Consider the following 72,089-nt stretch of genomic DNA (forward strand, 5'->3'; position numbering starts at 1 on the left):
GTGACATGTATTTTTGGTCAAAAGGCTTTATATGCTTCTTTCGTATTACTTCCTATGTAGCTTTCAATGTTTCCTACTTGCTTCTTTTAAAGCTTCTTTAAATGCTTCGTGTTTTATGCAGTTATGGTAAGGAGCACATGAGTAGGGAAATTCATGTAATTAAGAATCAAGCATATTTTGGTTATTTTGAAATTTTAGCTGGCCATGCAGCTCTACATGTTTCCACGGTGAAGATAAGGTATCCTCAAAGTTTACTGGTTCTATTTGTACAATAGAGGGTAGGGCGGATAATATATTTCAAATGCGCCATATTTCGTTGGCATGGGTTTGAGATTATTTTGTCTTTCGAGGGGCGAGAATTGCATCTTGCCTAGCTCGGATGTCATTTGACACAAGAATCCTTATTAGACAACAAACAAACTAACGGTAATGGACAAGGTCCAAGGCAATGTTATCAGTATCGGGGCATACGGGCAGAAAATCGATACGCTTCACCCCTGAATCAGCTATTTTTTAATAAATACAAAAATACCAAAAATTAAATTTTTAAAATTTAATAATATTTTAATAGTTTTAACATGTATCATGTTAAGATTGACATATAATATTTTATTATTATTTTCTGGCCGATACAAAATGATTCACTTAAGTATCCATACAGCTGAATCAGCGTCCCAGCCATTGAGATACCGATACTGACAACATTGCCTTTTATTTTCATGATGAACGAATACAAGGAGTCTTGGACCGTTTTTTCCATCCCCTTCTTCTAATTGATCCTCGAATTATAATTTTAAGCGCCCATTTCTAGAGCTGAACTTAATGTCTGAGCTAGGGAATGCCTGTGCTTAATTCTAAAAAAAAAAAGAGAATACCTGTGCTTAGTCCTTACCACCCAACGTATTTTTTTTTTTGCGAGAGAGAGCTGGAGAGAGAAAGCTGGGGTTTGGCAGACCCCTACCAGTTATACAACCATACCATGGGATTCTAACTTACAACGTCCCAACACAAGGTGACGTGCACTAACTGCTCCTTGCCACCTAACGTGTTGTTGGCTCATAAAGGTGCACTTTTTGTTGGCATGCAAAGGGTTAAGGCGCATTGAGTGATTATAAATGCGTTACAATTGATGATACTTAATTTGTAGGACAGAAGGTTGCCTTTCTTGGTTGACGACGCACCTTTTCAAGTACGGGAGTGTTGGTAGAAACATGGATTTGCGGATGAAAGCCAACTGGTGATACCGTTTTCTTTGAGAGAGAAAAGGAACTTTTAGTTAAACTTACTAGCTGTGGTAATTAAATGGCTTAATAACACCCAGCAGCAGTAGTCTCGGTCTGAGAGAGGTACCGTACTCTACCGTCCAACTAGGGGTGGCAAAATCTGACACCACCCGCCAACCCCCTTTTTAGCTGGGTTTGGGTTTGGCTTAAACGGTTTCGTGTCGATAAATGGGTCGACCTGCCTAACCAGTTTATTAAACGGGTCAGGTTCGTGTTAGGGGTATGCCAAGCCGCCAACCCGGCTGACCCGTTTAATAAATGGGTTAGGCGGGTGGGTCAACCGGTTTGCCCGAACCCTATCCACCAACCCGTTTATCCGATCCCGACCTGCCTGCCAATTCGTTTACCCATTTACTCGAACCCGACCCGCCAACCCATTTATCCGACCTGACCCATTTATTAAACGGGTTAACCGTGCCGTGTCGGGTTACTTGTTTAATAAATGGGTCGGGTTTGTGTTTGCCACAACCGACCCGTTTAATAAACGGGTCGAGTTCGTGTTGAGGTATGTTGACTCGCCGACCCGACCCGCCAACACGACCTAATTGCCACCCCTACGTCCAACCCCAATGCATCCTGGATGGGCCAGGATCATACAAAAGACCAAGTGAGGATTGGCATATACATACATGATATATCAAAAAATAGGATGGGTACCTTTTCGGGGATGTGGTGTTGTTTTGGGGGTTGCACGTACTGGCAGGGCCAACTTAAGAAGGATGATGTGGCAGTGACTGTCGACGCCAGTTTTATGATCAAGACTTGGTGGATCGACACTCATGTCCACATCATAACTCATTCAACATCAGTCGTATATATGTCCCCCCTCCCAAACATGCAGGTGCGTGTTCTCGGGTTTGAATGAGCGCCACGTATGTAAGCACGTGGGGCTCACTTCTTCGTGTGTGTCGGCATCACTTAGCATCAGAGTCTGGTGTGTTTGCAAAGACTTAAGTACCCTTTTTCGCCATTAGCGTCATAAATTAATGTTTTGAGTAAAGGACAAAAATGTCCTCTCGTCAGAAAGGATTAAAATCATCATTGTTTCCGCCTTAAGGAGTAAACTCCTCTGCTTTAACAGGAGTTCATCGGAATATGTCGCCCTAAACGTTCTAGATCACCCTTTGATGATGCATCATCTGTTTTAACATGAACTCTCTTTGACGACGCACCCTTTGCCATTGTCTAATATCGTCGGAGCACCCTTTGTCGTCGTCTACTGTCGCCGGAGTACCATTTGTCACTGTTGTCTACTATCGTCGAAGCACCTTTTATCATCGTCTGTTTGTGAGAAATAGTTGAACTACCAGAGAAAATAACATTCTATCTATTATTCATCATGATACCAGGGTGCAAGCGTCGAACTGAGTAAACAGTGAAGAGCGATTTACAGTAGAGATAATGGTGGCAACGTCAAACTGAGTAGAGTAGCGATTTACAATAGAAATCAAATCAGATAATAACGATTTACGATAAAAATCAGATAAGAGAGTAGCGATTTACAGTAGAAATCAAATCAGAAAGTAGCAATTTATAGTATAAATCAGATCAGAGAGTAGCGATTTACTGTAGAAATCAGATCAGAGAGTAGCGATTTACAGTAGAAATCAGATAAAAGTAGCAATTTACAGTAGAAATCAGATAAGAGAGTAGCGATTTACAGTAGAAATCAGATCAGAGAGTAGCGATTTACAGTAGAAATCAGATCAGAGAGTAGCGATTTACAATAGAAATTAGATAAGAGGGTAGCGATTTACAGTAGCAATCAGATCATAGAGTAGTGATTTATATTAGAAATCAGATAAGAGAGTAGCGATTTACAGTATAAATCAGATTAGAGACTAGTGATTTACAGTAGAAATCAAATCAGAGAGTAGCGATTTACAATACAAATCAAATTTCTATTGTAAATCACTACTCCCTGATCTGATTTGTACTGTAAATCGCTACTCTCTAATCTGATTTGTATTGTAAATCACTACTCTCTAATTTGATTTCTATTATAAATCGTTACTCTCTTATCGGATTTCTACTGTAAATCGCTACTCTCTGATCTGATTTCTACACAATGCAATGTTAGAAAATGCTCAAGCAAAAAAACAAAGAAACAAGAACAATCAAACCACAAAGAAGAGGGACACACAAATTTATGTAAAAAAAAACTTTTCTCAAACTAGAGAGAGTAAAAAAACCCACGTCCGCCCAAAGAGAAATCATATTGCTCTTTTCAACAATTATAAGAGAGAAAGAAAAGAAAGAATTTATACAAGGCAAGGGCGACAACTCTAAACCTAAACAAGTCGGGTCCAAGAAAATTTTGTTCTGGGGGGCTGCCACCCAGAGACCCCCGCCCGCTGACCGCACAGAGGGACTCACACTGAGGGGAACCTCTGGACCCTCCTCCCCCCTTTTGTAAGGGAAAAAACTATGAATCGAGTTTCACAAGTCATCAGGCAGAAACGAGAAGGCGGCCATGTGTAACAAAAGATAAAAACAAAAGCGGAACATGCAAATCTATTTATGAGGAGCGGGAGGACATTTTTGTCCAATGCATGTCTATCTTACAGGAGGACATTTCTGTCAAAAGCATATCTACCTTTTTTATATGTTATTTTATTATAAAGTCATCGTTGGCAACATTGGCATATGAATTATCGCGGGTCACAAGATATTCCTCCGTACACACTGAAACACGCAAATTTGTGTTTCGGAGAGAACACACAACACCCTCTCGTAAACTTTCCTTGCACCTCTATTTTTTTTTCATCCATTGGCGTTTTTCTTTTTTTTTTTAATTTATAACCTCAAGAAACCGTACCCGAAGACCTGATTGCACCTGCCGCACTTACGGAGATCGTGCCAGTAGCGCAAAACTCTGAGGCTAGGACTTCTGCTCCCGGAGCCTATGCTATGTAATGGTTTGCTCAGAAAAACGACACCCATGAAAATCAAACCTTGACTGCCCGTCTAGCAGCCAAGGCCCCACCTGACTAAGCCAACTTGCCTTGGGGCTTGGCGGTGTTTGAATGTTGCAATTTGTTTCCTTTGTTTTTCTGTTCTTTTGCTCAACACCGCTTCATTAAACTTGAAACATTTTTGTAACAATTAAACATAAAATTTGTAAATGTTACCCAGTTGATGGAACAATACAAGTTTGAGACCCACTGTGCCGCAAGAACGAAGCTGGGTGTACTTTCCAATGGGCAGGGGAACCTCAAGGGCAATGTTATCAGTATCGTGCATATTGGCCGATACGTATCCTATCAGCAGAAAATCGATACGACACTAACCTGAATTGACTATTTTTTAATAAATATAAAAAATACTTAAAATTAATTCTTTAATATTATTTTAATGGTTTTAACACGTCACGTTTTGATTGACACAACATATTTTTTAGCTGATTCAGAAACGATTCACTTGAGAATCGGTATCTACCTATTCACCTGAATCGTTGGCCAAACAACTCAGGGCCAATAACCGATACTGACAACATTGTTCAAAGGGTTTTACCAACTGGAGGCCAGCCAGCCAATGTGTGGTCGGTGATTAGAGGGTTTTTCCCTCGGACAATCCCAAAAAATGAAACCTAAAATTTTGTCTGACTTGCAGTCGACAAGTAATTTAAAAATAGTAATATAAATGGTTTGGACCAAATTCCAGTTTGTTTAATTGGATTTGGTAAACAAAGTAATATCTGAGTGATAATCAAACTAAAATTCGGTTTCAGCATTTTCACATCCGAGTCTGACCTTAAGTCCTATAAGATCGAATTCCAGTACACGTATATGTCGGATGTATTATGTTATATAATACATACCGATGCACATGATCATGTTTCGATAAAAAATTTTAGCCACCACCGGAAAGTCTCATATTTGTATGAATGGTAGTAAATGTATTAGGCTTCAAGAATGATATTAGAGAGGGTGCGGGTCATGCTATGGAACCTGTACATCAATTTTATACACACACACACACACAAAGGGAAACAACTTATTCTTTTTTTTTTTTAAGAAACTCTTCTTCTCAAACACCATATAATAATAAAGTTTTTCTTTTTAAGATCTTTCCAAGTATACCGGTAGGGTATATATAATAATCAAGTTTTTCTTTTTAAGATCTTACCAAGTATACTGGTAGGAGTCTGCCTAACACCAGCTTGATTATAGAAAAAAAAAATCTACCAAGGTCCAAGACTGAAACGAACCAATGGATTCCTCCAAACAAAATAAAGAAAAAGACAAGTCGTGAATATGGGAAAGGAAAGTGTGAAATGAGACAAAAAGGAAAGTCAAATGTCTCAAATAAACCACCAAAGTGTCTCAGTAAGGGATTGAGGTGGTTCGTTCCTTGTGGTTGGACTGATGCTACACGGGGAAGATTGTTTAGGAGTGGCCAAGCTGTTGCGGCGTCAGATGCTCTTAAAGAAACGGCGAGGGTGATTTAGTCAGCTCACGGACGATTTGATATCAACCAGTTAAATAACATTTAGAAGAAAAAGGAACTTGTATTATAATAAATCTTCATCAGAGTCTGGTTAATTTCCTAATGAATTTCTTTCTAAATGGGAAGGATACAGGAGGGGAGAGGCTACCATTAAAGATTTGGTGAAGTGGGAATAATTTAAGAGCGGGGGAGGCGGGAGGCCGGGGACAGCCACCTGCAGTCCGGAGACTAACTGAGCCAAGGTTAGGGGCGCCGGGAAAGGTCGTGGGTGGCTGAATTACCACAGGTCAACCCCGGCGATTATCGGCGTCGGCTTCGGGTGCCTGTCAGCAAAGCAATGCCAGCAGCAGCAGTGGTGGGTGATTTCGTGGATGGTATTGGCCGTGATTGGTGATTTGGGGGAATTGGTTTCTGGTGCCTGACCGGTGAATCGGCGGATACATCAGCAAAAGGCAAAAGGAAATGGTGAGAGCACGGGGCAGCGACAGGCGCAGCAGAGGCTTGTTTCTTGGTTGAAGGGAGGGAGTCGACCTGGGAAGGAGTTTGGAAGGACCGAATCCCTCCGCTTCCTTTTCCTCATTTTGTGATTCGACAGTTGTCGTGCATAATCATATCCGGGAAGAATGATATTTGGCAATGAAGCAGCTAGAGAACAAGGGTTTTATTTATGTTTTCCTCTCAGGAGAGGTGCATAGATGAGGTAAGTTATGCGGGACGACCCTGTTTTTACCTTGATCTTGATGATGAGGATGATGTTTTTCGTTTTCCCCATTTTCTAGGAGGTTAGGTGTTTCTCTTCTGCTTCATTTGCCATAGTAGGGGTGCTGCCGCTCCCACTAGTAGGCGACGAAGACTCCAGGTCTAGGGGGTTTTACTTGATAACCACTAGTGTCATCGTAGCAGCATTATCTGAAGAATCGAAAGTCAGCCTTAGTTAGGAGGAGGAAGAAGACAAATACGACTGGGGTGTGTGGGTGGGGGCTTGAACAAAAGTTTTATCTATTCATTTTACTACCTTTGCTGGTGACGATGGTGGTTGTAGCAGCAGCAGCATTAAAAGCAGAGATACACCAAGTAAACCGTCTGAATCGACGTCTCATACTGGTACGCACCGGCGAGGAGTAGAAACACAGATTTGATAGGCAGGTAGATAGATCGATTGATTGTAATAACCCTGATACTGAGCAGTCATATGGCGAATCACTACGGCCGCCATCAGAAAAAACAACGATTCACAGTGGTTAAGCGGCCTTGCTACCTTCTCTTGTACTGCCTCCTATGCATCTGTCTTGTCGCAGATGCACAACCACCACCACCATCGCCGGATCCCCCTCTTAGTTCGCCTTCGGAGCTTGCGGCTCTCTTCAACCTCAGGTCTTCTTTAGGTATAAGAAGCAGGGATTGGCCTAGAAAAGTCGACCCCTGTACTCGATGGGTAGGCGTCAGTTGCCAAGACGGCGTCGTAGTCGGTCTCAACATCTCCGGTTTCAAGAGAACCAGGATAGGGAAATTGAACCCTCAGTTCTCCGCTGATGCACTCTTGAACCTCACCTCCCTTTCTTCTTTCAATGCTTCCCTTTTTCTACTCCCAGGATCCATCCCGGATTGGTTCGGTCGTCTGGATCACCTTTCCCTCTTGGATCTCCACTTCTCTTCCATCAATGGTTCCATCCCTCCCTCGCTCACTTCCCTTTCCAGTCTTACCATCCTGGATCTTTCTCACAACTCTCTCACCGGATCCATCCCATCCCCCTCCTTCTCTTCCAATCTCTGGCTCCTCAACCTATCTGATAACCTTCTTGAGGGCCCCCTCCCTCCTGCTCTGGGCACTCTGCGCAACCTTCGTTTCCTGCTCCTCTCCAATAACGCCCTCGCCGGTTCCATCCCTCCTCAGCTTGGAGACCTCTCGTCCTTGACCCTACTAGATCTCCGGTTCAACTCCCTCTCAGGACCCATACCCGAGGAGTTGGGAAGCCTGAAGAATTTGCAGGAATTGCTACTCTCTAAGAATTCCTTATCGGGCGGGCTCCCAGCTGAGATTCCAAACCTCCCCCATCTTCAGGCTCTTGTCTTGAACAGCAACAACCTCTCTGGTGCTCTCCCCGACACAGTTGGACGCCTAAACCTCCAGCTCTGTCTGTTTGATGTCTCTGACAACAATCTTACTGGAAATCTTTCAGAAAGCACCCTGTTTTCAGGGTCGTGGAATCCCAGTTCTGCAGCTGTCCTCAATCTGTCCCACAATCTCTTCTATGGGACTTTGTCTCCACAGCTTGGTTCGGTCCTCATGCGCTTGAATTTGTTCGATCTATCGTACAACTATTTCCAGGGTAGTATCCTTGATGGTCTCAATGCTAGTGCACACAATGCTTCCTTCAAGATGAATTGCCTCCAGGACCTGCCTGACCAGAGAACGGTTGAGGAATGCTCTTCATTCTACAAAGGAAGGGGCTTACTCTTTGTGGGGTTTGATCGCTCAAATACCAGCCAGCAAGGGAGTTCAAGACAGAAGAACAAACACTGGAAAGCCATATTAGGTGGAGCTTTTGGTGGGCTGGGACTTCTTCTCCTTGTGTTGGTCTGTGTTCAATGTATACTTAGACTTGAAAGGAAAAATGATGCAAACAATGGCCAGCGTCATCTCCATCATAGAGGGAGCAACAGGAACACTGCAGCTGTAGTGTCATCAGGAGGTTTTCCACCTCCTGTTGGGATCTCTGTTAATCTTTTGAGTTTGGGAGAAGTCTTTTCCTACGAGCAACTGCTTCATGCTACAACAGATTTCAGTAGTTCAAATCTTATTAAGCATGGGCATTCTGGAGATCTTTACCGTGGTAATTTGGATGGTGGGATCCCTATTGTGGTAAAGAGGATTAATTTGAACACTGTCAGCAGGGAAGCTTATATGGTAGAACTAGATGTATTCGGCAGGGCTTCACACACAAGATTGGTTCCACTTCTGGGGCACTGTTTGGAGAATGAGAATGAGAATGAGAAACTCCTTGTCTACAAGTATATGCCAAATGGGGATCTTTCTCATGCTCTGCACAGGAAGGACACGAGTGTCCAAGACAGCTTACAGTCACTGGATTGGATAACAAGGTTGAAAATAGCCACTGGAGCAGCTGAGGCTTTATCATATCTTCACCATGAATTTACACCACCTCTAGTTCACAGGTCTCTCTCTCTCTCATACATGGATATACTGGAAAACATAATATTTTGTTCCCCTGCACTAATCCTGGCATTGCTAATGTTGCTTTTAATGTTCTATCTACATTAGTTTTATCTGTAAATGTGATCGTACTGAATAAGCCATGCTAACCCCCATCTGCATGGTCCAATATGCTTGCAAAGTAGATGAGATTGCATTGATTGATATCATGTGCACATCTGCACCAGTGTGTGTGTGTGTGTGTGTGTGTGTGTGTGTGTGTGTGTGTGTGTGTGTGTGTCCTCTGCATAGAAGCTATGGGAATAGGCTGCATCTTCTCCATCAGACGTGATAGATGTATTCAATATAGTTTTTGGATAGGAATCAATACCTTGGATCATGTTTTTTAATATATCATGAAATTTCGGTACATTGTGTGCCATTGGTCTTCGAAGATCTTAAAAAACCAGCATGCAGGTCATGGATACATTATCCAAATCTTGTTTTCTACTAAGAATTGTATGTAGATCATATCTGTAGGTCTTGATTGACAATAGGGAAAACATATGGTGGTTTTGTACCATGATACCTTATGGTGGTACACACTCTTGTTTGCATAGATCTACCGTACCCGTACTCGCACTCACACCTACTAGTTTCGACCTATGGGTTATTAACTACCCTTTAGTACAGAAATGGGTTATATATATATATATATATATCATGGGCTTAAGTAGTCAAAAGTGCTAGTCGGTGCCTAGACACCAGCCCCTTCAAAGGCCTAGACGGTGGCAGTCAGCTTAGTCGGGACCAACAACAACAACAACAACTACGCCTTCATCCCAAAACAATTGGGGTCAGCTTAGTCGGGACCAAAAAAAGGAAATTAAAAAATTACAATAAGTTCTTAAGTATAATAGAAAATACATGTTCAACACAGTTATGAAGCTAAACAACCAAAACTTAAAAAAAACTTCATAAACAAATCTAAACAATTAAAACATAATTACATTTGTAGCATTCAACTGCATCTAAACAAATATTAGTTTAGATGCGTCACCTAGAGTCACAAAAAAAATAAAATTATTTAAAATAAAAATCTACAAGAAAAACATGAAAATAAAAAAAATACTGAAAAACTTAATATTTCAAAATACACAATCAAAACATGATTATATTGTTTTAAATATTGTAAAAACAAATGTAAAATACCAACTTCGGTGTCTCCCCTTCTCCAACCTAGGTACTTGCATGGGCACCTAGGCACTCCTAGGCGGTAGACTTGCTCCTAGCTAGCTTAGGCGGGAGCCTCAGAGGGATTTTAACTACATAGCTCGTGGTTAAGGAGCCCCCTAGTAAAAATGTGTAATATTTTTAATTTTTTCAATGTTTTTTGCACATCTGACCCTCCATATATATTGTATCATTCCTCTCCGTTCTCATGTCATATAATGTAGTTTTGGTAGTCATTAAGAAGGTATATATAATTCTATGGTGTAAGGTAGAGTCAAAACAATTTGCACCTATGAGTTTCTAGGTCAATTGCACATGCAGTTGACTATAGAAAATATGCACACACACACCACATTTTATTCTAGATTTTGGTGTCTAGAAATTTAGAGAAACCAAGAATATGATGGAATACTTATTTATTGTGATGGGAATTTGCTAAATATTGGCATGTCAAAGGCTGAGGCTGACATAACTATGTTGTCTTATTGATTATAAGATTGGTGCTATTCACCTTCTCTATCATAAATCTTGTTAGTAGTCTATTTGTTGGTCTCATCTTTCATTGTCCAAAGGTTGAAGAGCTTTTTGTACTCTATGTCGCCTACTCTGTTCTTTTGTGAATATTTTTGCATGATTCCATATCTTTGTTTATCTTACTTTGAGAAGTACTTTATAACAATGTTGTAAGTATCGTACTATATCGTACTATATATATCGTTACTATGAGAAATAACAATACAATATAACCTTGTATCATACTCTGGCGTACGATACAAGGTGTATCATACGATACACCTTCGGCGCACTTTAAAAAGGGCTGAATCGTGTGTTTTTTGGGGTTTTAAATACCTCTTGGGAGTCGACGCCTCATTTGTGTAGAGGCCATTAAAGGGGTATCCACACACACTAGGAGTCGTGAGAGCGACTTGGGGGCCGAACCATGCGCATGGGAGAGGGATTTTGTGGTTTGCTATAGTAAGAGTGCATTTTCACCATTTTTCCACTTAAGAAAGTAGATTCAAGTAAAAATATCTATTATGGGTAAAATTACAACTCTAAAATTTTTTTGCTTCGAAGGCTGGCGCCCTCGAACCCTCACCTTATGGGCAGGGGCATTGCCCCCTTGCAACCCCTCTGTCAACTTACCACAAAGTTGGAAACCCTCCAAATTAGGAATTTATATCAAGGTAGAAATCAGGCTCCACACTCCAACAACGATGCCATCAGATGATCCGACATTGTAATAGGAAAATCAAGTAATGAGTGAAAACCAATTGAAAATCTAGTGCAACTATTGCCATGATATATTTATTTATGTAATATGAAAGTATGAGTCTTGTGGCATGTTCTTAATTGCAAGACATTCAGGTACTTAATTTGTTTCTCTGATTGCAGAAATGTTCAAGCAAGTAGTATTCTTTTGGATGACAAATTCGAAGTACGGCTGGGAAGCTTAAGCGAGGTGTGCACTCAGGAAGGTGATGGTCACCAAAGTGTCATATCCAGATTATTGCGGTTTTCACAGTAAGTATTTCTCTCTTTAGGGTTTATTTGGTCTTTTTATAGTTTCTCTTGCGATTTCTTCTTATGAAATAATGCAAAGTTTTTTTTAATCTTATTTTTAGCCTTTCAATTCCTAATCTCATGCCTTTTCATTCCTCTTTATCCCAACCCTATGGTCTTTCTAGTTGTCCTTTTACCTTTTTAATTAGGTTAAATTTACCAGCCGTTGATCTCAAAACATCTCTCTCCCTCACACACAGGGGCAATTTGTAATTAACCCTGTTCATGGGTCTCGATCTTACCCTTGAAAATGTTATACTTGAAGCTAAAAAATGTTACATATACTGCACTTACATCATGTTCAACTTGTGAACCTACATCATGTTCAACTTGCTGTTGCGTTTTTGCATGCATGCATGCGCTTGAGCTCATATGCTGCATTTATATTTTAATTTTCCCTCGCCAAATTTTCCAGCAGCAGCGTGGATTTTGCCATATCCACCAAGCATGGCAAGGGAAAGACAACTATCTTAAACTGGCATTAATGATATTTTTATGACATCATGATGTAACACTGATTAGAATTGAACCTTGATGTAAAGGACAGTTAATAGGATATTTCCTTGCAAATTAATGCAGAACTGTTCTGTTAGTAAATTGAAAGCAAATGTCACCACTGAAATGGAAGTCTTTTTGGAACGTAAATCATGCTCTGATATGCTCCCAATAAAATGGGAATTGCTTCTATAAATTATCTACTTACAACCTGGAATGAAAACTTTGTTATATAAATTATGGGGGCATTATGTGCAACTGCTGGTTGCTATGGATTATTAGACAAGGGGAAGTCAAATATAATGAACCATGATACGTGAAAACGACATGATAGTATGAAAAGAACTAGAGCTATCAGTATATGAGCTCCTGAATTCTTTTTATGAGAACATCAGCTCCATTGTTTATAACTTTCCAAGAATATCATTCATGACAGATTTAAATGGCTTATTTCCGTATCTCAAGTAAGAAACTCTTTCATCTTAAGAACTCCATCGGCTAATGTCAAGACACATTGCACAAATGGTAATGACTTGTACAAGTGTCAGATATTTTTATGATATCTCCATAGAGGTGACAGCACCCTCATACCTACGCCTAGGTACTTGTGTTCTGACGGGGTTTTCCTTTCCTAGTTGTCTCTTGAGAGATCCAAGCATACAGCTGTTTTTCTGTTTGACTTCAGTACATATCTTGATCTGCTAATGCTCTTACTTTTTTTGTTGATGATGTGCAGGGTTTCGGAGCAAAGCACTTCTGGTATGATTCACTCTATATGTCAATAGCAGGCTTGTTATTTTGCTACATTTATTCACAGAGGCTTTGCATGGGAATCTTGCATTATTTATGATCAGTCTTTTACTGGGGGTTGGAAGTTGAAAGATAGCATAAATTGGATAGCTCCGTGGCTGTTGCTCTTGTTTTAACTTCTGCTTTTGGTCTTCCTTTTGTTGCCTTCTTGCATTTAAATGCTTGAAATTGAGATTCTGATGATTGTTATTCTGCTTCAACGTGATCAGGTTCACCCTCAGCAACTTGTGCATTTGATGTTTATTGCTTTGGCATGGTGCTGCTTGAATTAGTCACTGGTAAGCTTGGTATCAGCGGTTCCAATGGTACAAGCACGAGCGAGTGGCTGGACTGGGCGTTGCCTCACATCAACATAAACGAAAAAGAACTGGTGACAAAGATTGTTGATCCTAACCTTATCGTAGATGAAGATCTGTTAGAGGAGGTGTGGGCGATGGCAATTGTGGCCAGGTCATGTTTAAATCCCAAGCCTGCAAAACGGCCACTCATGAGATACATCCTCAAAGCATTGGAGAATCCCCTAAAAGTTGTTAGAGAGGAGAATGTCAATGCGAGTGCATCCGCAAGGCTACGGACTACATCGTCCAGGGGCTCTTGGAATTCCGCTCTATTTGGCAGTTGGAGGCAGAGCTCGTCAGAGATTGTAGCCGTTACTGGCGTCCCTAGAGAGGGAAATAATAGCATGAAACAACCTGGAACAGCAGGCTCACAGGGAAGTGTTCAAGGAGATGTGTCATCTCATAAGAGGCTTTCCAAAGAGATATTTCCAGAGCCAACTTCTATGCATGACATGGACAGACTGGAGGTTTAAGGTTGTGATTCTTTGACAATAAATATTTGCAGGCTCCCCATTCGAGCGCCTGCTTAAAATGCTGCTTCCTTATTTTATTCTAATTTTATTTTGTTAAACTATCATTTACCCTCCGGTCAAGTTGTCGAAAAATGGGTAAAAGGTAAAAAGGTTGTGAGATGCAGAGATGGATTCTAGATCGATGCCGTTTACTTGCCTTAAAAAAACATTCATTCTTTTCTGTTCTCTTTTGCCTTGCATTTGTTAAAATATTCAAGGGCCACTAAGCACTGGCCTTTGTTTGTGATCGCCGTACAGGTGGCTAAGTCCACGTTATGTAAAGAAGATGTTGGACAGTGATGGAAAGCGATCGGTCATGGGTTTGTGTCATTTGTGGTATAGATCGAACTCTTTTGTAGAAACGGGATATTTGGATTTAATTTCTTCCGTTTCTGTGTAATTGACTATGTAAATGTCAAGGTTTTATTGGTTTTCTTTGATTGGGGTTGCAACTTTTCTTATTTTTCAATTTTCCTTTTGCCATCTTGTAGGTGCCTCTCTCTCTCTCTCTCTCTCTCTCTCTCTCTCTCTCTCTCTCTCTCTCTCTCTCTCTCTCTCTCTCACACACACACACACACACAGATATCCGGTCAACCATCACATTCTTTTATGGACTTATATTCAAGGTGGGTGAAAATAAGCAAATAAGGTTATGATCATGTCAAGCCTGTTTTCCCAACAAAACGTGGTCTGCTGCCAGCATTCAGAAAAAATGATCATCCGACCCTGTTGTTGGTAGTCTATTACTTTATTCTTTAAAATGTTTACTAAATAGAGATCTACAAACTATGTTCTAGTCAAGCATGGGCAATTGCTAAAGAAACATCCGAAAGAAGCAAAGGATTCACAACTAGTGCCTTTCTTTTGAAGGCTTAATTCACGTGGAAAATGATAGTATTGTATTCCAAAAATGATGTGTTTTCCGAAATGTCCTACAAATTTTGAAATTTTCTTGATGTTTTTTAAGTGTAAAAGGACTTTTTTACCCTTTGCACAAGCAAATCTTCTCAAGATATGCAAACTTCTTTCTAAATATCCAAATATGCAAATTTTCTCTTAAATATACGAATTTTCTCTCAAGTATACACATTTTCTTGCAAATATGAGAATATGCGATTTTCTTCTAAATATGTGAATTTTCTCTTAAAGGCATTAGTGACACTTTTGAAGTACCATTAAAAGTTTTTTTACCTTTAGCGGCACTTCAAAAGCACCACTAAAGAATTTTTTAACCTTTAACGACACTTTTGCAAATACTTGCACGAGGCCCTTTGTCTGACATTCACAAATATAGTATGACATTTACAACTATGAGTTGCAAAGGTCTCCAAAATGTGTGAAATGTTGGAGGAATGTGGAGCTCGATTTCTACCTTGATATAAATCTATAACTTTTGTGAGTCCAATTTCGCGGTAAGTTGGTGGGGGCAGGGGGTCGTGCTCCCTTGCCCGTAAGGTGAGGGTTTGGGGGTGTGAGCCCCCTCGAGGTGAAATTTTTTGGATGGTATTTGTTTAAAAAAAGTAATCACATTTTGGGGACCTTTACAACTCATGGTTGTGAATGTCCCCAAAATATGCGAGCCTCCTTTTAATAAAATCATGTAAGGGGCACACGAAGGAGGACATTCATAAATATGCGAGAGAAAATTTGTATATTTGAGAGAAAATTCACATATTTGAATATTTGGGAGGAAGTTTGCATATTCGGAGAAAATTCACTTGTGCGAACAATAAAAATATCCTTTTACAATAAAAAATTTGTAAATTTGGACATTGGGCGAATTTTGAAATCATAGGGCATTTTAGAAAACAAACCATTTTGTCGTATAATACGATCCTTTTTTGTATTTCGCATAGCCAATCAAGATATCCCACTAGCCTATGAAAGTCTTCTTGCAGCTTAAGAGAACGCTTTTTAAGATGTTCAAGGTTTAGGGTTTAGAGCTTAGGGCAAAGAGATTAAGGTTTAGGGTTTAGGGTTAAGGGTTTTTTCAAAATGGTCCCTATCTTATAAAACATTCTCAAATCAATCCCTACTTTAGAGCAATTTTCACAATCATCCCCATATTTGTGTAACCCTTTCATGTCTGTCCTTTAGGTTAACTGCCATAGCAGACGACAAAAATGATTGAGACTTTACAAAAAAACATTTGTGCCCATTACATAAGTTGTTTTTTCTTTCACTTCTTTACAGTATTTACACAATTCCCTTGTTTACAATTGCAGAACCTCGTTAATTGTAAAAGAAACATCATTCACTTACAAAACATAATTTACAAATCATAGAATATTTAAAGAACATTAAAAATTTAAACTCAAAATTTACATCCTTAAAGTTTGACGATTCATATAAATTTATATTAACTATTCAAACTAAACTCCTCATAATTGAATTTTCTTATATACTGCATTCATTCTATTCATTCAAAAATGAACATGCTCATAAATTGCATTTATTCATTTAAAATTGAACTTCTCATACATTGCATTCATTTTATTCATTCAAAAAAATGAACATGCTCATACATTGCATTCATTCATTCAAAATTGAATCTGCTAATACATTGCATTCATTTCATTCATTAAAAAAATGAATATACTCATACATTGCATTCATTTATTCAAAATTGATTCTGCTCATACATTGCATTCATTATATTCATTCAAAAAAATAAATGGGATCATACATTGCATCTATTCATTCAAAACTGAATTTGCTCATACATTACATTTATTCCATTCATTCAAAAAAATAAAACCAGATCATATATTGTATTCATTCATTCAAAATAGAACTTGTCATACATTGCATTCATTTCATTCATTCAAAAAAATGAACACGATCATACATTGCATTCATTCATTCAAAACTAAATCTACTAATACATTGCATTCATTCCATTCATTCAAAAAATGAATACACTCATACATTGCATTCATTCATTGAAAACTGATTTTGCTTATACATTGTATTCATTACATTCATTCAAAAAAATGATCTTGATTTATGGGGCATTGTGCTTATTGAACGGTTAAAAATATATTTATATAGTGTTTATGGGGTGTTGTGACTGTTGAACGATTTTAGCAGTCCTTGATCGTTGGTCAAAGGAAGGTGACTATTTAAGGTCATTTTTGACTAATTTTTAAAATATTAGATTTATGACATTTAATTTCATTTATTAGAAAAAATGTGTTGACCTTACAAAAGTCTATAAATCTCTTTATTTTTGTCTTTTGGTTCATCAAATTTTCTTATTCTCAAGCTTTTCCTTTTTTTATTCTTTTGTTCTCGTTTTGGCTTGCTAAGTTCATGTGTAGGAGAGGACACTTGATCTTGTGCAACACTGATGCTTCTAAGGTCTAAGCCTAGTTGTATCCTGAAAACTTAGTCGCAAACAAACCTTTTATAAATCTTTAGAAATCCCAAAGTGGGGCGATTGAAGTTCTAAAGATAGCGATATTAAGAACGTGCCTCAAGGCTTGGGATCTCATTTTTTCAAAATCCTATTTTTTGCCACTGTTTATTGCAACAATTTTAGAACTTCAATATCGCCTCTGATTCGACATCCAACTCTATCAATTTGTTAAGTCGTGACCTTGAGAAGCTTAATCAATTTGATGGGTCAAATTTCAAGCGGTGGCAATCGAAGGTCTCCTTCCTATTGTCTGAGTTGCACATCGACTATGTCCTCAAAAAGTCTTATCTCACTGTTGTTTCTGGAGAAGTTGAGATAGAAGAACATAAGAAAGAGCGAGAAAAGTGGCACACAGACAACTACTAATGCAAAGAGCATATCTTGAATACTGTAGTTGATTCTCTGTTTGACATGTATTCTCCTTTGGAGTTAGCTAAATAATTATGGAATGCTCTAGAGATTAAGTACAATGCAGAAGACACTGAAAATAAAAGGTTCTTTATAGACCAGTATATTAATTTTTCTATTATTGATGATAAGCCAATATTTACTCAAATTCATAAGATGCAATTATTGGCTTATAAGATCAACGGAGAAGATATGTATATTGATGATGACTTCCAACTTGTAGACGTCATTGGAAACTACTTGATTCCTAAAAGGAATATAAGAATCACCTAAAACATAAAAATAAGAAAATCACTTTATATGTCTTCTTAAGGACATCCGAATTGAGGAAGAGACTCATCTTTGTGACAAAAATAATTTGAGTCCTAATGATAGTTGTCCTAAAGTAAATACTATTAGTAAAAAGGTGGCAAAATTATGAAAACTTAGAGAAACAAAAAGAATTTTGTGAAAAAAATACTAACTGATAAAAAGAAAATCAACTGCAGTGTTTGTAGCAAGTTAGGTCATTTTAGTAAAGAATGCAAAGAATGAAAGACGATTAGTCTTAAGCCAAATGAATCAGAGGAGAAGTGTGTTGTTGTAATATATGAAACCTTCATGGTGGCTATGAATAAAGATTGGTACCATGATACTGAAAACATTGTTCATGTGGCAAACGAGAGAAACTTATTCAAGTCGTATGAAGTAGTGGGGGAGGGATGTAATCTCTTTATAGAAAACTCTTTGTCAACTAGGAAAAGAAAGTATGAAAATTAAATTCACTTCTGAGAAAGTCCTAACACTTGAGAATATCCACTATGCTCCAAAAGTTCATAAGAACTTAATCTTTGCAGATCTATTTTCACAAAATGGTTTTAAAAATGTTATTGAATCTGAGATTGCAACTATGACCAAAGAAAAAATCTTTATAGGTAAAGGGTTTGTCACTAGCAGTATGTTCAAGATGAGCGTAATTGAATTTGTTACTTATGTTTTATATGGTTGACTCATATTTTCTTTGACATTCATGATTAAGATATATTAATTCTTGCAGCATTTATAATATGAATAATTTTGGTTTCCTTCCTTGCCATGTCAAAATAGAACATAATCATAAGTGTGAGACATATATTCAAATTGAGATTACTAGACTTTCATTTCTTAATGTAGAAAAAAATTATAAATTGTTTGAATTAGTGCATTCAGATGTATGTACGATAGATCATATTCTAAGTCATAGTGGTAATAGGTATTTCATTACCTTTATAGATGAATGTTCTAAATTTTGTTATATTTATTTGATCAAACATAAATCTGAAGCATTTTTTAAATTTCTTCTTTATTTGGCTGGAGTACAAAATAGATTTAAAACCAAGATTGCATATTTAAGAACAGATAGAGAAGGTGAATACTTAGGTAAAAATTTTGATAAATTATGTGCAGATAATGATATCATTCATTAAACATCTACCCCTAAAACTCCTAAATAGAATGGTATAGTAGAAAAAAAATACTTGTAGAAATGGTAAATGATATGCTTCTTAATACGGGTCTATATCTCAACTTATGGAGAGAGGCTCTACTTACTATCTAAATCGTGTTCCTTACTCTAAATTTGATAAATCACCTTATAAATTATGTTTTGGTAAGAAACCAAATCTTAGCTATTTTTGTGTTTGGGGTTGTTTAGCATATTTAAAATTTCAAAAAATAAAAGAAAGAAGGTTGGACCTAAAGTATTCAAATGTGTATTTGTTGACTATAATAAATATAGTAAAGCATATAGATATTTAGACGTTACTAATGGTGTTATTATTGAATCTAAAAATGCATCTTTTATAGAACATAAAATGCATTTGATTGTCTTCTTCATGGTAGTCGAACTGTAGTTGATGAACATCCGGTTAATGACATGATTGAATATTTTGATGATTGTAATGTTGAACCAGAAGTTGAAGTTAGGCATAGTAAATGCAAGGTTGTTAAATGCGATGAGGCGAAGCGAGGCGTTGAGCCTGCGCTTCGCCTCTGAGGCATACGCCTCAGGTACTGAGGCGTACGCCTCTCACAACTGGAATGGAAGTGAAGCGGTGGGAGGGGAGGCAGTAAGAGAAGGGCCACCCACCCAGATGGTACAGAAGCGAGGGATATGCCAGTCGTCCGGTGGTCGGAGAAGACTGAGCAGCAGCTGCAGCATAGCAACTCCGGTGGTCGGTGGTCACAACTGGTCGGAGGTTGATGAGGGGCGCATCACAGCAACGCCTCAGTACCTTGAGCGTGCGCCTCGCCTCTGTGGCATACGCTTCAGGTACTGAGGCGTACGCCTCTCACAACACTAAGTAAATGCATTAGAAAACTAACTAATTTTGGTTCTGAATTTTATACATTTATGATTGAAAATGATTCTGTATATTTTCAAGAGGCTATGTATTCTCAAGATGTTTTCTTTTGAAGAGAAACTGTAAATAATGAAATTGATTCAATTGTGTCTAATAATGGTTCAAAATTAGTAGATTTACCTATTGGTTGAAAAATTATTGACTGAAAATAGATTTTCAAAAAGAAGCTAAAAGTCGATGGTACAATTGATAGATTTAAAATTTGTTTGATTGCAAAATAATTTAAACAAAAAGGTATTGATTATTTTGCTCATGTAACCTGAATAGCTACTATTAGAATTCGGATTGTCATAGCTATCATATATAAGCTTGAAATTTATCAAATAAACATGAAAATACCCTTTTTTTAATAGAGAATTAGATGAAGAGATATATATGGAGCAACCTAAAGGCTTTGTAGTGCTAGGGCAATAAAGCAAAGTTTGTAAAGTTGAAAAATATTTATACTGATTAAAACAAGCCCCTAAGCAATGACATGAGAAATTTGATAGTTCTTTGATAAATAATGATTTCAAAATACATGATGTTGATAAGTGTGTTTACAGTAAAGTAAATTATAATTTTATTATTATAATTTATTTATATGTTGATGACATGCTTATTTTGGGTTCTAATATTGAACATATAAAACAAACAAAAAGATTTTTATCTTTCATGTTTTGTATGAAAGATTTGGGTATTATCGATATTATTTTAATAATCAAAATTATGATAAATAATAATGGCATTGCATTATGTCAATCACATTATATTGAGAAAATTCTTACAAAATATGAATATATTAATTGTTCACTTACATGCACTTCATATGATTCAAACGTGAAATTGACTCCTAATATTGGTGTAAGTGTTCAACAATTAAAATATGCTAGTGTTGTAGGTAATCTTATGTATGCAATAAACTACACAAGGCTTGATATAGCTTGTGCAATGAGCAAGGTGTGTAGATATCTTAATAATCCTGAACATCAACATTAGAATGCTATGAATAAAATTCTTAAATATCTTAAGCATACTTTAGACTACGAGATCCACTATATCAAGTTTTCTGCTACTATTTAAGGGTATAGTGATACAGGTTAAAACACTAAATTTGAATATTTTAAATCAATGAGTGACTAGGTTTTTACCCTTGGTGGACGAGCAATTGCATGGGGTCTAAGAAACATGCATGTATAACTTATTCTATAATGAAATCTGAGTTTATTATTTTGTCATTTATTTGTAGAAAAGTTGAGTGACTTAAGAATATGCTAGTGGATATTTCACTAGGTGATAAGTTCATACCTGCTATTTTAATGTTTTGTTATTGTCAATCAACTATATATAAAGCAGTTAATATAAAATACAATGAAAAGTTTAGACATATTAGTATAAAACATAATTTTATAAGACATGATTGATGACAATAATATATCTTTGAAATATGTGAAGTCATGCCAAAACTTGGCAGACCCATTAACTAAACGCCTTTCGAGAGATGTCATCATTAAAACATCGAGGAGAATGAGAATTAAGTCAATTAAGTCATCGTCCAAGGATACTCAACCTAGAGCGTTGAATATCCTACATGCCTAAGTTCAATAAGAAACGAATTGATGAATGACATGTATTGAACATATTTATGTGAGCTCATTCTTGATGTGTGCTTATGAGATGTAACTAATGTGAAGGTTGAGCTAATAACTCTTAATGGATTTGTAGGCCTTAAGGCTAGGGCGTGTGTTACAGAATACCTAGACAAACTCACCTATATGAGTGTAGAAGTGTAAGTCACTTCTTATGAGAATTGACAATTCTCTAGAGCACTCATGAATTCAGATAAGCACAAGGCTCTAAATGTGTCAACTTAAAATCCAGACAATTAAACTTTTGAAAACCTATGTGATTGAAAATTCAGTTAACAATATAAGGAACTAAGTTCAAGGTAAGTCCACTTAGCACCTTGGTTAATTTAGGTTTTCTTTCACTAAGTGCAGATTCCAGTCCTGCAGACACTCTCACTAATGCATAAGTTTTTATGCAAGCTAAATATATTTTGAAACTAGTGGGGGATTATTGAAAAAAGTTTCAAAATATACCTTCTTTTGTAAAGTTTTTGTGCTTTATTGCTTCCCACTAAAAGTGTTTTGAAAATGTTTAGTCTCATATCCAAGAGGGAGAGATTTTTATGGTGGTTTAAATAAAGTATTTGTTCTCTATTCTTAACTTTGGTAAATCTTATGTATTAGGGTGGCTTGCAGACGTTGTTGCGCTTTGTGCAAGAACAGATGTGTCATTTGCGCACACGTGCACGTGTGTACCCAATGGCGCTTTAGGAGAAATGTGGCATTTTGATAACGCACTTTGTACTTCACGTGCTCGCAGCGGTGCGAGGTGCGTATGAGGCACTAAGGTCCCCTTTGATCAAGTCTTCTTTGACTTTATGTTTTCTCGAATGGTTTGGTTGTTTGAAAGACTTTAAAACGGTTGGATAGTTTTGAAGGTCCTTGACGGTTGGTCAAAGGTGGGTGACCGATCAAGATCATTTTTGTCTAATTTTTAAACTATTGGATTTATGACATTTAATTTCATTTATCAGAAAAAACATGTTGGCCTTCCAAAAGCCTATAAATCTCCTTATTTTCGTCTTCAGGTTAATCAAATTTTTTGATTCTCAAGCTTTTGCTCTTTCTATTCTTTTGTTCTCATTTTGGCTTACTAGGTTCACGTGTGGGAGAGGTCACCTGATCTTGCGAAGCAGTGATGCTCTTGAAGTCCAAGCCTAGTTGTATCCTGGGAACTCAATGACAAACAAACCCTTTTCACATCTTCAAAAATCCTGAAGTGAGGCGATTGAAGTCTTAAAGATAGCAATTTTAAGAATGTGCCTCTAAGCTTGGGATCTTGTTTTTCCAAAATCTTGTTTTAGCAATTGTTTGTTACAACATTTTTAACGTATTTGTTGCTCATCTATCATTAATAAAGGGCACTGTCATTGGACATCAATAGCAACACCCTTCTTTTTTTGTTATTTATAATGTCTATGGTACACGTCCACCATTAACAGAGGTCACCATTATTGAACATCAACAACACGCTTTTTAAGGACTTTTCAATGTACTTGATGCTCGTAAATAATCAATTAAAGGCATTGTTACTGGAATCCCGTAAGCGACACTCCACTTTCTAACTAGTTACAATGTCAAACATTGGCAACAACACACCTTTGTAAGGCCAGCAAGGACTTTTTAATGTACTTAATGTTTAGCATGGGTAATGCTTGCATCAACCCGGACCAGGTTAAAGAACATGTGTATGATGTGATTGAGGGTTGTATGCATTAATTTGGTTTTGGTAGTCCAAGGAGAGACCCGAGGTGAGGGGCCTCATTACATAGTAATATATAGTTTAATATACACAGAAATAGTAATATAGATAAATAAAACCTCTAAACATTAAGTAGTAGTAATATCAATACTAATTTATAAATTTATAGTGATTCATATGTACTAAAAAAATTGCGATCTTTATACGAATATACAATTTAATGATCTATTTATGTAACTACAAATTATAAAATCTCTATTTTTATAGGGTAAATATTGGCTACAATTGAAGGTAAGAAACTAATGAGTAGAAATCATTTTTTCTTCAAAAAGTACTGATTTTTTTGTAGATCAAATGTTATGGATGTGATCTACATGGTTTGTTCCGTACTAAACTTCTTTTGAATCATGTGATTATGACAAGTAATTAGGTTTTTAAAGGAGTCCAAAAATCAACGGTCCACAATGTGTCAAAATTTCATAACTCAAAAGATTACATTTTTATATGACAAAAGCATGATCCAAAGCTTGATCCTTAACAAACAAACCATGTTGAACACATCTGTGTGGTTAGATTGAGCTGATAAAACTCGCACCTATGATTTCTAGCTCATTAGTTATGTACCTTCATTAGTAGCCAATATTTACCCATTTTTATAAGCACAAACTTGTATATGTATATAAAAACTTAAATAAATCAAATATGAATTTCTAAAAACATTTATATATAATTTTTTTTAGCAAATGGACATTAGCGATGACCTAATCTATCACTATTAGTCTTTCAAAGCTGTCTCTATAGGCAAGAGCTAAGGTGACATACAAAACTGTCACTAAATGGGCACTATAGTGACAGTCTTTGTCATTGCTAAAGGGGTACTATAGTGACAGTTCTGACCGTTAGATGATTTAGTGACAAGACAATTAGTGATTGATCCTAGGGCAGTTCATGACAGAGCATAGGGCCTTTAGGGATGGAAAAGACCGTCACTAAAAGTCTATTTTGTTGTTGTGTAACTAACCTAAGCTGATTTAATAGGTTACAATTACTAACCTCTCAAAACATTCCTTTTGTTTTTGTGTTAAGGGTTTCCCACCCACCTATTCAACGTTTGAAAGTTGCAATTGCATTCAGCAATGACGCCTACAGAGGGAAAATGTTTCAATATTTTGAAATTTGTGGTGTTCCCAAGAAATTTGCGCGTAAATAAAAATTAAATAATAAGATTATTACAAAAAAAAATTTACATTAACACTTTTAAAGTAAGGTTATCAGAAATTGTGTACTGGCCTTTGAAAATGTCATAAAAAATCAAGATATACCATCACAACTGTTACCTTTTCTTTTTCACCATCACTATTATCATCTTCTTATTCATCACCATCATCAACAAAAAAGAAAAAACTCTGATTTATTACATTATAGTCATTTTTTCTCTCACATGATGATATCAACATCTCTCTCCCTCTCTCATTACCTTTCCTACTTCCATAATTCCATTGTTTTCTAGCTACTATCCAATGATGGGGTGGCTTCTTATACATGGTTCTAGGGGATGCCTCTAAAGAAAAAAAGGATCCTTCCTAACCATTTTCTGATTGGCTCATTCATTGTAAATATCAAAGCCATTCAAAAACTCACGGTTCAGTGGCTTTCTATTGAATGGGTATTGCAAATCAGAAGGGGGCATGATCTGGCTTCATACGATCTATTTAGATTCAATTTGCAATTTGTTTTTTGTTTTGGATCTTAATTTTGTATTTGTATACTAGATCTATAATTAATTTGGAAGCTTTATCAGTTATGGATGCGTAACCAAATTAAGAAGAGTTTTTTAAGAAGTGAACTAGGAGATTTGGAGTTTACAGTGGTGTTATGAAACAATTTCTAGTTTTGTTGTTTCTTAGTTCTAACTACTTTCATTTTTTTCTAAATATCATTTTGGTAAATAATCTGCAGATTCCTGGAAATTTATAGGCGATCCATCTAAAGATGCTCAGGATGGTGAAGATAAATGAACGTTTACAATACTTGGATTTAGCCAAATCCAATTTGATGGATTTTGTGGGTTCATTGATAAAGGCTTGATAGAAGACCTTCATCAATTTTCAATTTGGAAATTGATGTTCCTCCATGAAGCTGAGATCAATGAACCGATGAAATCCTTCAAATTGAAAGGAAGTAATAACTCCTGAAGGGGCAAGAGCAAGACCTAATTGAAAATGAATCAAATTATCAATCATGCTATAAAGACCTTTATCCCCACATTCCAATCAACCCTCCAAAGGAATATGCCCTTCTAAAAGATCCGTCATACTGTGGTTGATCCTGCCTGAAGTTAGTTTTATACACCTGACAAGCAATGAGAAAAATAAATGCAATAGCAAATTAGCTTCAGGTATAGGTTCTTGTTGGGCTACACTATCCCATTTGATCACTCATGCTTGTTCTAAAGCATTACTGGTTTATATCTGGATCGATCATTCATTCCATGAAACCCATTTTCGGGTATTCTCCAGCGATTACTAGCTGATCCATTTAAGAGACACTTTGCCTGTGTAAACAATTATACTTCTTTGAAAGCACCTGATTTTAAGGACCCCCTTCTTTCTTTCATTCTTTCTTTTACTCCTTCACATAAAGACTAGGTCTCTTGACAATAAATCCTGATGAAGGGGGCCTGCTCGTGACAAATCTGCTTGATACCGCCTATTTTTCTGAATGCGAAGCCTATTTATTCTGCAAATTTCTTGAGATACTTAAGCTTGTGGTTTTCATTACTTGATCAGTTCTGGAGGTTATGGTTCATGGTCATCTGATTAGGGAGAAACCGTCAAGCTAGGAGAAAGCTCATACATTCAATCTCAAAGGAGACTCTTCTGTAGTTCACAGATTTTGCAGGTGACAGCTTGTGCCAATTACTCTCACTGGCTGCAGGTTATTCAGGGGGCCATACATCAACCGTGGGATCTATACTCAAAACCAACCTTAAAGGCATGATGAAGAAGGGAGCATTTGACAAAGATGAGGCCTGCACTTCACTATATGATCTCTCTCTCTCATAAGACTTGTTTCGATGGCCCCATAGGGTTCGAACCGGAGACCCCTCGGTGATGACAGTTCATTCTAACCATCTAGCTATTCCAATTTGACTCTTTTTTTTCTTTCCAGATTTACTTAAGGGGCCTCCTGTTGGTTGGTTGAACGTCTACTGACATGGCCATCTGTCGCAGTGGTGGCTGGTCTTTCATCACTGTCTTGGTATGGTCTATCAATTGGCCTTTTTCTGTTCTCTATCGTTTTTTGTCAGTGCTCATAGTCATAGATATTGGTCTTCTTGGAAGTTACCTATGAAGATGGTTTGCACAAAGATAGCTTAACGGGACGAACGGGAATGCCCAAGGCTGTTACAAGCCCTCTAAACGTTAAGATGGGATGGCGGTGACGGGCCTTTTATGCTTCTGTAGGCTTGACCCTGCAATTTACTGCTAACGAGATTGGCAGTGGACATCGCGTAGGTTTTATTATATAAAGTGAAAGAGACGCACGCGTAGCAAAAGTCCGGTGACAAAGTTGCTCCATCTTGTCATGGAGTCAATTCTAATACTAACCATGGTAGAGAATGCAAGCAAAGTTTATGCTGCCCACAGCTTAAGGACATTAACACTATGGAGAATTTTACTTTTGTGGTCGAAACATTGAGAAAGAGGGCTATTCGGGTCTGCAAAAGAACGATTGCCAGTCGGTACCGTCTCCCCTCGAGATGATTCTGCGGATTGCCAGGGGGCAAAAACTTTGAACCCGAGAGAATCAAGCAAATGCACAACGAAGCCAATAAACAACTCAATGTACGGTTTATGGCCGACATTGGATTAAGCAATCTGCAGTATCGCAAGATCTTGTTGGCCTCAGTTGCCTCTGAGAATCTACCGCTAGATGCATAACCTCAGAGTTAAGTTGATGAAAGGACAACAATTCTAGCTTTAGAGATGCGTCTCAAGCAGATTTTAGCAATTGAGAAAGCCGACTACTAGCCAGCTATGGTCGACACCACGCCTCTTGGTTGAAGCCGGAGACTTTTTTTTTTCTCCCGCTCATATACCTCGCCTGCGAAAGTTTATGCAATTATTTTATTGACGAGCCAAAGACAGGAGACGGAGACGGAGACGGAGACGAAGACGAAGACGCCACTCCATTTCCCTAAATCGTAGCTTTAATCCTTCGCTTTATGTTGCGTCTAATTGAAGTTTTGCAGGGGAAATTGGGGAGGAAAAACAAATTGGGGATTTCATCGATCCATCACACCAACATTTTAGACAACAAAAGCACCACACATATATAATATTACTCAGAATCTTAAAAAGTTCACGCATGCAAATAACAAGACGACGATCAAAGACCAGAAAAACATCACTCTAATACATAACGATCAAAGGAACGGCAGACGGACGGACAGACTGATTGACGCGGACAGACATCCTAACCTAACAAAATAAGTAGCAAACCCTAGTTCCTCCAGTGACCATCGGAAGCGCCACCACCCCTCGAAAATCCACCATCAGAGCCACCATAGCGGCTGCCATCCCCACGGTTGTTGTAACCCCCACCATCATTGCGACGGCCGCCTCCACCGCCATAGCCTCCACCACCAACTCTCCTGCCGTAGCCGCCGCCGCCGCCGCCGCCGCCGCCGCCACTGCGAAATCCACCACTGCCACGGGTCTGGGCTTCATTAACGGTTATGTTTCTTCCGTCAAGCTCCTTCCCATTCATCCCCTCGATGGCATCGCGCATCGATTGTTCATTGCGGAAGGTGACGAAACCAAATCCCCTGGATCTACCCGTTTCACGGTCGTTGATAACCTGCAAACCAAAAGACAAGGATGACAATAAACACGGATCAGTTAAAAGAGGGTTGAGAAGGTCCTCGATGGGATCGGGAGATGCAAGGAAGAAACCAAACCTTGGATTCGATGACCTCCCCAAAAGAACTGAAGGCCTCCTCGAGGCTCCTTTCATCCGTGACCCAAGCAAGGCCACCTACAAAGCAAGGGTATTCGACCACATCCGCAGAAGCCATCGAAAGAGGGTCTGGTGATGTGCTGTTACGACACAAAAGCCCTAACCCTAACGCCGGAGGAGGAAAACAAAAAAGCCCTAACTCTATATAGCTGGACCTTAGTGGTGTCACGGGTCGGGTTTGGTTCGGACCCATGTAAAACCAGGCCCAAATCTCATTTATGTTATCAGGTTCGAAACCGAGCCTAATCAGACCCACGACGTCTCCTTCCCTGCAACCGCCGGAGGCCGGACCGTCATCGAGAACCCCCTCAAATGAGGTGCGCCCTTTCCCCCCTTCTCTCTCTCTCTCTCTCTCTCTCTCTGTGCAACCCTATCTCCCACTTCCTCTCTCTTCCATTTGCGATGCCTAAAACCCTCAGAGGAGGGTTTTGGTAGGCGCGAAGGTGAGCCCTTTCCTTTGAGGAAACCTTTAGTACTCCCTATTTGGAGGTTTTTTATTGCTATATGAAGCAAGCAGTGTTGGCGAAACCCTGTAAAATTAACGTGACAGGGAGCGTACCTGAATTCGTCATAGTTCGTGTAGGAAGTTCGGCGTTCTCCTCAGCCGGTCGATGCCCACAATGAGCCCAGGCCTTAGGTCGACGGTGAGCAGGACCCTTTCCACAGCGTCCGAATGCGGAACAGTATTTTGGCAGGGAAATGCTATGAACACTCATTATGTTCGCAGCCTCCTAACCCTTTATATAACGGGGGAATAAGGTCCACATTCACGTAACTCCCACCCACTAACCCCATTATTTGGCCACTAATGTGACCCACTAATGGCTGTGTCAAACCGGGTCACACTGTGGGTTAGACCCTTAAACCCAAAATATCCAACATTCTCCCACTTGACCCATTGACACCAAAAGTGTACTAAATCGAGGTATATACCGTTATCTCGATTTAATTCTTTATGTGGGTTCACATGCCACCCTTTATCACAAGGATGAATCGTATGAGTCAAGGATATGAACACTCCTTTATGAAATGTCATATTTTCTTATACTACGTTACAATTCACCTTCAGTGTTTAGGCATGTAAAAAAATTACCTTTATGAATAGGTTGGTTTCTCACCTATTCTATTGGTCCTTTAATATTGTTATTATGCTATTCTCTTTAACTCATATGAGAGATTCTTTATGCAAAACCAACAATAACACAAAACCTTAGAGAATCAAAACATAAACACAAATGTGATCACATAATGTATTGTCATACATCAGAAGGAATCAAAAAGACTCATCCCCTTTACATGTTGGGAATACAATCCCGGTGTTAGCCCTTTAGTAAGGGGATCCGCAGTCATTTCCTTCGTTCCAATCGTATCAATACATACCAGATGATTCTCAGTCCTTTATTTAACAACAAAATATTTTAACTTCATGTGTCGACACGATGTTGAGCTCTTGTTGTTATTTGAAAAGGACACGGCTACTTCATTGTCACAAAAGATCTTTAGTGGTCTCTCAATAGAGTCCACTATACCAAGACCCATAATGAAGTTTTTTATCCAAATGGCATGTGACGTAGTCTCGTATAGAGCAATAAATTCTGCCTCCATGGTATGAGCAGTAGTGGTAGACTGTTTTCCACTTCTCCATGAGACAACACCACCCGCTAGAAGGAAAATGTATCCAGTAGTGGATTTTCTACTGTCAATACGCCCTCCTAAATCCGCATCAGAGTATCCAACGATCTCTAGGTGGTCAGCTTTCCTGTAGGTCAACATATAGTCTTTCGTTCCTTGTAAATAGCGCATGACCTTCTTTGTTGCCTTCCAGTGCGCAATGCCTGGATTTGACTGATATCTACCAAGCATTCCCACAGCAAATGCTATATCAGGTCGAGTGCAAGTCTGCGCGTACTGTAAACTCCCAACTACTGAAGCATATGGGACAGCATCCATCTGAGCCTTCGCAATATCATCCTGAGGACAGTCCTTTAAGCTCAATTTATGCCCTTTCACTATAGGTGCCGAACTAGGAGAACAATTCTCCATCTCATATCTTTTAAGAACCTTAAGGATATAGGATTTCTGAGATAGGCCAAGGACACCCTTAGTTCTGTTACGATGGATCTCGATTCCAAGGACATAAGTTGCCTCACCCATGTCTTTCATATCGAAATGAGAGGAAAGAAAGTCTTTTGTTTCATGTAAAAGACTCAAATCATTAGTTGCAAGAAGAATATCGTCAACATATAAAACCAAAATTATGAACTTACTCCCACTAGTCTTAATGTAAATACACTGATCAACAATGTTTTCAGTGAATCCAAAGTTCATTATTGTCTGATTGAACTCCTTATACCACTGGCGGGAGGCCCGTTTAAGTCCATAAATTGGCTTATTCAATTTGCAAACTAAGTTATTTGAGTCATCTATACTGAAACCAGGAGGTTGTTGCATTTATACCTCATCATCCAGATCCTCATTCAGTAAGGCAGTTTTCACATCCATCTGATGTAGCTCTAAATCAAAATGAGTTACGAGGGCCATGATTATCCTCAATGATTCCTTAGTTGAGACAGGAGAAAAAGTCTCATTATAATCAATGTCCTCTATCTGTGTGAAACCTTTTGCAACAAGCCTAGCCTTGTACCTCTCCACATGACCTTTAGAGTCTGTTTTGGTTTTATAAACCCATTTACAACCAACAGGTCTAACTTCATCAGGTCGAGGTACAAGATCCCACACTTGGTTCTTTGCCATAGAGTCAAGCTCTTCTTTCATGACATTGATCCAATGTGTTGATCTTTCACTTTCAATGGCTTCTGCAAATGTGAAGGGATCTTCATCAATGTCTATGAAATCATTTGACTCTTATAAATACACCACATAGTCCGGATGGATAGCAGATTTCCTAATTCTGGTGGACCTCCATACAGGTGTTACAAGTGGTTCAAAATGAGCCTCTGTATCCTGTTGTTGTTGTTGTTGTTGTATATCCTCATCAATAACTGGATCTAGTTGGGATTGATATTCATTGACTGGACTTTCTCTTACATTACTCGAAGGAATAATGATAGAGAAAATCAAGTCTTTATTCTTAGCAGGTGAGAAACCTGAATCCTGCATTTCCTCACAATCAATATTTTGAGACGCATCTATCCCAACAGAACCATTTTCAAGAAATCTTGTTTTATCTGTTTCCACTATCTGTGGTGTATGAGATGGACAATAAAACCTAAAGGCTTTCGATCTTTCTGGATAACCAATTAAGAAACCACTAGTTGTCCTATGATCAAAAGCTTTTATATGTGGGTTATACAATTTAGCTTCTGTTGGACATCTTCATATGTGCATATATGATAAAGAAGGTTTTCTACCTGTCCATAACTCGTAAGGAGTCTTTGAACAACCTTCGTAGGAACCTTATTCAGAATATGCACTGTTGTCCTAAGAGCTTCACCCCACAAGGTCAAAGGAAGGTTTGAGTGATTCAACATCGCTCGAACCATTTCTTTAAGCGTACGATTTCTCCTTTCAGCTACACCATTCTGGTAAGCACTACCAAACATGGTATACTGAGGTACAATGCCTTCCTCTTTTAAAAACCGTGCTAATGGACCTTCTTTTTGTCCCATCTTAGTGAAACGACCATAATATTCGCCACCTCTATCTGACCTGACAACCTTAATAACTTCACCGGTTTGTTTCTCTACTTTTTTCTTGAAGTCCTTAAAAACCTGAAAGACTTCAGATTTTTTCAGATAATAAGTAGAGATACATATACCATAAGTAATCGTCTATAAATGTGACAAAATATTTTTCACCCGTATAACACGGTGAAAAAGGGTTGCATACATCCGTATTCACTATTTCTAACTTTTCATTACTGCGTTTGGCATCTTTCTTATATGTGTTAGACTACTTAGCCTTTATGGAGTCAACACATGGCTCTATATTCGTAAAATCAAGGGATCCAAGGATTCCCTCTTTCACGAGTCTTTGGACTCTCTCTTTCGAGATATGTCATAATCTTCGATGCCAAAGTAAATAAGATTGATCATCCTTTAGACCACATTTATTGCCAATCATTGTGTTCTCAATGGATTGAGATTCCTGAATTTAGAGTTTGGTTCTTAATCGATACAAACCATCACTCATATATGCAAAACCTATATTCATTGAATTTTTTTATAATAATAAGTTTTGATTTTTCAAATTTAAATACAAAGTCAAACTTATCAAGTTTTGAAATTAAAACTAGGTTCCGACTATAAGATGAAACATAAAAAGTATCGACCAAATCCAATATAAATCCTGACTCCAACACAATTTTGCAGGTCCCAACGCTTTTGACATGCGAACGCATCTTATTTCCTGAGAAGATGCTTCTTTCATGCTCTGTTGGTTCTCTTTTGTTCAGAAATGCCTGTAAAGAGTTGGCAATGTGCACCGTGGCACCAGAATCAATCCACCAACTATGCAATGGAACATGAATTAGATTGCACTCATGAGAAACGAATGACTTATTACCTTTATTTTCGAGTCACTTCTTGAACTTCAAACAGTTCACCTTCTTGTGCCCTTTCTTTTTGCAGAAGAAACACTTTATAGAAGGGCCTCCTAACTGGAATCTAGCTTTCGCCTGAGAATTTGAACTCTCCCCAGTGGCTCTCTTCTGATTCTTTCTTTTGAAAGAGATTTTCTTTGGCCTTGACCTCTGTTTATCCTTATGAGAGGCCATATGTGCACTTGACACCCTCTCACCCTTCAATCTCTCCTCTTCCTCAACACACTTAGCCAATAGGTCATTAAAAGATCACTCATCATTATATGTGTTGTAGGAGATTTTAAAGGGTCCATACTCAGTAGGTAACGAGGTTAAGATCAGATGGACTAAGAAGGAGTCAGAGATGGCGAACTTCATGTCATTCAGTTGAGTCGCAATATTCCTCATTTCCAAAATGTGATATCGGATGTGACTGTCACCAACATATTTCATAGACACTAATTTGGACATGAGTGTACTGGCCCTTCCTTGCCTTATTAGAAGTGACGAACTAAGCCTCAATGGCTCCCAGAAATTCCTTAACAGTCTTACAATGAGGAATGGCGCCTCGAATGTTCTTAGCCACCCGAGATTGTAAAAGCAACAGGCTAAGTCTGTTCGAGCGCTCCCACTTGTCAGAGGCAGCCTTCTGATCGGCTGTGCTCTGCTCTGTAAGAGCGGGAGGTTCGTCAATTCTAAGGGTCAGATCTAAATCCATATAGCCCAAAGTGAATAACACGATTTCTTTCCAATCAGAAAAATTTTATCCGTCTAAGATAGGGATACTACTTGAACCGTCGATATGGAAGGAACCTGATAAATCAAGGAACGAAAAATGGAAAGGCATTACTATTATTGCTCAGACGAGACTCGTGTTGAAAAGGTAAAAGTGAGACCCTTTATTTTCACATTTTCTGAGACAAGCGTAGTTGAGTCATTATCGTTTCACTTTGGTAAAAACGACAATACTCATAATTGCTCTGTCTCTTCAATTCTCAAGGAATTGACTTCAGTTGGTGAAACTAGTAGATCATGAATCCAGAGGCAATTCAGTATTGTACCTTTGGGTACAAACATGCTTAATGGGCTGAAATACATATCTACTATCACACCCTGTGTAAATTTGGAACACAATGACCTACCTTTGGGTAGAATCGATGTTTCATAAATTCACACACAATCATAATAACGAATTTTAATACGGTCTGAATAATCCTTAATTAACACGACTCGGATCACTTTGGTGATTACATGAATCGGTCAACCAAGATATTTTACCGAAAATCCTATTCGTATTATGGAGCACGTCCATGCACACATTTTAATACATGTATATTCATGACATAATATAAGTTCATACTTCAACAAATATGCATAAACTAATTGTCATGAATTTAGTTATAATTCATGCTTAAAATCATCATGCACAACTTAACCAACGCAAAATACATGAATTAACATGCATAAGTCATGCATTATTTAAAGCAAACACTTTATAAAGCATGAAAAATAACAAAAGCATACTCATATGGGTAAAACCCATGGTCCTCAAGTAGGAACCGATCTAAAAACACTTTGAACCGGTCTGAAACCGCCCCGAACCGGTCATCTAAGGGTCCGAACCGGTTCTAAACCTTATAAACTGATACTTAATATGAACAAAAGTTCATAAAACCCTATAACCGTATGCCAAAATCCCTATATCTCTTTATATTTATGAAAACAGGGTCTCAACATCTCGGAACCGGTGAAAAACTGGAAAGAACCGGTCAAAAACGGCTCTGAACCAGTTCCGAAAAGGGTCGGATCAAGTTCCTGATCTCATTCAGTCTTAATAGTGTTCGGATCCTGCTTTATATGGATCTAATCCGGCTTAAATGGGATCCGGGTCTGACCCGACCCAAACTTAATACGGGTCGGACCCGGCCCGAACTAAAAACCCGGGTTAGACCCAGTCCAAAACAAACTCGGGTCGGACCCGGTCCATAACAGAACCGGGTTAGACCCGGTCCTAAATGGACCCCGGGTTCGACCCAGTCCAAACCGGATCCCGGGTACGACCCGGTCCATAACAGAACCGGGTTAGACCTGGTCCTAAATGGACCCGGGTTTGACCCGGTCCAAAACGGACCCCGGGTACGACCCGATCCATAACAGAACCGGGTTAGACCCGGTCCTAAATGGACCTGGGTTCGACCCGGTTCAAAACGGACCTCGGGTACGACCCAGTCCAAACAGGATACCGGGTACGACCCGGTCCATAACAGAACCGGGTTAGACCCGGTCTTAAATGGACCCGGATTCGACCCGGTCCAAAATGGACCCTGGGTACGACCCGGTTCATAACAGAACCGAGTTAGACCCGGTCCTAAATGGACCCGGGTCAAACCCGATCTGAGAGAAAGACCCAATTCTTTTCGGATCAGACCCAGACCCGGTACCATTATGGGTCCGGGTCAGATCCAAAAAGTGAATAGCAGACCCGATCCACCCAAAAGGGTTTGGATCGGGTCTTCTCGCCGGACCCGATCTGGTCCCTTTATAAAAAATGAAACAGAAACCCGATGGGTTTCTGTTTAATTTTTAGGGAAACCGAAAAGGGGTTTCCATCCTTTTCGGTTCCACGGCGACCCACGTCGCTGTCACGGCGACTGAGCCCGGTGGCCGGCGACCTGCGTCACCCCACAGTGACGCCGATCCGGCGACAGCCCCCCCGTTAAAAGACGTCGCCCCACGGCGACGCTTCGCAGCTTCGTCGTCCAATGGCAGAAGTCCGACAGCGCCTGCCAGTCCGGCGGCGGCCCCGGCGACGTCAGCAAGGCTGCTGCCGACTGATGGCTGCCCTTGCCGGAAAAACGCCCCACGGAAAAACCTTTTCCCCCGGCGACAGGTAAGGGTTGAACAAAAAAAAAATTATTGTCGCCGGTTTACAGGTCACTCCGGCGATGAGGTTGGGTAACCTGGGCGCCGGCAAGACCGCCGCTGTCACCTCTGCAGCTTTCTGGCAAAAGCCCATTGCCCAACGGCTGAAATGGAAAACAGAGAAGAAAATGGGGTTTTTCAAGCGACGGCTCACCGATAGAGGGTAAACCCCTCTGCAGCCCAATGGCCACAGGCGATTCGGGGATTTACATCTGCTGCTTATCGGTGGTTGTCGCCTCACGGCGACTCCACCGACGCCAAATCGCTGAAACGGCCTACACAGCCACACGCAGCGGAAATGCGTGGCAACGTGGGCCCATAACCCAATGTTGGCGAAACCCTGTAAAATTAACGTGACAGGGAGCGTACCTGAATTCGCCATAGTTCGTGTAGGAAGTTCGGCGTTCTCCTCAGCCGGTGGACGCCCACAATGAGCCCAGGCCTTAAGTCGACGGTGAGCAGGACCCTTTCCGCAGCGTCCGAATGCGGAACAATATTTTGGCAGGGAAATGCTACGAACACTCATTATCTTCGCAGCCTCCTAACCCTTTATATAATGGGAGAATAAGGCAGTTACGTGAATGTGGTCTCTCCACATTCACGTAACTCCCACCCACTAACCCCATTATTTGGCCACTAATGTGACCCACTAATGGCTGTGTCAAACCGGGTCACACTGTGGGTTGGACCCTTAAACCCAAAATGTCCAACAAGCAGATCTCTAACTTCATTGTAAATTTCAATCATCTGGACTATATCTTGGGTGAAAGAATATTTTCTTTGTTCTGAGATATAAAATAGATCACTCAGAGCACGGTAGTTCACTCCTTGGCTTTGTATTGTAATCAGTTTAGGTCCCATCTGAAGCAGTAGAATAAGATGGTTATAGGGAAGTTCTAAGGATTTGTGTAGTGCTTTTATTCCATTTCGTTGATCTCCATGCTGAATTCTGTAGTGTTCTTGATATATTTTGCTTAATTTGCAATGAATTTTGCTTTTTTTTTGGGTGCTGTCTACTTGAGGATCAGAGTTAGATATGTACTCGTCAATGCGTATAAATATGTTTCGATTATGTACAGATCGACCAGTTTAATCTTATTCTATAATCAGTTGATCCTCGTCTGTTTGATTCTGAATTATATTTTTTTGCGATATCTCTGTTTATTTCTTTGTTTTTTATCTGTAATCGGATCTTTCTGGGGGTTTTGGCTTTTTTATGTCCTGAAATTCTTGTAATTGTTAATGTGCATCATTTGTAGGTTTATTTCTTTGATCGTTATGTAGAACTCAATCTCCTTTTTAGGGGTTTGGCATTTGATGTCTTAGAATTTGTAGCAACATCATTTTGTTTAGAGATTGGGTTACGTATTCATCGAGTTGGAAGGAAAATGTTTTTTTTCGTTTTTTTGTTGAGTAGATGTGAAATTTTCTTTTTCTTCGCATTTTCTCAGGATATTTGGTGCTTGAGTTTGAGTTTGCGTGCGTTTCTGTGATAATATTGATCTTACTTTGTTCCAACGGTTGTTAAGATTTGTACTTACCGGAACAGAATTAGAGATGAAAGTGGGAACATAATCTATATTTTGTGGAAAGAAAAGAGAGAAACTATAGTCATGATCCTGAATGTTATTCTGCTGAGGTAAAATAGTGTGCAACATCGGCTTCTTATTAAAGTATAAGTATTTAGATTAATTTGAAGGCATTGGCTGGAATCAAGACAGCCTAGTTAGTTTTTAGTGCCCTTGCACTTGTGTTGATACTCTGCTCTGCACTCGAGCCAAATGCTTCCTCACTATTACACAATTTTGATAACATCTAATGCTTTTCCAAACTAATTGAACAGGGCGGGTGGAAAAGGTTGAGGCAAGGATCTGTACATCACCAAGTAGGAAGTTCAAGGGTCTGCTTAAGTGACAAAAATTGTGCAGACATCTGCCAGACTGAAGGCTTCTCTGGTGGAAACTGTCACGCTTCCGAAGGCGATGATGCATTTGCCTGGAGCCATGCCCAGTTGAAAACTATTACTTCTTCTTCCTACTGTAACCTTTTGGGCATGGAAGGAATAAATGCAACTTGGGGAGTACTGTTTCTGTGTTGCGACTTGTGACGCTGCCTTGGCATCCTGCTGCTTTTGTCAATGTTTTTCCTTTTTCTGTGCTTTTATGTGCGAAATAAAATGATGGCAGTATTGTGATGGTATACGTCGCCTTGGTTTGATGAACTAAATATACCCTTTATAGTATGATTATGGAGTTTTTTTTAATAATTAACGAGGAGAAACTATCATTATGGCTCTCCTGCCAGTGGTTTTCTATAGTTTTCTATTGGCTTCAACCTGAGTCTGGTCTCGCTCATCCACAAAGTCATCCTTATCTTTATACCTTTCTTTGCGATTTCACTGATGGTTTTTTTTTATCAAACCAGACTCTATAGACTACTTCGACCATTTAGTGAAGATCAACATTTGCATCACTTTAATCTGACTTGTGCTCAGGATTTTTTGGCAATTTAAAAATCACTGGCTGATAAAATACAAAATAAGTTGAAGGGTGGCCTTGCAAAATTGTTACAACGTGAGAGTCACAGCTGTCTTGATTGATACAACAAAACAGCAAATGGAGCAGAAAAGACGGGTCTGTTTGGGAGCTGGGAGTCACAGGGTGTTTATGCACTTGGAAAAGAGAAAGCTAAACATTCCTCCATCTGGCAACTGTCACCTCGTTCAGGTGGCACTAATCAAATCCAGTTTTGAATGCAATACAAACAATACTATCAAATCTGAATCTGAGATCCAAGCAAACAATAGATGTTGCTAGGTGCAGTGCAACAGCTGTGCGCTTAGGAACAGTGATACTCCGGAGGCACAACTCATCTGAACTAAAAAAGCAATCAAGCGAACCAAAGCCTGCCCTACTGGAGACTAGAGATGAAAGTTAAACAAGGAAAAAGCATTCAATAAAGACTGATCAGACGTGCATGTCATTAATATTCCAAAGGAATAGAGTTTTTTTCTTCAAGTGAGACTGATCTTTGCCTGTGCTGACTTTGTCTCTCGCATCAAAGATCAAAGATCATGATCAATTGCTGCACCATTTGTCCTGTCATCAGCTCAAAGCTGAGATGAGACCTCATCAATCAGAGTTCAGCTGAGTTATCTTCTCTGTTAAGATTTTGTGTGTTTTCGGCCATCAGTAACACCAACCAGAAATTGTTAATGAAGATAGAAACGATCATTATTGCATTCAAACTCAATAATACTACATACGATTTAGTTTTGCCAAAATTGTTAAATCAATTTCTGCAAGATGCACATGCATCTTCTTCGAACCTTCACACACACACACACACATTTGTAACAAGCAATTGATTACAGATCTATTAACAACAATCAACTGACCCACATAGATTAGCATTAAAACCACCAGGAAGAAAGGCTTATGAAGAAATCAGTCTGCACCATTATTTACTCTAGGAAAATGTCCCTGCATCAAGATCTCCTTGGACGAATTTCCTAAATTTTGCAACCTCATCTTCATCATTACCAAAGTAGCATTCCTCCAATCCATACCTCTGTCGAGAGGACACCATCTCTCAGGTCAAGAATTCGAAGACATCAAATGCCAAACCCCTAAAAAGGAGATTGAGTTCTACATAACGATCAAAGAAATAAACCTACAAATGATGCACATTAACAACTACAAGAGTTTTAGGACATATAAAAACCCAAAACTCCAAAAAGAAGATCCGATTACAGATAAACAACAAATAAATAAACAGAGATATCGCAAAAAAATAATTTAGAATCAAACAAGCGAAGATCAACTGATTATAGAATAAGATTAAACTGGTCGACATGTACATAACGGGAACATATTTATTCGCATTGACCAGTACGTATCTAATTCTGATCCCCAAGCAGACCACAAAAAAAGAAGCAAAATCCATTGCAACAATTAAGCAAAATATATCAAGAAAACTACAGAATTCAGCATGGAGATCAACAAAATGGACGAAAAACACTACACAGATCCTTAGAATTGCCCCATAACCATCTTATTCTACTGCTTCAGATGGGACCTAAACATATTACAATACAAAGCCAAGGAGTGAACTATCATGCGTTGAGTGATCTATTTCACTAATCCACTTATACGGAAGTAAGTTTAATCAAATTAAATTACACTAAAAAACTGTCCAAGCAAATGAAAATTTACAGAAAATGTGCCAATCAAACAACTAACAAAATGAAAATTTAACAAAGAGTCCTTTCTATGATATAGCAAGTTTGTAATATAGCAAATAAGTCTAAATATACCTCGCTATGATGCAATGCCATTTTTATTGTACATTATGGATGTTCACCTTCATGCATGTCCACTTTGTTCATATGATGCATTCGACATAAGAAAAGGTCATTTAAACAAGAGAAAACCTAGATTCATAAGTAAAATTAGAATTATTTAAAAACAATAATTTTTAAATGTCGGATAATTCCTTTTCTCATGCCATTTCTCCTTACAAATATGACAGTCGTGGTTTACCAGCAACAACATCTGTAGAAGTGTTTCTACAAAAAAAAATGTACACACCACCATGAAATAAGAGATTCACCTAAAAAGACACAAAAGCCCGTAGTTGGGTGTCTGTTATTGAGATCACCTCCCTAGTCAACATCAATATAGGTAATTAAATCTTAATTAGATGAAGTAGACGGAAAGAAGCTTTGATAACTAGAAGACTTAATATATCTAATAATACATTACACAACTCTCATATGAACAGAAATAGGAGCATGCTGAAATTGACTAGCTATGTGTACAACATGTGCTATATCAGGTTTAGTAATTGAAAGGTAAGAAAATACTCAAATAAGTTGTTTATAAGGGGTTGGATCTGCAAGTGGTTCTCCATCATCAATTCTTATTTTAGCATTGACTACTTTCGGAGTATCAACTTTCTTATCATATGTGATTCCAAACCTAGAAACAATATCAAGAACAAATTTAGAATGAGACAACAGATAACCCCTAAGATAGTAAGCAACTTTAATTCCTAAGAAGTATTTTAAAAAATCCAAATCAGTCATTTCAAAGTATTTTTTAAGAAGTTTTTTAATATTTTCAATTCCTTGTTTGTCTTCTCTGATGATAATCATATCGTCCACATAGAGGAGAAGGATAATGATACATGCATCAGAAATCTTAATAAACAAGGAAGTATCAGTCAAGCAGGATAAAAATCTAATATCAAACATAACATGACTAAACCTTTGTTTAAGACCATAGAGAGCCTTATTCGAATGAAGAGTTTTTTCCTTAAGAATGGTTATACCAGGTGGAGCTTCCATAAAAACTTCTTTAATTAGGTTTTCATTAAGAAATGCATTTTTGGCATCCATTTGATATATGTGTCATTTTCTAATAGAGGTTAAGGCTACTAAGGTCCTAATAATGGTCATCCCTGCAACTGGAGCAAAGGTTTAATTATAATTTATGTCATATTCTTGAAAATATCCTTTGACAACTAATCTGACTTTATACCTTTTGAGAGTTTCATCACTCTTGGTTTTCATTTTATATACTTATCTACGACCAATGAATTTCTTTCTATATGGAATGTCTTGAATAGTCCATGTTTTAGCCTTTTCTAAGGCTTCTAGCTTTATCGTCATGGCTTCTGCCCACTCAAAGTGTTCTTTGGCTTGAACATAGGTTGAGGGTTCTATATATGAATGAATTAAATAAATATATGTTTTGTACTTAGGTGAAAAAGAATCATAAGATACAAAATTTTCAGGTGATTTTGAAATTCTGGATGGCCTTCTGGATTGAACTTGAGACTGGGTTTCAGTTCCAGAATATCTATCTAATGCAATGGGGGTTTAGGATCCTTTCGCCTAGAATATTGAATACAATTTTTGTTCTTATGGGATTGCTCTTCATTATCATTATGAGATTGCTCCGAGTTCACCAAATCATCTTTAATTTCATGATCTTCATTAAGATCACATTTATAATCACAATCATCATCAAATTTTGGGATTAAATCCAACAGAAAGGAATACTCATTTGTTTCCTTAGTATTTTCAAAAAAAAAAAAACAATTTTTTTCTAAGAATGATACATTTCTTGAAACATAAAATTTTATATATTTGAGATCAAAACACCTATAGCCTTTTTGGTTATATGCATAACTTAAAAAGGCATAAGATATAGCACGAAGGGATATTTTATCATTTTTATTACAACAACAACAACTACGCCTTCATCCCAAAACAATTGGGGTCGGCGATATGAACCAACAAAGAAAATCATTTTGGGTCTTCCACATGAATCCTTCTCCTCCAATCATTTCTATCCAATGCCATGTCCTCGGTGAGGTTCAAAGCATTCATATCCTTTCCTATCATCTCCATCCAAGTCTTCCTAGGCCTACCCCGACCTCTTTTAACTAATATATTTTCCCATTTCTCCATCCTTCTAACTGGAGCATCATTAGACCTTCGTCGAATATGTCCAAACCACCGTAAATGATTCTCTCTCATTTTATTTTCAATGGGTGCAACGCCTACCTTCTTACATATCTCCTCGTTCTGAATCTTATCTTTTATTGTATTTCCACACATCCATCTAAGCATATGCATCTCAGCTACACTCATTTTTTGAATATAATGTCTCTTGGCAGCCCAACATTCCGTACCATATAGTAAAGTGGGCCTAATAGTCGTCCTATAAAACTTTCCCTTCAACCGCAATGGCATTCTATGATCGCACAACACTCCAGTTGCACTTTTCCATTTCATCCACCCAACCTTTATCCTATGATTTACATCTACATCAATTTCTCTATACTTTTGAATGATAGATCCCAAATATTTGAAACAATCATCCACCGGTATTTTTTGCTCACCAAGTTTCACTACACTCCCATCACTACTTTGTTGCTTACTAAACCAACATTCCATATATTCTGTCTTACTCTTACTCAACTTAAAACCTCTTGCTTTCAATGTTTGTCTCCATAATTGTAACTTAGCATTAACCCCAACTCTAGACTCATCAATCAAAACAATATCATCAGCACACAACATACACCACGACACATTTTCTTGAATTGATCTCGTAAGCTCATCCATCACTATAGCAAATAGGAAAGGGCTTAAAGCAGATCCTTGATGTAACTCAACCGTTATAGGAAAATTAGTTGTCAACCCTCCACAAGTGCGGACATTGGTTACTACTCCTTCATACATATCCTTAATTATACTAATGTACTTGAGAGAAACACCTTTCTTCATCATTGTCCACCAGAGAACGTCCCTAGGTACTCTATCGTATGCCTTCTCCAAGTCAATAAAAACCATATGCAAATCTTTGTTCCTCTCTCTATTTCTCTCAATAAGTTGTCTAAGAAGATGTATAGCTTTCATAGTTGATCTTTCAGGCATAAAACCAAATTGATTCTCCGATATCATGACAACCTTCTTTAACCTAGACTCAATCACCCTCTCCCAAAGTTTCATAGTATGACTTATGAGTTTTATACCACGATAGTTTGTGTAATCTTGTATATCACCCTTATTCTTATATACAGGCACCAACGTACTCTTCCTCCACTCATTAGGCATCTTATTTGTTCACCAAATCTTTTTAAAAAGATTTGTCAATCATTCTAAACCTTTCTCTCTCAAGCATTTTCAAGCCTCGATAGGTATACCATCTGGGCCAACTGCCCTTCTTGATTTCATTTTCTTCAAAGCCTCTGCAATTTCTTTTTTTGAATCTTGCGCATGAAGTCACGATTCATCTCATGAAAAGGAATGGACAAGTCTCCAAGATCCTGAGCATGACTTCCATTAAATAGCTTATCAAAATAATCTTTCCATCACTCCTTAATCTCCTCATCTTTGACTAAAACCCTTTGTGTTTCATCTTTGATACATCTAACCATACCCAGATCCCTCGATTTCCTATCTCTCATCTTTGCAAGCCTATAAATATCCTTCTCGCCCTCTTTGGTATCCAACTTATCATAAACCTCCTTATATACCTTATCACTCGTGTTTCGAACTACTTTTTTAGCTTCCTTCTTTGCTATCATATACTTCTCCAAATTCTCATTATCACGACTCTTACTTAAATTTCTATAACACTCACTTTTAACCTTAATAACTAATTTGACATCCTCGTTCCACCATGATGTATCCTTACCTAGCGGTGCACCGCCTTTAGACTCACCCAATACCTCCTTAGCCACCTTTCTCATGTCACCCGCTATCTTATTCCACATTGATTTTGAATCCTCCTCGAGACACCAATCAACATCCTTAACTACCTGCTCTACAAGCATTCCTTGTTTAGCTTCTTTCAGTGTCCACCACTTAATTCTAGGATCTATCCTATATGTCTATCCCTTTTGCAGCATTGTCTAATTCTAAGATCTAAAATTAAGACTCTATGTTGTGTAGCTACACTTTCTCCCGGTATAACCTTACAATCGATGCAACAACCCCTATCTCTCTTTCTAAGTAGGAAAAAATCTATCTGACTCGTATTAACCCCACTTTTAAATGTTACTAGGTGAGACTCCCTCTTCCTAAACCAAGTGTTTGCTAAGATCATATCATAGGACAAACCAAAATCTAAAATCCTTTCTCCACTTTCGTTTCTTTCTCCTATACCATAGCCTCCATGGATACTCTCAAATTTATCCCTACTAATGCCTACATGTCCATTAAGGTCACCGCCGAGCTTTTCTCCATAAGATATCCCTTGTACTACTCCATCTAAATCTTCCCAAAATTGACGCTTAATGAAATCATCTAAACCTACTTGAGGTGCATAAATACTAATAATATTAATAATATTCGTACTTAATACTAATTTAATAAGTAAAATCCTATCACCCTTCCTACGGACCTCAACTACATTATCTATAAACTCACGACTCATAACAATCTCTACTCCATTCCTATTTCTATTTATTCCTGTATACCAAATCTTATATCCCCAAGGTTCTATCACTTTTGCCTTCTCACCTACTCATTTGGTCTCTTGTAGACATAAAATATCAATCTTTCTCCTACACATAACATCTACTAACTCTACCAACTTACCAGTTAAAGACCCTATGTTCCAAGTGGCTAACCTAATTTTATGGTCTTGGACTAACTTCTTTACCCCCACCCGTCCAACAAAGTGAGGGAACCCTTGCCTATTTGACACCACACCCGGGCGCCGGTGTGACGCGTCGCTTTCGGGCGACGACCTAGCAACCCTTGCCCATTTATCATTGCCCCCGGGCCTATAGAGTACAGCGCGTCGCTTAGTAGGGAACGCCCCAATGAAATTCTCATATTGGTTCATATTCATAGGGTATGACTAAGTTTTTATGTTGGCTGTCACTGGCCTACCGCAACCCTCCTCCTTTATCCGGGCTTGTGACCGACGGTGTATAACTAAACAGTTATACACTGGCGGAGTTTATCATTTTTGTTAGTAAAAACAAAATATTTGCATCCACAAACTCTTAATCCAGCATAATCATAAGTTATTTTAAAAAGTTTTTCAACTGGTGACGCATTTTACAAAGAAGAGGATGACATTTTGTTGATGAGATAAACAACAGTTAAAGCAGCCTCAACCCAAAAATCTTTTGGTATTTGACCTGTTATAAGCAAAATTCTGGTGGTTTCTATAATGTGTCTATGCTTTCTTTCAGCCAAACCTTTTTACTAGGGTGTGTGAGGACACGATCTTTGGTTTGTGATGTCATATAAATTTAGACAAATATTTTAACTCTTTTGATAAAAATTCTCTCCCCGAATCAGTTCAAAATATAAAAATATCCTTTTTAAATTTATTTTTGACAAAATTGTGAAATATTTGAAAATGTAAGAAAACTTCATATTTGTGTCTAAGGAAATAAACCCAAGTATGCCTAAAAAATCATTAACAAAAATTACATGATAAGCATATCCACTCTTTGATACAACTGGTGCTAGGCCCTATACATCTGATTGTATTAACTCAAGAGATCTAGAAGTAACAAAAGTTCTTTCTTGAAATGGTAATCTCTTCATTTTTTCAAGAATACAATCTTTATAAGTAAAATTTTCAGAATTACAAAAAAATTTCAAACTTGGAAAATATTAATTTTGGATACATTAGGATGGACAAATCTTTTATGTCATAATCCAAGTCACTTTTTTGAACATTACAAAAAAAAGTACTTTTAGGTATTTTCAAAAAATCCATGTAATATAGGTCTTCTTTTCTATGGCCTTCCCCAATCAGCTTTCCTGACTAGCGATCCTGCACCCAGTAACCATTAAAGAAGAATGAGACATTGCATCCATGGTCAAATATTTGAGAAACAAATACAACAACAACTACGCCTTCATCCCAAAACAATTGGGGTCGGCGATATGAACCAACAAAGAAAATCATTCTGAGTCTTCCACATGAATCCTTCTCCTCCATTCATTTCTATCCAATGTCATGTCCTCGGTGAGGTTCAAAGCATTCATATCCTTTCCTATCACCTCCATCCATGTCTGCCTAGGCCTACCCCGACCTCTTTTAACTAATATATTTTCCCATTTCTCCATCCTTCTAACTGGAGCATCATTAGGCCTTCGTCGAATATGTCCAAACCACCGTAAACGATTCTCTCTCATCTTATTTTCAATGGGTGCAACGCCTACCTTCTTACGTATCTCCTCGTTCCGAATATTATCTTTTATTGTATTTCCACACATCCATCTCAGCATACGCATCTCAGCTACACTCATTTTTTGAATATGATGTCTCTTGGCAGCCCAACATTCCGTACCATATAGTAAAGCGGGCCTAATAGTCGTCCTATAAAACTTTCCCTTCAACCGCAATGGCATTCTACGATTGCACAACACTCCAGTTGCACTCTTCCATTTCATCCACCCAACCTTTATCCTATGATTTACATCTCCATCAATTTCTCCATACTTTTGAATGATAGATCCCAAATATTTGAAAGAATCATCCACCGGTATTTCTTGCACACCAAGTTTCACTACACTCCCATCTCTATTTCGTTGCTTACTAAATCGACATTCCATGTATTCTGTCTTACTCTTACTCAACTTAAAACCTCTTGCTTCCAATGTCTGTCTCCGTAATTCTAACTTAGCATTAACCCCAGCTCTAGACTCATCAATCAAAACAATATCATCAGCAAACAACATACACCACGACACATTTTCCTGAATTGATCTCGTAAGCTCATCCATCACTATAGCAAATAGGAAAGGGCTTAAAGCAGATCCTTGATGTAACCCAACCGTTATAGGAAAATTGGTTGTCACCCCTCCACAAGTGCGGACATTGGTTACTACTCCTTCATACATATATTTAATTATACTAATGTACTTGAGAGAAACACCTTTCTTCATCAGTGTCCACCAGAGAACGTCCCTAGGTACTCTATCGTAAGACTTCTCCAAATCAATAAAAACCACATGCAAATCTTGTTCCTCTCTCTATTTCTCTCAATAAGTTGTCTAAGAAGATGTATAGCTTCCATAGTAGATCTTCAAGGCATAAAACCAAATTGATTCTCCGATATCATGACAACCTTCCTCAACCTAGACTCAATCACCCTCTCCCAAAGTTTCATAGTATGACTCATGAGTTTTATACCACGATAGTTTGTGCAATCTTGTATATCACCCTTATTTTTATAAAGAGGCACCAAAGTACTCTTCCTCCACTCATTAGGCATCTTATTTGTTCGCCAAATCTTGTTAAAAAGATTTGTCAACCATTCTAAACCTTTCTCTCCCAAGCATTTCCAAGCCTCGATAGGTATACCATCTGGGCCAACTGCCCTTCTTGATTTCATTTTCTTCAAAGCCTCTGCAATTTATTTCTTTTGAATCTTGCGCATGAAGTCACGATTCATCTCATGAAAAGGAATGGAAAAGTCTCCAAGATCCTGAGCATGACTTTCATTAAATAGCTTATCAAAATAATCTTTCCATCTCTCCTTAATCTCCTCATCTTTGACTAAAACCCTTTGCGTTTCATCTTTGATACATCTAACCATACCCAGATCCCTCGATTTCCTATCTCTCATTTTTGTAATCCTATAAATATTCTTCTCACCCTCTTTGGTATCCAACTTGTCATAAACCTCCTTATATACCTTATCCCTCGCGTTCCGAACTACTTTTTTAGCTTCATTCTTTGCTATCATATACTTCTCCAAATTCTCATTATCACGATTTTTACTTAGATTTCTATAACACTCTCTTTTAACCTTAATAGCTAATTTGACATCCTCGTTCCACCACGATGTATCCTTATCTAGCGGTGCACCGCCTTTAGACTCACCCAATACTTCCTTAGCCACCTTTCTCATGCCACCCGCTATCTTATTCCACATAGATTCTGAATCCTCCTCGAGACATCAATCAACTTCCTTAACTACCCGCTCTACAAACATTCCTTGTTTAGCTCCTTTCAGTGCCCACCACTTAATTCTAGTATCTATCCTATGTCTATCCCTTTTGCGGCATTGTCTAATTCTAAGATCTAAAATTAAGACTCTATGTTGTGTAGCTACACTTTCTCCCGGTGTAACCTTACAATCGATGCAACAACCCCTATCTCTCTTTCTAAGTAGAAAAAAATCTATCTGACTCGTATTAACCCCACTTTTAAATGTTACTAGGTGAAACTCCCTCTTCCTAAACCAAGTGTTTGCTAAGATCATATCATAGGACAACCCAAAATCTAAAATCCTTTCTCCACTATCGTTTCTTTCTCCTATACCATAACCTCCATGGATACTCTCAAATCCATCCCTACTAATGCCTACATGCCCATTAAGGTCACCGCCGATGAAAAGCCTTTCTCCATAAGATATCCCTTGTACTACTCCATCTAAATCTTCCCAAAATTGACGCTTAGTGGAATCATCTAAACCTACTTGAGGTGCATAAACACTAATAATATTAATAATATCCGTACCTAATACTAATTTAATAAGTAAAATCCTATCACCCTTCCTACGGACCTCAACTACATTATCTATAAACTCACGACTCATAACAATCTCTACTTCATTCCTGTATACCAAATCTTATATCCCCAAGGTTCTATCACTTTTGCTTTCTCACCTACCCATTTGGTCTCTTGTAGACATAAAATATCAATCTTTCTCCTACACATAACATCTACTAACTCTACCAACTTACCAGTTAAAGACCCTATGTTCCAAGTGGCTAACTTAATTTTATGGTCTTGGACTAACTTCTTTACCCCCACCCGTCCAACAAAGTGAGGGAACCCTTGCCTATTTGACACCACACCCGGGCGCCGGTGTGACGCGTCGCTTCCGGGCGACGACCTAGCAACCCTTGCCCATTTATCACTGCCTCCGGGCCTATAGAGTACAACGCGTCGCTCAATAGGGAACGCCCCAACGAAATTCTCATATTGGTTCATATTCATAGGGTATGACTAAGTTTTTATGCTGGCTGTCACAGGCCTATCGCAACCCTCCTCCTTTATCCGGGCTTGGGACCGGCAGTGTATAACTAAACAGTTATACACAGGCGGAGTTAAATTTTAATTTTAATTTGAGAAACAAATAAAAGATTTAATTTTAATTTAGAAATATATCTAACTTTTGAAATAGCAAACCTTTTTTAGTTTTGAAAAGAACTTTTGAAATTCCCTATTACTTTAATATCGGGAGATGTATCATCAGTAGTAAATACATTTGACCTATTGAGTTATTATGTCATTCGGATAAAACACTATAATTAGGGGTCATATGAAACAGGGCACCAAAGTCAAGTCAGAAAAAGATAAAATGACGACTCCAGTTGATGGGGACGCTCCTTTGAAGAAAGGTTGCAATGCTTCCACTAGTTGAGTTAGAGACATGCTTCCAATGGTTAAATCTTGCGAGGTAGTATTGATGTATTTGTCTCTTGTAGAGGGCCAATTGAAGCAACCTTCTTCTCGTATAGTTTGGGGAATTGAGGTTTGTTATGTCTTGGTTCATGGCAATAATGACAAATAATCTTTCTTTTATCATTGGCATTTCCTTATCTTCCATAGTGAGATGGCTTGTAGGTATGTATGTAATTTTTTGGTCTAGAGACGACTATGACCGAGTCTTTTTCGCTTTTGGTAGTACGCTTTTTAAGCCTATTCTCTTAATCAATTCTTCAATAGTGTCAATAATAGAGGGAATTTTTCCCCTATGAAGAAGAGCTAATTTGGTTGATTCAAATTTGGGTCTCAAGTTATTAATAAATTAATAGAAATGCTCTGCGTCTACTTGATCTTGGTGAAGCTCAACATCTTCAAGACATTGCCACTTAGGCTCTAGAAGAGTCAACTCTTTCCATTGTTTGGACAAGTCATTGTAATGTTCCCTAGTGCTTTTATCCTCTTGTGTCATGGTTCAAACTTTATCTTGAAATTTGCACACATGTACAATATCTTTTAAGGGAATACATATTTTTAAGGTATTTCTAAGCTTTATTAGTGTGCTCGAATTTTGCAAGGCTAGAACATTTTTTAATGTCTATACTATTGATAAGCCAAAACATAATCTTGGCATGACCCATCCGCCACTCATTCTACTTTTACTCATAACTAACTATAGCCTTAGTCTTATCTTCATCGGAAAGATGTACTTAATTGTTAAATTATGTATATATAAATATATATATACATATACTTATATATATACATACATATATATATATAAGTATATATATACATATATGTATATATACATATATGTATATATACATAATTTATTTCTTTTTATTTTTCTGTACAACCAAAAACCCGATAGGGGTGTTTTGGTAAATTACCATGTACCTTTTCCCTTTTTGTATTTTTCTTTTTTTTCTTTCTTTTTCCCCTTTTTCTTTTCCTTTTTGTATTTCTTATTTTTCATTTTGAAGGACCATAAGGGGCCCCACCCATCTAGTCGTTGGGGCCCCAACGATCATATTTATGACCGTTGGGGCTCCCAACGACTAGAAGGGAACCCCCCTTATGGTCCCTCTTTTAGCTCTCCTCCTCTATAAATAGAGGAGGCTCACACTTGTAATTGTATTGGGTTTTCACCCTCTTCTTTCTTTCTTCAATAATATCCAACTTATGACTTTAAGTCATTTTCTCCTTTTGTGGGTTTTTGCATGCACTTTTAGTGTTTGTGTTCTTGGCTCTTGTGATCACTCTTAAAGAGTATTTTTGCTTCATTGGTGCTTTCACCCCTCTTTATTACATGGTATCAGAGCAAGGTTGGTGATCGAGCTTCTCTTTGTTATCTTGGGATGTGTGCCTCTCAAGCTTTTGAAGAAAGGAAGACTATTTGATACCTATGAAACGCGATTCTAAAGTTGAGCTTTCTTTTAAGCTCAATGGATCCAATTATCTTATGTGGGCCTCCGCTATGGAAAATCATCTAAGAGGTAAGAAACTTTGGGGTTTTGTTATGGGAACTACTCCCGAACCCTCTCTTGTTCTCACTAAAATCGAAAATGAGGTTAAAAAAGCTTTAGATGGCGATGAGCGCATCAAAGCTATCAATGACCATCAATCCAAAGTTGAGGATTGGGAAAGTAACCATGACAAAATTTTGGCATGGTTTATGAACAATGTGGACCTCAAAAATTGTGCTAATATTGCTAAATTTAGAAGGGCCAATGAGGCTTGGTTCTTCCTTAAGGGTATGTATACCCAAAAGGATCTTGCTAGACAATTTTTTTGTCAAGAAAAAATCTGTTCCACTAAACAAATGGATATGAGTGTCCGGGACTACTTTAGCTTTTTAACCCCTCTTTGGGATGAACTTGTTCTTCTTGAGCCTAAATGGGTGGCTCCGAAAGATATTGAGTTGAGAAGGGAACAAATTGAAAATGAGCATTTTTTTCAATTTCTCCATGGTCTTCGACCGGAATTTAAACAAGTTAGGGCATCCCTTCTCCATAGAAGTAAAGCCTTATCCATTGAAGACGCCGTATGCCAAGAAGAAACTCGACTTGGCCTAAGTATTAAAAGTGATGAAGTTTTGGCCGTTACTAGGCCCGGATCAAATGTAAAAGCATATAGACCTCCCCGCTTTAACAAAAATAATGGATCTAGAAAGGGAGTGATTTGTCACTATTGTAATGAATCGGGACACATTAGACCGGTTTGTCCAAAGCTTAAGGGAAAAGTGGTCGCGGTTGGAGAAAATTCTCCAAAGAAGGAAGAAGAGAGTGCCAAAGAGGGAGATATCAAAGAAACTCTTAATCATATCTCCGAAGTTCTCCAACATCTTCTCAAGACTTCTTCATCTTCAATATCCGGAGCCGCCATCGCCTATTCTTCATCACCTCCAGGTATGTGGATACTAGACTCCGGTGCTTCTTTTCATATGACATCTCATAAAAACTCTCTTTCTAATGTTTTTTCTGAACCCATATCTTCTTATGTTTCAACGGCCGATGGGACATCTTTAAAAATTGAAAGTATTGGAACACTTGATTTTAAAACTTCTCAAAACTTTTTTGTTCCTAAAGTAAGAATCGTTCCAAAAATTAATCTAGATCTTTTTTCTGTTTCCCAAATCACCGATCATGGATGCCAAGTCTCTTTCTCACCTAAAGATTGCACCGTGCAGGATCTCCAGTCAGTTGGGCAAGGCCATATAAGGGGTGATCTTTATTTTATGGACTTTTTGACTCTACCTCCAAAGTCATTTTGCAATCTTATAAAGGACAAAAGTATTGGAATTTGGCATGAGAGACTTCGTCATCCAAATTTTGTAAAGATGTCTCTTTTTCCTTTTTTGGACAATACTTGTAAAGACAAATATATGACTTGTAAAGATTGCATTTTTAGGAAATCTAAAGCTATTCCATTCCCTCAAAGAAATTATTTCACCACTCGACCTTTTGAACTTGTTCATACCGATGTATGGGGACCTTCCCCTATTTTATCCAAAGGAGGATTTTCGTACTATGTAATCTTTATTGATGACTTCACTCAATTTACCTGGATTTACTTTTTAAGTCGCAAATCCGAAGTTTTCACCTTCTTTAAAGATTTTCATGCAATGGTCAAAATCAATTTTTAGGAAATCTATCAATTCTTAGGTCCGATAAGTTTGTCAAGAAGGAAATGAAATCTAGGCGAACAAAGAGCTTTTGTGAAGAAGTCCGCAAGTTGATACTCAGACGTCACGTATGGTAGATCAATGACCTTCTTCAAGTATTCTTCCCTGACATAATGGCAGTCCATCTCTATATGTTTTGTTCGCTCGTGAAATGTGTGGTTCTTCGCGATGTAGATTGCACTTTTATTGTCACAGCATAGCTTTGTTGGTTCTTTGACAACAACTCCCATATCTTCCAAAAGACATTGAATCCATACTATTTCCATGGTGGTAGATGCCATGGCTCTGTATTCGGCTTCGGTGGATGATAAGGAGACCTTCTGTTGCTTTTTACATCGCCACGAGATCAAAGATTCTCCTAAGAAAATACAAAAACCAGTGGTGGAGTGACGGTTACTAGGATCACCTCCCCAATCTGAGTCAGTATAAGCAAGCAATTTTAATTCAGAAGAAGAGGATAGGAATACTCCCTTATTCACCGTTCCCTTCAAATATCTGATGATGCGAAGCACAACACTCATATGAACGGTTGTAGGAGCATGCTGAAACTGGCTGGCGATGTGTATAGCATGTGACAAATCGGGTCGAGTAATGCTGAGATACATTAAAGAACCTACCAACTGTCTGTAAGGAGTAGGATCGATTAGAGGAACACCGTCGTCAATCTTCATTTTTGCTCTCACAACTTCAGGGGTTTCGCATACTTTGTCATCAGAAATTCCTGATCTGTCAATAATCTCACAAGCAAGCTTAGACTGAGATAAAAAATAACCACGTTGGGAATAGGCAACCTCAATTCCAAGAAAATATGTCAGAAAACCCAAGTCTGACATCTCAAATTTTGAAGTCAAGACGGACTTAATACCCTTGACTCCTTGAACATCATCACCTGTAATTAACATGCCATCAACATATAGTAACAATATTACAATCCCTGCCTTAGATTTTCTAGTAAATAGAGCAGTGTCAGTATAACATGAGGAGAAGCCATTTTTCAGCATTACACTGGTAAATCTGTCATACCAGGCTTTGAGAGCCTGTTTCAAACCATAAAGGGCCTTTTGAAGACGAAGAACTTTATCTTTAGGGATCTCCATGCCTGGTGGAGCATCCATATACACTTCTTCATTAAGATCACCATTTAAAAAGGCATTTTTCACATCCATTTGAAAAATATTCCAATTTTTAATAGATGCAATAGTGATAAGACATCTAACTGTAACCATTCTGGCTACAGGAGCAAAAGTTTCTTCATAATCAATTTCATACTCTTGCCCATACCCTTTTGCAACTAAGCGAGCCTTATACCTTTCAAGGGATCCGTCGCTCTTAGTTTTAACCTTAAAAACCCATCGACAGCCTATAGTTTTCTTTCCTATGGGTAGAGTTTGGAAATCCCAAGTTTCAGCCCTTTTAAGAGCATTAAGTTCATTTTGCATAGCTTCTTGCTATTCTATACAATTTTTTGCTTCTTCAAAATTTCTTGGTTCAAAATAAGAATGAATGGCACTAAGACAAGCCCTATATCGGGGTGAAAAAGAATCAAAGGAGACAAAATGAGTGGGAGGTCTCCTATTCCTCTCAGATCTTCGGTGATCGAGAGCAGGAACAAGTTCACTATATTGATCAATAGCACTTCTAAAGTTGTCTTGGTTTCTACGTGAGTATGTTATTGGATCACTTGAAATCCTGCCATCTTGTTGGTTATGCTCTTCGACATCACCCTCAATGTCCTCATTATGGTTTGATGATACATCATCATCACTAGATGTATCATCATTAATAGACAATAAGTCAAAAAGGAAGGAGTAATCAAAATTTTCTTGTTGAGAAACATTTTTTTCAAATCCACTTTCATTTTCCAAAAAAGTTACATTTCTAGAGACATATAACTTATCTTCTCGAAGATCGTAACATCGAAATCCCTTTTGAGTTTCAGAATATCCAAGAAAAGCGCAGGGGATAGCCTTGGGAGAGAGTTTGTCATTCTTATCCGTAAGTATGAAACACTTACACCCGAAGACTCGTAACCTATTATAATCCGGCTCGAGTTTATATAAAATCTCAAAAGGGGATATTTTCCCTAATATTCTAGAAGGCAAGCGATTTATCAGATAAACAAAAGCAAAAGCTGCTTCAGCCCAAAAAATTTTAGGGATGTTTTGGGAAATAAGAAGGGTTCTAGTGGTCTCAATGATATGCCTATGTTTTCTTTCGGCCAACCCATTCTGTTGAGGGGTTTTAGGACAAGATCTTTGGTGAATGATTCTGTGATCTTCAAGATATATTTTAAATTGGTTGGAGAGATATTCTCCTCCAGAATCACTTCTAAAAATCTTTATGTTACTGTTAAATTGATTCTTGATCATTGAATGGAAGGTTCTAAAGCACGAAAAAACTTCATGTTTGAATTTGAGAAAAAAGATCCATGAATATCTAGAGAAATCATCCAAAAAAATAACATAATAAGAACAGTCTCCTTTTAAGACAATAGGTGTGGGTCTCCAAACATCGGAATGAACAATTTCAAAGGGTTTAGATGAGAACATCGTTCTTTGCTCAAAAGGTAAACTTTGCATTTTTCCGAGAATACAGTCATTACAAGAAAAAGAACTTTTACATAGGTCCTTTGCAAACTGCAAATAAGATAACTTGGTGATATTAGGATGACCAAGTCTTTTGTGCCACACATTTATATCTTTGTTTCGGGCAACATTACAAAAAGATTTTGGAACTTAAAGAGATTCCATATAGTATAAATCGCCTTTTCTAAAGCCTTCCCCAATCAATTTCCCGGACAGGCGATCCTGTATTAAACATTTATCACATGAAAATTTAATATCACAACCATGGTCCGAGAGTTAAGAAACAGAGAGAAGATTTAAATTAAGTTTAGGTATAAATCTAATTTTTGGAATAAAAAAATCTTGAGTTTCAAAATTACCTATTCCTTTAATTTCAAGAGAGGTTCCATCCGCAGTGGAAACAAAGGATAGAGAAACACTTTTTGAATAATCAGAAAGTGAAAACATGTTTGGGGACATATGAAAAGATGCACCTAAGTCCAAAAGCCAAGAGACTTTACCTGGAATGGAAGAAGTAGACACGGCGGCACCGGATGTAGCTCCCTTGAGAAGAGGTTGAAGGGCTTCCATTATTTGGTTCAACGAGAGTGACCCACTTGATGAAGCCTCTTCCTTTTGTGGTGTACCAGTGGTGGCCATAGCAAGAAGCTTCTTCCATTTGGGACATACGGGCTTGATATGCCCCGGTTCTTTACAAAAATGACATATAGTCTTGCTATAGTCCCTCTTTCCTCTTTGTCCACCATCTCCTCCTTGATTTTGGAATTTAAAATGAGGAGGACGATAGGTTTTTACATTACTCCCGGGTCTTGATACGGCATTAACCTCATTGTTTTCTTCATGATTACAAGGAACCATAAGAACACTTGATCCTTGTTTACATAAACTCATACGAGTCTCCTCACCACTTAATTTGGTGAGAACATCTTCAAGAGAGGGAGGAGTAAATTAGGAGAGAAGTGATGACCTTATTTGCTCAAATTCCGGTCTCAACCTATTCAAAAAATTGAAAAAACGATCTTCTTCAAGTTGCTTGTGGCGGAGTTCAATTGCCTCTCCACTCCATTTTGGTTCAAGCATAGAGAGCTCATCCCAAATAGAGGAAAGATCGGCAAAATATTCCCTAATAAACATTTCACCTTGAGTAAGGGAGAGGGCCTTCTTTTGAAGGTAATACTTATGGGAAAGATCTCTTGATGTATACATTTTCTCGAGATAATGCCAAGCTTCCGATGCTTTTTTGAATTTGATAATGTTGGCATTAATATTTGTTTCGACGGATGCGAAGAACCAAGAAAGAATCTTGAAGTTCTTCATTTCCCATTCGTCGTGCTTCTTGGAGTATTCTTCAAGAGCTTTGATCCTTTCCTCTCCCTCAAGAATCTTGATTTCACTTCCGTCCATTACGGTTATCTTGGGTTCCGGTTCCGGAATTGTTCCTTGCACATAACCCCACAATCCTTTTCCTTTTATGTGAGCCTCCATATTCCCGGCCCAAATATGATAGTTGGACCCATTCAACTTGAAGCCAAGGGCAAAGTGAGACTCTTTCTCACCCATTAATGCGTAAAGAGAAGGAGAAAAAAGACGTATCAATACAATGTTTCAACTTCTATTTTGCACAAGATCCTTCTAAAATATTTGAGAAGCAAGATCCACCACTTCAATCTTTAAAGATCCGAAGGCACGGTTTTCGAGGCACTCGAACAAAGGAGGATCCCACGATCTTCAATCACCAACCGAGCTCTGATACCATGTGAAATTGTCTACGAAGAGACAATACGCATACAAGCACAAATACTTTATAAAAGAAGTGCACGAAAGCACTCTAACAACACTTGAACAAAATACGCAAAAAGCGTATAAATAATAAACATGCAATAATGCATGTATTTCATAAATAAAAGCAAATGCTTGAGACTCTCAAGCTTGTTCTACAACAAGGGGGAACACCCCTATTTATACAAGAAAGGAGAGGGGCTAGAGGGGGCTCCCCAAAGGAGTCGTTGGGGAGCTCCCAACGGTCACAATTGTGACCGTTGGGGGCTCCCCAATGACTCTATTGGGGAGACCCCCAATGCTCCAAGGAAAAATAAAAAATAAAAGAAATGAAAAAATAAAGAGAAATTACAGCATATTCCAAATGGAATATGCGCAAAATGTAAAAGGACTAAAATACCCTTTTCGGGTAAAAAGAGAAAAATGTATAAATATATATACTTATATATAGAGATACGTATACATATAACATATGTATACGTATCTCTATGTGTATAAGTATATATATTTATACTTACAATAATGCTTTTGAGTATACATTTTAACACTCTTTTCCTCATATGTGATGTTTCATAATAGAAGCCCACGTAACCTAATTAGTGTCATTAAGTTTGATGTGCATTATGGTGACATTATCTTTGTCATCCATTTTTACAAGGGCTAAGAAGGATATATATATATAGAGATAGAGAGAGAGAGAGTAGAGAGTAGACAAAAAATGTATTTTGGCATGCCCTATCCTCCATTCTTGGCATGCTTGAATTTAGCTAAACTAGAGCATTTCTTGATGTCAACGCTATTAATTAGCCATGACATGATTTTGGCATGCCCTATCCTCCATTCTTTCCACTTTTTCTCATAAGTGGCTAATGCCTTATTTTTCTCTCCTTCCGTGAGAGGCACCACTTTCTCATTTTTAATTTTTGTGATAATTAGTTTAGGTTCCAAATCGGAACCGTCTACTATTCCCCACAACCTTTTTCCCCAAATGTGATGCTTCATGATTGAAGCCCACATTACATAATTGGTATCATTTAATTTTATGGGCATAATGGTGACTTTATCATTGTCATCTATTTTTACAAGGGTGAAGAAGAAAGAGAGATGATAAGAGAGAAAAGAGAAAAAAAAGAGAAAAAGAAAGAAAAGGACAAGGGTGTAAGAAAAATCAATATCAAATGAAGAAATCACCACAGTTAGCATTCAGTTGGAGGAGAGAGAGAGAGAGAGGGAGATGCTAAAAAACGGTAGCCACTATTGAGATGGCTAGCCCTAATGCTATATTAAGAATCATATTATACAAGAGATTTAAAATACATACAAATAACACAAATGCCATTACAAAAAGAATACAGTCTAAACATGATTAGGCGCACGGATCTGGATCCGACCCAGATCCGATGACATCAAATTACGTTTTATCACCTCCCTCAAGTTGTGCATGGTCATGAACCATGGACAACTTGTTCTTCAAGAACCAAAATTGATGCTTTGTTAGGCCTTTGGTGAACAAATTTGCAACTTGGTTTTCTGTGCGAATGTGACAAGGCTTAATCTCTTTGTTTTAAACCTTCTGTCTAATGAAGTGTAGATCTATCTCAATATGCTTTGTGTGACCATGCTGTATAGGATTATGAGCAATGTTAATAGCACTTTGATTATCACACAACAAAAAGGATTGTGAGATTCCTTCTCCAAGATTTGCAAGACTGACCCATGTAGCTTCAGCAGTCCCAGCTGCCATAGACCTATATTCAGCTTCAGTACTAGAACTAGCAATAGCTCTTTGTTTTTTGCTACTCTATGACACCAAATTTTTTCCAATGAATATACAATAGCCAGAAACAGATCGCCTCTCATCCGGATCCCTTACCCAATCTGTATCTGTATAAGTGATGATCTCATGTCCCTTATTGTCAATCTAATTTCTTTGATAAAGAAGACTGTCACCAATGGTTCATTTCAAAAATCTTAAAATTCTTTTTACGGCTTCAACATGACCAGGTTTTGGTTCATGCATGAATTGAGATACCTGATTAACAGAAGATACGATGTCTGGCCTGGTAAAGGTGAGACACTGAAACATTCCAACAATACTCTGATATTTGGTCGAATCACCATATAAGTCTCCACCATTAGAACTCAATTTTTGATGCAGAATACAGGGTGTGTTCAGGGGCTTACAATCTGACATCTCTGCCCTGCTCAAAAGATCAAGAGTATATTTATGTTGAGTAAGAGTTAAGATATCATCTCTTCTATCCACCTCAACCCCGAGAAAATACCTTAAGTCACTAAGATCTTTCATCTTGAAATCTTGCATCAATAACTCCTTCATGGTCTATATATAACTGTTAGAACTGCCCGTAAGAATTATATCATCAACATATATAAGTAATAACGTAGTAACATCCTTATCCTTGAAAATAAAGAGTGAATGATCAAGAAAGCATCTGCGAAAACCATAGTTTTGAATTTTAAGAGAAAAACTCTCAAACCAAGAGCGAGAGGCTTGTTTTAATCCATAAAGAGCTCTTTTCAATTTACAGACATAATCCTTGGGTTCTCCTTCAGCATATCCAGGAGGTTGCTCCATAAAAACTTTTTTCTTTAAATCTCCATGTAAGAAGGCATTTTTTACATCTAGCTGGCTCAATTGCCATCCATAATCAACAGCCAAAGATATAACAATCGGTATTGTTCCTATTTTAACAACAGGACTAAAAGTTGCATTCATGTAGAAACCAAGTTATTAGAATCGATGCTATGAAAAAGAAAAACCATAACACATTTTGGAAAGCTCTAAATATTCATGTTCAAGTAAGAACTGCCAGCCAGCTCAACGCTTAGAAGTTAACAAGTCAAGCACCTTCTCTGCAGGAACTCCTCTTGAGGAAGTATGATTGAGGAACTACTCCTAGCTAGCTCTACTCGAGGGAGCTGCTAGCTTACTTTAAAGGTGTTGTTTTTTGGGTTGAATAAAAAGTTGCTCATTGCCGACAGCTAGGAAATGCAGGATGGTGCTCAGATCAAAAAAACTTAGGGGGCGGACGATCTCACCGCGGACACGTTCAACAACCTTATTTATCTAGTCTAGAAAGAACTCCTCCCTTTCCTTGGATGGAATTGGAATAGAACCCGAGGCCTCGTACCAGAGGGATGAAGCCTATTCAGATAACGGATTGACAAGACTGTCTTTTCTATAGCCAGCCACCCCCTTCAGGTAACACCTGAACAAGATAGAGGAAGCCCTGTGCTTCCGCATAAGGAAAGCATCACTTTGTTGCAACCAGCACACGGGGAGAACTATAGGAATACAAACCACCTACAAGAGGGAAACCTGAAAAGAAACCCAACTATTCTATTGGCCTTGAATGCAATCCAGTACTTCTAGGAGCTGCATAGGAAAGACGACTGAAGGAATTTATTCTTTGCTAGTCCAGATATTTATTCACATAAAACAGAGTGAATAAAAGGGAAAACAAGAGCGAATGAATCCAAAGCCAGCAAAGTACAAGAAAAGCCAAATGTTAGATGGAGGAATCATATTCAATCAAAGGTAATAAGATCTCCCTGACATGGAATTGAATGAGTTTGCTAATCTCTGTAATGTAACCCCCTCCCTTAGTTCTCGTGTGCTCTAGCGGAGCCTTGTTGCTTAGCAGGGCTTGTGTTTGGTGAGCACTAGCTTCAAGCTCTTACTTATGGTTAGTTGAATAGCCTGCTACCCAACACCAACTGAGAAAGGTCTATTTTCTATATGTATAAACCATTCCCCAACACCAACTGAGAAAGGTCTACTTTCTATATGTATAAACCATTCATCATTTGGTTGGTTATTGTTTCAAATAAGTCAGATTTAACTCTCGCCCCTACTTGTGAATCTTGCTTATGCTGCTTCCCTTCTTCCAACTGGAAAAGCCTTTCATTATCTTATTATCTTCCAATTCCTTCCCGCCCTTCTTAACCTTGCTCGATCCAACAGCTCATCTTAGGCCATTCACCTTACTCCAAGATGGAAGTTGGAACTAGGAGTCCTCTTTTCTTAATAAAAAGGAACTTGGCAGGTATGTGTTCGAGAGGTAGAAAACAACCTCTGTTGTGGGATTTACCAGGTATAATTCAACGGCACCCTAGCCCGTCCTGTGGTCCTGAACAAACATTCCATCCCGTTCAGGAGCTTGAATCTCTTACTACAAAACTTTTGGAACGAGAGATCTCATACTTTCCAAAGAACTGAAAAATAAGAAAAGAAAAAATGAAACAAAGGTGTTGTTTGAATGAACCCACTTATCAAGAAAGGTGGGGCACCGTTGAATGTTGCGTCCATAATGTAATCTCGCACCTTATCCCACTTCTCCAGATAATATGTTAATCCTAACATCCCCAAAAGGAGTGAATCAGGTTCCTTTCCTTCAAAATAAGAAGGAAAAAGAAAACATTCCCCCTTGGATCACTCAGAAGCAAGAAAAAATGACGTTGGGAGGAGAAGAAGAGGAGAAAAGGGCATAGAAACACCTGCTTAACCCAACTCCTTGATACTGTGTTCCAATGAAAGAAATGAACCAAAAAGATGGGAATGAATACAGCAAAATTAAATCAAATTAGCAATTGCAATGGGTGTCCTTTCTCTAAAGAAACGATTTTGGTATCAAAATCGGGAACAATTTGTTATTGAACATATCAACTGTGAATAAGATAATAACTTGGAAACTTGGGGGTTGATGAGAGCAGAAACAGGAAGAAAGATGATTCAGGGAAGGAAGCGGGAGCTCACCGACATGCCTATCGCGCGCGCGCCCGTGTCTCGAGTCTCCCCCACGCTCTCTTGAAGGGCAAGCCGAGGGTCTCTCTTTTTGTCGGAGTCGTCGAACACCTGACTGTGTTTGGGAGCACTGCGACGGAGTGCATGGGCGTTGCTTTACGGAATCCACAATGCACTCCGCCGTTTGGGGGCCATGTTTTGTCAAAACATGGGTATTGATGAGGGTTTTGCCAGTGCCAAAACCCTCCTCAATGTACGAATTCGACACCCACCCCAGGAGGTGGGTTCCGGCGATTCCAAAAACGGACGCAGGCCCCGAAGCCTTGCCCGACACCCTGCCCAAGGCTCTGCCTCCCTTCTACCCTCTCTCTGCAAAGTCCCATATGCTTCCCTCCATTGAAGCCACCTAACCCAACAACGCATTGAACTCTTCTTCACCTAACCCAGTAACTACGTTCTTCCCTCCATTACCACCCCCTTTCCTCTTTGGGTTACACCATAACCTCTCCAGGAGGGTTAGAGAGCTTATTCAATCAGCATAACAAAGGTACAAATTTTTTTCTGGTTTTCTGTTTTATTTTTTATTTTTTTTGAAAGAGGATTTCTATTTTCTACTTCCTCTTTTGCTTAAACCCTAGTTTTTTTTTTTTGCCATGGAGGGTTTGGAAGCAACATCCAAACCAGCCAATTGACATTCATCCCTGTCCCTCTTTTTCCTTGTTTTTTTTTTCTTTTTTCATCAAGTAAATCAGCTTTCTTTCCAGCCCCTCTTTTTCCATGAGTATCCATTTCTCTTTTTCTCTTACACACACAGACTAACCCTGTCTTCTGTTTTCAGTAGAACGATTGTGGAAGAAGGTGAGCAGGAATCCCACTTTCAGGTGAGGCTTTCATTCCTTTACGTGTGTGTGCGCACTCGCTTATTTTTTTATTGTTCTCTGTTGATTTTATTATTAATAAATTATATATATATATATATATATATATATATATATATATATATATATATATATATATATATATATATATATATATATATATATATATATATATATATATATATATATATATATATATATATATATGCATTCTTGAAACCTATAGGCCCATAAGCTTTTTAAATTCAGAGATTGCCCCATTAGCCTACTCAACCCTCATGACTTCTTTCGTATCAGAGTATTGTATTTTGACCCATGGGATTTGGTTGCTGAATAGTTCTTTAGAGATGCAATGGTATATCTTTATGGTATTTTTCTTTCTTGTAAGCTAACTAATTACCCCATTTAGAGATGCAATGGTATATCTTTGTGGTGGACAAGATCTTTATGGTATATTTCTTCGCTATGTAAGCTTTATTTTAATATTAATTGAAAGAAAGAAGATTCAAAGAGGCCTGATGTCAGGATTCAGTGTTGTGGAGTTGGAAGACTTGGGTGTCGATTACTTGGAAGAGCTGCTTAGTTCATGCACTGGTTAAGGGGAATTTTGATTATTCCTTCCTCCCCTGCTTTTCTTCCAGCTCTCTTGAAGAAGAGCGCATCCACGTTGGTGGTTTTTGCTCTGCATGGAACTTGTCAGAGATAGGATGTTAATTTCCATGTACCTTTTCCATTTTCACTTCTATATCTTGTTTGGTTATTAAGCTGGAAGTGGAGGGTCTGCTTCATACTACTTTCTGTTTATCCTGTTTTGCAGATTTCCTTTATATATTTGAAAATTAATATAGACAACCCAACATGATTCATTTTATTTATTTCTTGTAAGGCATAGTTGGGAGCAGTCCGAGTCTCATGTTCGACTATTGCATTGAAGTTCTCCAAGCATGATACAGAAATGTGTTTGAAAGTGAGGAAAATTGAAGGGTAGAAGATACCTTCTGATGTAGAACAAAGACTTGGGAATATCCTTTGTTCAGCCTTGAATGGTTTATATTTAATTTGGAATGTTATTTGAAAAGATTATATTGGTTAAAAGCCCCTTCTGATTCAATATAGGGTCTACTAAAGACTTGATTCCTTGGTACTAAGTCCCATCAGGGCATAAAAGATGTGTTAAGAAACAGTCCCACCAGCAGGGAGCATATTTCTGATTTCTAGTATATGAAACATGTTGAGGGCTCAAAGGAAAATAGAAAAACAGAAATGGATGCACTTTTTACTTTGTACTTGGATATTTTACAATCGATATTATCTAGGAAACCCCATTTCTGTTCTAGATTCCCTTAAGCATAACACAAGAACTTGTTTCCTAGGATATTTTACAATCTATAATATCTAGGGCTTTATAATACATAATCTGATCACTTAATCTTATAAAATTTAAATGTTTGTTTTTCAAAAAAAATAATAATGGCGTATGCATTCACAAGTGTTGCCATGTCACTCTATATGCACGTGTGTGTGCGTGTATATGCACCTACATAAAGATCAAATCTGAATAGGTGAACTTAAACAGTTGAGTTTGGACTGCAAAAATTTTGGTGTGGATCGATCTTGTGAAACACCATTTTTTTGTGTTTTACAAGGTAAAGTATGAGATATATGTTTAAAGCAATATTTTTCATGGAGTAAGATTGTTGAAGGTATAGAAAGTTTGTTCAGGCATGGATCATTTTCTTCGATAGGGAACGTTAGAAAATTCCAATTAACTTTCATTTTCCAATAAAACTTTGAAAAGAAAACATGCATTTTCTCATAATGCCAACAACAATGTGTTCTTTCGCAATCAATGTGTTCTTTTCCAACCATCAGAAATATCATAAGCAATATCATAATGACCAATCACTTAACTGCGTGCAGGTCCCACTGAAATCAACCCCATGTATTTGGTGTTATTAGGACTGGTAAACGAGCTGAACTAACTGAACATATGGTGTTCAAGTTCAGCTCAATTTTATGATATGCCAAGGCAAGCTCGAGCTCATGATGATCTCAGGCTAAATAAATTGAGTTTGAGCTGGCTCTTTACAAAAGCTACATTATTTTGAAGGTGTAAGTAATAGGATTTGAACTCTAAACCTATTGAGCTAAGTTCAAGCTTACTCGTTTACAGAAAATCTACATGGTTTCAATGTTGGACACAAGTCTAAACCTATTACTTGAAAGCTAAACACTTTATTTTACAGTACTACCTCATATGACATAATTACCTCAAATTTATTTTCCCTTAAAAAAATAATTATATGATATAAAATACATTTGGAATGTACTCATTGCTATGAATCTGAGATAAAGATCGCATTGGATCTTGGATTTGAAATTTGAATCCATCAGATTTCAGCTTTTTTGCTAGTGGCCTTTACACACACACACATGCATATACTAGTATATGACCCATGCATTTGCATGTGTATGTGTGATAGGGAGAAAGTTAGCCTTTGAATAGCATATGATATAAAATATGGTTGCTAAAGTTGGTACGAGGCTTAGAGATATGAGACTAATTAACTAACGGATGTGTATACCATATCAAACAGTCTAATCTTGCTTATTTTTGTTTCTATCCTTTTCTTTGTTTCTCTTTTATTTCTAAGATAGTTTTATATTTTTTTGTGCCCTTCTAATGTTTGTTTCTTTAACATTGTCGTAATGATCTTTATATTGCTCTTCACTTGTGACACAATCTCTATAACTTACTATAATATTTAGTTCATGCCACAACTTGAAAAGGTAAGCAATGGGAAAAATTTACATTTGTCGTAATGATCTTTATCTTGCTCCTTACTAAGGAACACAATCTCTGTATTATTATAGTATTTAGTTCACGCCACAGCTTGAAAGGGTAAGCAATGGGAAAAGTTTACATTCGATCTAACAATATATACATCACAACAGATATGCCTCGTCTTGGCTCAACTGAGAGAAGGCTCATGGCTGCAAGAGTTGTACTAGTCGTGGGGATGGTTGTCTATACTATTGTTGAATGGATTGCAAACACTTACATGGATTGAGAGCCTGCACGAGATAAGGATATATATATATATATATATATATATATATATATATATATATATATATATATATATATATATATATATATATATATATATATATATATATTGATGGAATTATTAGAGAAGGTAACATGTGTTAATCAGTTAAGAATGACTACTAATGCTTTCTTTCACCTTTGCCACCTCTTATGTGTCAGAGGATTACTTTCTGACTCAAGAAATGTGTTATTAGAATAAGTTGTAATGTTTTTACATACTCTTGGGCATAATGTTTGAAATTGTGTCATTGGAAGTCGGTTTTATTGATTTGGAGAAAAAAATAGTCGACATTTTCATAGAGTGTTAACTGCAGTGTTGAAACTGTCGCCAAATTTTATAAAACAAACAACAACAGTGACACCATTGAAAATCCAAAATAATCCAAGGTTCAACCCGTACTTTATGGTAATTCATTTTACTCACCACTTACCTTTTATGAAAACATTTGTTGCATAAATATTCAATAAGTTCAAAATTTTGGTTAATATAGGATTGTATTGGTGCCATTGATGGGACCTACATAGGGGTGCACATGAGCCTAACTGAGGTTGGCTCGGCTCAGCTCGATAAAAACATTAGTTGTTCAAGCTTGGCTTGAGCTCAAGCCGAACTTGAACAACTTTTGTCCAAACTCGCCTTGAGTCGAACTCAATCTTGGCTCGGTTCGGCTTGAGCCGAGCATTTTTTATTTTAAAAAAATTTAATGTATAGGTGAAGACAGTGGGTTTCAAACTACCCACCTTACTGGAAAAGGATTAACACCTTACCCGTTAACACAAGCCCTTCGATATGTTTACTTTGCAAACGTAAATTATTCATATACCATATTGAGTGCATTATATAACTACACAAACCAAGCTTAATTGGGCTAATCGAGCAGAGCCTGAGCTAGCTCTGCTCATTGTGCACCCCTAGACCCACATTCGAGCATTCGTTTGAAGACATGATCAACCAAGATGGACAGATAGAAATCATAATATCACACAAAATGTACTTGCTGCAGTGTCATTTGATATGAAATTCCAATATGTTTTAGCTGGATGGGAAGGTTCTGCACATGATGGTAGAGTGTTGACAGATGCACTACGAAGGAAGAAAGTTTGATAGTACCTCGTCGCAAGTACAAAATTTTGTAAATTAGAAAATAATATTTTGTGAAACATGTATAATTGTAGATTATGGGTTATGTTACATTAATTATTAAACTCATTGGAAGAAAATATTTGTAGTTGGTCAGTTTTGTAAATGTTCCGGGGTTTTTGGGACCATATAGCAGTTTTCATTATCACTTGAGTGAATTTAGAAATGGAGGTCCAGAGGTCAAAGTTGAAGATACTTTTAACTTTTGTCATGCTCAACTACGCAGTGCAGTTGAACAAGCATTTGGTGTACTAAAGCAAAGATTCAACATCTTATGAGTTGCTCCACCTTTTTCAGTCAAAACCCAAGCAAAGATCGCTATGGCTTGTGCTTTGCACAATTTTATTAGAAGCATGGGAGGTGATTCAATTGAGGACTATAATGAAGAAGATGATGAGGATGCAAATAGTATAGTAGATGCAGATGTAGGTGGAACATGGGGTTTATCAAGGTCTCAATAAGAAACAAACTATTGTTAATATTTTGATACAAAGTGTATGTGTGTGTTTTTATATGTACTGGTGCACTACATTATGTTTTGATATGCTTGTCTCAGATTGATAAACATGGGTTTTGTATTTTAACTTAATTTTGATATGATCTTTCTTACTTCAGTTAGTTTATCATATATACTGCATTACTTTGTTTTGTTTTCTATATGATTTTTCGTACTTCAGTTAGTTAATTGTGCTTATGAAATATCCTTTTATAGTTAAAATTGTGATTAATTATTCCTATATGGTTTTTCTTACTTCAGTTGGTTGTTATGCTTACGGAACATTCTTTTATAATTAAATTTGCAATTAGGGGTAAGAATTGTTTTGGACATGAAAATAGGTTACGGACATTAATATGAATGACAGTCAGGATATGATTATGGGCCCCACATCTACAAAAAATGATAAAAATAAAGATAAAGAGACAAAAGCACAATTTCATTGGATGTACACAATGTAATATTGTGTATTTTCATATTTAGTTAAATTCACAGACTCTTGAAAATTTGGCTAAGTGTTGTAGAAATATAGGTAGAACCCTCGATGTTAGGGTGTGATATTTGAGTCTGGGCTTGGCCTAGGTCTCATCAACAAGACTTAAACGAGCCAACTGAAATGTGATAAAAAGTTTTCTTTTTAACCTTTAAATTCAAGCGAAATTTGGGTTAAATTCAGGCAAATTTTGGAGGCAAAATTCGAATGATATATCGTTGGATGCACCTCGAAAACGGTATTTTATTTTTTCGAATTTGAGCTGCGGTTGGCCCGAAAATCGTAATTTTTCAAAAAAGGACCACCTCGACGAGTCAGCTCCGGATTTGGATCAGACTGAATCCAATACATATGATCCAAATTAATATGGATCTAGACACAGTCCAAAGCCCATAATAATTAGGTATTGATCCAGCTTAGGATCTAAATGAATTTTGGATATGGACGTGGATTTGGATCTTAGATCCATATCCAAAATCTAGATCCAATTAAAATACAACTTTATATTTATTATACAGGTTAAATTAAAGTAATTTTAAGGTTTAAAAGACTCCTAGAGGGGTAAGGTACTCTTCGGAATTTTCTAGGAATTTATTAATTGATAAATATTTTTAATTATTTATTTTAATATAAAAAATAATATATTCCAAAATTTACTAGGGGTGACAACTAACTATTTAGGGTTTCTATAAGAGTCCATTAGAAGCTTTAGAAAGAGTAGAAGTTGGAAAGATTTGGAATTTTATGGAATTAGGAAAGTTTGAAAAAGTCAAATTTAGAATTTAAAAAAAAAAATAGGAAGAGGGTGGAGAAGGACTCCCAAATGAGAAGTCTTCTCTCCAGCCCACTTTAGAAGGGGGGGGGGGGTGTTACCCCCTATTTCTCTTATTTATGCTAAAAAAAAAGGAAGTAAGAAAGAGAAAGAGAGAAAGGAAGAAGGAAAAGAAGGAGAAGGAAGAAGAGGAGACCCTCTTCTTCTCCGGGGCATCCGTCACTTTTTCTGGTCTTCTCAAAACTTTTTCCGATCTTTTCAAGCTTCAAAAAAAAAGGTACGGGTGTTCTCTTTTGCTTCGGATGAGAAAAAGTCTAAATAAGATATAGGCAAGTTTTTTGAAGGAAAACCATGGATTTTATTTTAGTTTCACTATTCTGATATATATGGAAATCGATGTATGCATGCTTAAAATATGTATGTTTGATTCCTACGCTTGTTTTCATGCTTATATATATATATATATATGGATAGATTTGTCCCATGATCTGAGCAAACAGATCTAGACAGATCTGACTATCGTGATGATGGGCTGATCTGGCCATATTTGAATCCTTGTCTGTTCTATCCATCCTGGATAAATCTGTCTGCTGGACAAGTGGACGATTCCGGACAGGTGGACAAGGGACTGTGGTTCTTGAAATCGAACTTGATCCATGAGAGAAAAAAAATTTATATACATATATAAAAAAAAGGAAGATTTTTTATGCTTTTTGTCTGGAACAAGATGGACGGTTGTCCAGTCCCAGCCGTCTGTCTAGGCTGGGGTGGGGCCCTTGTTAAATTTTTTTTTACATATATATATATATATATATATTAACAGGGATTTATAAAAATATATATATACATATATGTGTATTTCTACTTTGGTAGTGGGCCAGACTAGGCTGGGCAGGACAGGAGCACCAATCGACTGGATCGGCTGGGCTCATATCTGAACCTCTTAATAAAAAAAATAATAAACAGAGAAAAATAAAATTTCTTTTTCGATTTCTGTTTCGGTTGGGCAGTCTTAAGCCTGCCAGGCCTAGCCAACCTGGGTTCGGCAGGGCATGTGTGTGTGTGCAGTCTTATAGGCCCAGTCCAACTCTGTTCGGCTGGGCATGCGTATGAAAGAAAAAAACTATTATGATATTAAAATAAGGATTTTTTTACTGATTTAAAAACCCAAAAATTTTCCACATATGCTGAACCTAATGTTTATGTTGATTTATGCTTGCTATATATTCAGATTTTGATATGGTTCATGTATTGAATCCCGTTGTTTATGTTTAGATTTAAGTATAGTTGATGTTCAGATTTGAGTATGACGAATATTCAGATTTTTGCACGTTAAATACATTGTTTTGAGCTTAATGAAAATTCAGCTTGATGTACTTATTTCTAGATTTTCCTATAATGAATGATTAGGCTACACACACATCAAAAGTCTAGTTTTTGCATGCTTATAATTGATTGGTTATGCATAATCAATATTTCTAATGCAATATTTCTAATGCAATGTTACTCACATATGCATGTAGGGGCATGTGCAAATCCTGAAATTTATGTTGTTTTGCATATGCATGTTTGCATGGATGTTTGCATATTAAGCATGAGATGACTCATGAAAACTAACATGTATTTTGCATGAACATGTGAACACATGCGTATAAAAATTGTATGTGCATTTGAAAGCATGTTAAATAAATACATAAGTGGCATGCTCATTTTGGTTTTTGCATTAGATGCATCGGTGGTCAAAAGTGGATCATTGTAGGTCGTGTGCGCATTGAGCAGGTGTTGTTCCATGTCTAATTTTTCTTATGCATCGCAAAAATTAACTTAATAATTCTTGAATTGATTATATTGTTTCATGTGTCACGAGTTGTTGTCTTGTGATGAGTTTCGCATGTTAATTTGTGAAATGCATGTTGTGGTGTTTTGCGTGTTTAATTTTAAAATAAAAAATTGAAATAAATTATTCTTTTAATAAAAAGATAAAAAGAAGGGAATAGTGTAATTCACGTTTTTCCTGGATGTCCCTTTTTTAGTGTGGGAATCCTGGACTGCGATTTTGGAGAACTGTGAGGATACTAAAACTTTGTGTACGTTTGTGCCCCTGAACCCAACTAGGTGGTTCATCTCCTAGCCACGGTTTTAGAGAGATTCCGCCACTTTACCTGGTGGTGGTGTGTAGACACAACTGTTGTTATTGGTATATCAAGAAAGTAGCATCAGTGGATGTTGATTTTCTTGGCGTCCCGACATTAGATGCTAATTTTTAATATTTCGGTGAATGGTGTTGATTCATGATACCGATTGAGGGCTAAGTGTGAAACCTAGTAATAAAATACAAATTGTGTATTAAGCTACAATGAGAAACCTAACTTGACCTCGAGAATTATTGTACCCATTTTGAGTATCCGCGAGTTATGGTATAAAAAGATGAACTAACTTTGTGTGCATTTAATAGGGACATGCATATAAAAGAAAACTCTGATAAAAGATAATAAGTTACTCATGTATATGCATTTATATCATACATATTCTTGTTATACATTAGATCATGTATATTTACATGCTCTCTTATTTGTATTATATTAATGGTCACATGATAACTCTTCTCTAATGCATGATAAATGTTTCATATTGCTTAATAGTTGTTCTATATTGCTTAATAATTATTTCTTGTTGCATGAGTGGTTATTTAAATAATGAATTTGTTGTAATTGCATCCCTCTAAAATATCGCTTGAATCTTATTTGTATTTTTTTTACTTATTTGATTCATTAGAGGGACTCGTGCGCAGGATCTATGATTCTTACACCCCTACTTTTATGTTTTTCACAGCCTCTGAGACCCAATGATGAAACCTGCTACTACAAGGAGCTACGAGGGCTCCACGGCTGCTTGACAGTTTGTGGTCATTGCAACATTTTTCTTCTTGTGTCTCTCTTTTCCTTCTCTTTACCTTTCTAGCCTTCATTTCCTCTTTTGAAGGAAAAATAAAAGACAGAAAAGAAGAGAAAAGAAAGAAGAGAGAGGAACTCTTTTGCAAAGGTCTCACTTGACCTTAATTT

The 72,089-nt window shown here is 37.7% G+C and overlaps 2 protein-coding genes across 3 annotated transcripts; one reads left to right on the forward strand and one right to left on the reverse strand.

Annotated features, from left to right (window-relative positions):
- Positions 1-5,877: 5,877 nt before the first annotated feature.
- LOC149847613 (putative LRR receptor-like serine/threonine-protein kinase At2g16250) lies at positions 5,878-14,277 on the forward strand. Of its 2 annotated transcripts, XM_089988997.1 has the most exons (5): positions 5,930-6,432; positions 6,512-8,909; positions 11,515-11,643; positions 12,914-12,936; positions 13,197-14,277. In XM_089988997.1, exons 2-5 carry the CDS (start codon positions 6,925-6,927, stop codon positions 13,796-13,798), a joined length of 2,739 nt encoding a protein of 912 aa, XP_089845123.1. In that variant the 5' UTR covers positions 5,930-6,432; positions 6,512-6,924; the 3' UTR covers positions 13,799-14,277. The 2 variants fall into 2 exon arrangements, with proteins under 2 accessions (XP_089838794.1, XP_089845123.1); XM_089982668.1 differs by having other exon boundaries at positions 5,878-8,909.
- A 13,386-nt stretch (positions 14,278-27,663) lies between these two features.
- On the reverse strand, positions 27,664-28,490 carry LOC149847614 (glycine-rich RNA-binding protein GRP1A-like). The gene is made up of 2 exons (XM_089995473.1): positions 28,317-28,490; positions 27,664-28,216 (listed from the first exon to the last, which is right to left on the reverse strand). Exons 1-2 carry the CDS (start codon positions 28,431-28,433, stop codon positions 27,860-27,862), a joined length of 474 nt encoding a protein of 157 aa, XP_089851599.1. The 5' UTR covers positions 28,434-28,490; the 3' UTR covers positions 27,664-27,859.
- Positions 28,491-72,089: the final 43,599 nt, after the last annotated feature.

Source organism: Nuphar pumila, chromosome 1 (genome assembly GCF_984573655.1).
Source record: "Nuphar pumila chromosome 1, dmNupPumi1.hap1.1, whole genome shotgun sequence".
NCBI lineage: Eukaryota > Viridiplantae > Streptophyta > Magnoliopsida > Nymphaeales > Nymphaeaceae > Nuphar > Nuphar pumila.

Bases quoted from the DNA above. Each gene is read 5' to 3' on its own strand.
- LOC149847613 (XM_089982668.1), top strand. From the start codon at position 6,925: ATGGCGAATCACTACGGCCGCCATCAGAAAAAACAACGATTCACAGTG. The intron at 8,910-11,514 runs GTCTCTCTCTCT...CTCTGATTGCAG, and splicing joins ACACCACCTCTAGTTCACAG to AAATGTTCAAGCAAGTAGTA. The intron at 11,644-12,913 runs GTAAGTATTTCT...GATGATGTGCAG, and splicing joins AGATTATTGCGGTTTTCACA to GGTTTCGGAGCAAAGCACTT.
- LOC149847614 (XM_089995473.1), bottom strand. From the start codon at position 28,433: ATGGCTTCTGCGGATGTGGTCGAATACCCTTGCTTTGTAGGTGGCCTT. The intron at 28,217-28,316 runs GTTTGGTTTCTT...TTTGGTTTGCAG, and splicing joins GGGAGGTCATCGAATCCAAG to GTTATCAACGACCGTGAAAC.